The sequence below is a fragment of the Toxotes jaculatrix genome, chromosome 18, assembly GCF_017976425.1.
Source record: "Toxotes jaculatrix isolate fToxJac2 chromosome 18, fToxJac2.pri, whole genome shotgun sequence".
Lineage (NCBI taxonomy): Eukaryota > Metazoa > Chordata > Actinopteri > Toxotidae > Toxotes > Toxotes jaculatrix.
The window spans coordinates 19,424,817-19,488,219 of NC_054411.1; the positions used below are offsets into that span (position 1 = coordinate 19,424,817).

General features: G+C 41.7%; 6 protein-coding genes across 8 annotated transcripts; 5 read left to right on the plus strand and 1 right to left on the minus strand.

The window, feature by feature from the left end:
* Window positions 1-2,155: 2,155 nt before the first annotated feature.
* Window positions 2,156-8,147, plus strand: pyya (peptide YYa). The gene is made up of 4 exons (XM_041062723.1): window positions 2,156-2,284; window positions 4,747-4,934; window positions 7,593-7,673; window positions 7,853-8,147. The coding sequence occupies exons 2-4, from the start codon at window positions 4,747-4,749 to the stop codon at window positions 7,875-7,877; spliced, it is 294 nt and encodes a 97-aa protein (XP_040918657.1). The 5' UTR covers window positions 2,156-2,284; the 3' UTR covers window positions 7,878-8,147.
* A 1,638-nt stretch (window positions 8,148-9,785) lies between these two features.
* mpp2a (membrane palmitoylated protein 2a) lies at window positions 9,786-18,532 on the plus strand. Its single transcript, XM_041062850.1, has 14 exons — window positions 9,786-9,849; window positions 13,551-13,599; window positions 13,923-14,023; window positions 14,190-14,345; window positions 14,553-14,723; window positions 15,154-15,261; window positions 15,899-16,018; window positions 16,216-16,347; window positions 16,542-16,644; window positions 16,936-17,004; window positions 17,125-17,286; window positions 17,669-17,871; window positions 18,099-18,227; window positions 18,356-18,532. Exons 2-14 carry the CDS (start codon window positions 13,569-13,571, stop codon window positions 18,530-18,532), a joined length of 1,662 nt encoding a protein of 553 aa, XP_040918784.1. The 5' UTR covers window positions 9,786-9,849; window positions 13,551-13,568.
* Window positions 18,533-24,844: 6,312 nt separating this feature from the next.
* Window positions 24,845-30,758, plus strand: LOC121198330 (inactive all-trans-retinol 13,14-reductase-like). The gene is made up of 12 exons (XM_041062371.1): window positions 24,845-25,010; window positions 26,383-26,565; window positions 27,158-27,296; window positions 27,445-27,547; window positions 27,683-27,878; window positions 27,983-28,180; window positions 28,289-28,408; window positions 28,495-28,633; window positions 28,817-28,926; window positions 30,012-30,178; window positions 30,354-30,513; window positions 30,598-30,758. Exons 1-12 carry the CDS (start codon window positions 24,845-24,847, stop codon window positions 30,756-30,758), a joined length of 1,842 nt encoding a protein of 613 aa, XP_040918305.1.
* A 2,469-nt stretch (window positions 30,759-33,227) lies between these two features.
* On the plus strand, window positions 33,228-42,518 carry LOC121198519 (SWI/SNF-related matrix-associated actin-dependent regulator of chromatin subfamily E member 1-like). 3 transcript variants are annotated; one of them, XM_041062729.1, is made up of 11 exons: window positions 33,228-33,296; window positions 33,874-33,931; window positions 34,803-34,846; window positions 35,620-35,718; window positions 37,412-37,504; window positions 38,165-38,296; window positions 38,563-38,734; window positions 38,932-39,104; window positions 39,284-39,385; window positions 39,709-39,970; window positions 40,115-42,518. In XM_041062729.1, exons 2-11 carry the CDS (start codon window positions 33,925-33,927, stop codon window positions 40,501-40,503), a joined length of 1,473 nt encoding a protein of 490 aa, XP_040918663.1. In that variant the 5' UTR covers window positions 33,228-33,296; window positions 33,874-33,924; the 3' UTR covers window positions 40,504-42,518. The 3 variants fall into 3 exon arrangements, with proteins under 3 accessions (XP_040918663.1, XP_040918665.1, XP_040918664.1); XM_041062731.1 differs by having other exon boundaries at window positions 37,412-37,492; XM_041062730.1 differs by having other exon boundaries at window positions 33,230-33,292.
* Window positions 42,519-45,612: 3,094 nt separating this feature from the next.
* Window positions 45,613-49,779, plus strand: si:dkey-283b1.7 (von Willebrand factor C domain-containing protein 2-like). The gene is made up of 3 exons (XM_041062732.1): window positions 45,613-46,020; window positions 47,086-47,215; window positions 49,338-49,779. Exons 1-3 carry the CDS (start codon window positions 45,613-45,615, stop codon window positions 49,577-49,579), a joined length of 780 nt encoding a protein of 259 aa, XP_040918666.1. The 3' UTR covers window positions 49,580-49,779.
* Window positions 49,780-52,782: 3,003 nt separating this feature from the next.
* On the minus strand, window positions 52,783-57,165 carry rpl23 (ribosomal protein L23). Its single transcript, XM_041063399.1, has 5 exons — window positions 57,091-57,165; window positions 55,665-55,748; window positions 54,134-54,262; window positions 53,571-53,684; window positions 52,783-52,912 (listed from the first exon to the last, which is right to left on the minus strand). Exons 1-5 carry the CDS (start codon window positions 57,101-57,103, stop codon window positions 52,830-52,832), a joined length of 423 nt encoding a protein of 140 aa, XP_040919333.1. The 5' UTR covers window positions 57,104-57,165; the 3' UTR covers window positions 52,783-52,829.
* Between the last annotated feature and the right edge of the window lie 6,238 nt (window positions 57,166-63,403).

The window sequence follows — 63,403 nt, forward strand, 5'->3', positions numbered from 1 at the left end:
TGCGAATGATTTGTCACTTCCTGTACACTGAAATGATCTCACACAACATTTCCCACCAGTGACCTTCTTATTAAATAACACTTTGATCAAACCTCTCTGCCGCTGCTGTGTTTGGTGTCTCTTTACTCACATATACAGCAGAGCTTTTCCACTACAATGCTGTATCATATTCTGATGACATTCAAACAGCGTGTGGGCTGGATGTAGTTGTTTACAAAAAAGACATGAAGAACACAACAGAAAAGAGAACAAATGTGTGGAAGAGACAAACATGTTAGAGGGAAGAGGAAGAAGTAGTGAATATATATGTATATATACTGAAAATATTACTGTTTAAGCAGCAAAACAGAAAGCTCTTTGCAATAATCTGCTTGACACACCAGAAAAAAGACTTTCTAGAGGAAACTATATTTGGACTTTAGGTGACAATAAAAATGTCCTGACAGCTTTGATGGTGCTGGATTCATCCGGAGCTCGGCTGCTTTGTTGGAGTCTGGAGTCTGTGTGCAACAGCTCACCTGCCTCCTGTGCAGAAAAAACATTTAGCTCGGTTTCCATAAGATCGCAATGCTGCATCAGAAGACACTGAACGATTAATGAAGCTTCTGCTGCTGTGCCATGTGCGTAGATTACACACAGCCCCTCTGATGTTTAATAAAGTCAGAGAAAATTAGGCTATATTCTATTTTTGGTCGGCGTGACACTGAAAAAGGATGCTTCAAATGTGAAGGCTGAGGGCAGAAGAATACATCCAGACTGCTCCCTCCCGAGCTCAGCGCTGAGGGCCTCGGGCCCAGTGTAACTCCTGCCCCCAGAACCCCAGGACCCCAGGGTTATAAAGTGTTTATTCTGGAAGTGACCAAAGGAAAATGACATCCCAGTAGATTAGATCACTAAATCCATTACAAGTATCAGCCAGATTTTTAGACTTAAACTTCACAGACAACTCAAAAATATGATCTGTCTTTGAGCTGCAGACAAAGGGTGGGCCATGAAGTCAGTGCAGATCCACAACCAAAGGAAAAACATCACACACACTCCTGCAGCGCAGCACTGATGTCATTATATCAAAGGGAAACGTCTCAGAGGAGGAGAGGAGGAGATTGGAGGAGGCTGGATAGAAACAGTGTTTTGCGTAAAACCAGGGAAAGCACACGTGTTTGTGCATCAGAGCTGCGGAGAGCTGAGACACTGCGTCATCACACTTTCTTACTGACACTGACACAACTACTTTCCAATCAAGAGCCTTCATGTGTGTCAGCTTCATTACAGCTGTGTAAAGACAGGAGCTCCGCCTAGTGGCAGGAACCTGACCAGTTTCTGACTAATTCATACGCCTGCACAATCTGGAGCACCACAAAGAAAATAACCTCTATTTAAAATGATGTGACATCTCCATATTGTTTGATCAAACACTAGAATTCAGGTGTTTACATATGGTGGCAAATGCAAACACCTACAGTTATCAGTCTAATCCAGTTCCAATGAGATGAGTCTTCTCACTAAAGACACACAGTCAAGAGGGCCATAAAAACTGATGACAATGGTTCTCCTCATGGGGGAAACGCTGCAGCCTCCTCGCTGCAGCGTTTCCCCCAAAACTCAACCATCTCTGCAAACATGAAGAAATACAGATGGCACAGCTCAGGTAGAGGAGCAAAAAAATAACCATCTCATTTGCTTATGTGGAAATGTAAAATGATTTAAAAAAAAAAAAGATTTCCAATGTTGGTCTTTTTACTTTCTTAAGAGGGAGGTCATAGGTCAAGATGCTGCCAGAGCACAGTTCTGTGTGTGTGTAGGTTTTCAGAGGAAGCAGGTTTAAATCCACCCTATACATAGACCTTCTGTTTTATTTTCTCCACTGATGCGTGTCATGGCACCAAAATGTCATCTGTTAACTCTATCAAAAAAAGAGAAAAGAACAGGACTTACTGCGTGACCGGCGCGTTAGTAATGTCTCCATCATCACCACCATCTGACGCATTCGGCCTCTTCACCCACCCTTTTCCTTCTCACACACACACACACACACACACACACACACACACACACACACACACAATCTCCTACGGTGTAACCCCTCCCTTCTCCGGTGCTGCTAAACTATATAAATCACCTCTGTCGGAGTTTGAAATCAAGGTGCAGCGACCTGCAGAGTACAAACTGATAGAAGAGGAGAGGAGAGAAAAAAAAATCCCTGACTACACAGACAGATCTCTGCCGCTGTGAGAAACCACCTGTAGCTCCGACTTCTACCTGTAACCTCCAAAGTCTTCTCAAAGTAAGTCTTCACAGCTTTCGCTATTATTCATTTCCATTTCAACAACTGTTTCTTTTTGTTCCGTGGAATCTGTTAATCCGCTGTTAATCAGGATGCTTTCATTTAGTCATGCAGACATCGAAGTAAAGAGTGATTTGCCTTATTCTGCGCTAAATCCTAAACAGAAGTTAATTTGCACTTTAACAATTTATTTCAACACTTTAAAATAGTTTCTCAGAGAAATTCAGGCAGATCGAATAATATAAGACTATAACTATCAAACTTTCTAAATAAAAGCTTCTGGCTGTGGATCATTATCACATATCTGATGGGACAGAATATCAAAATGTTTATTTTACCCTGTGCCATATTACTATTATTATTATTTTATTTAATCAACTTATGCACATAAAAGAAAACGCACCCTGCCATTTTCCATTCTTGCGCCTCTGACTTCAACATTCGCGCAGTCAGATTAATGATCAGCAGAGGCATGAAGCCGGGAGGCTCGCCCCCTCCAAAAACCGCAGGAGACTAAATGACTTGTTAAATGATTTGATACGGGACGCAGCTTTTTAACACCCTGGTGTGAGGTAAGGTGTGTTAGAAAGCGGATTTTACTCAGGAGCGAGCAACACGAAAAAAACAAAAACGACTTTGAACAGGTGCCTGTGCAAAATTATTTTCCCTGTTTCTGTTTTGAAAGTCCAGTGATGTCTTGGCCGCTTCATGGCATTGCATTTGTGTATACTGAGGTGAGATCACCTTTATGGGGTGATCCTGGGAGAGTGTCTTTAAGTACCTGTGTGACATTATTGCAGCCGCATACAGAAGCTGTTTATTCAGAGTAATTTCCTGTGAGGGAAGCAGGAGAAGAAACTTTAGTTCATAACTTAAACATGACATGCAGCAGTCAAAGAAACCAAATGTTATTTATTCTGTCATTGTAAGAGGAGAGACAATGGAAAGAAAAATCATTTGCAATTACGTGCATGTATGCATTTATGTTTTACAGCATGATCAGATCTTCATCTAAGAATAGTGAAAAAAAAATGTGACTGTTTTATCTGTTAATATCCTACAAATTACCGTGTTGTTCTTCTCCATACTGAATCCATTATTCCAAACATTCATCGTGTAGGTTGGTAAAAGTAACTAAAGCTAACTGGAGTCAGGATTAATTAACTGCCTCGCGAACGAGAGATCTCAGAAGACTTATGATGAAAACTTTAATTTCCACAAAACTGGAAAGGATTACAAAGCAGTTTCAAACATTAGATATTTGTCAGTCCACAGTTTGTAAATAGAGATGATTTAGCACAGTGGCTGTTCTTTCTAGAGGTGGGCATCCAGCTAAGATGTCTCTAAATGCAGAATGCAGATGCTCAATGAGGAAAGCTTCAGGGTTAAAGGAATAATTGGAGCCATGGAGGAAGCTGCTGCTCTCCTCATTTCCATAAAGAAACATCAGTGCACGTCTGAAGTTTGCTGAAAAGCAGCTCAACACTGCAAAATGCCACTGAATAAATGTTTTCTGGACTGATCAGACTAAGGTTGTATTGTTTGAGAAGAACACCCAGAGGGGATTATGGGATTCTCTTTAAAGTGTGTTTTTGTTGTTTGTTTGTTATTTCTGTTGGTTTGGAGGGGTTTCGTATCGTCCTTTCCTCCTCAACCACCTTTTCCCAACTGAAAATGAAAATGTGACCCACTGTGCCCCTGCTCGTGAACACAACTAAGATTTTATCAGTTCATACAGGCAGCAAAAATCGAATTCCTGGGCATTATTATTATTAGTAGTAGTACGAGTAGCAGTAATAGCCTTAATAATAATGATAGTAACAGTTAACTGCCTCATAATCGTGACTGACTCATAATACACTAGATGGGAAATCAAGCCGCTGCAACAGCAGGTGTTATTAACACATCTAACATGTGCAGCAGACTTTTAGAAATGATGCCCATTTCATAACAGCCATCAAACCCGGAGCAGTTCGTTTCCTCCAGTGGAGTCAATCCATTTTCTTCATCTTCCCCGGGAACTAAACAACACTCGAGCCACATGAGCCTGACAATAAGTCAATCTACAGCCTGAAGCTTTTCTTTTTCTTTACATGATATATATTGACTTGTTTAGCTGCTTCACACACACCTCTGTTTACTCACCAGCCGACTTAGAGCTGACGTCTGAGAGGAAAACAAATCCCGCTGTTTTTTGTGTCGCGCCCCTCAGGAGGGGGTTTGACATGCACCAAACATTTTGTCTGTACAGAAGAAAGAGAAAGTGTCTTTACTTATTCATTTTCAACAGTTTCATCGTTTTGACCAATGATGCAATTGAAAATAAGTTACTTTGGATTTCTTTCAAAATAAAAGTTTGAGTTCATTGGTTTGGTTAATTGTAGTGTGCCAAATTAAAATGGACCTAATATCTGGAACCCTCAGCATCTGTAACTCCCCCACATCTTGCTGCCCTGTTTCAGATGGCCGTGATGCTGAAGCCATGGACAGTGCTGGTGGCCGTAGCGCTCTGTGTGCTGGTGTGTCTGGGAACACTGGCGGATGCCTACCCGCCCAAACCTGAGAACCCCGGTGAAGATGCCCCACCTGAAGAGCTGGCCAAGTACTACACTGCCCTGAGACACTACATCAATCTGATCACAAGGCAGAGGTATACACACACACACACACACACAGACACACAGACACACAGACACACACACGACCAATGCACACACGACCAACGCACACTTGGCGACCAATGCACACATGACAAGTACAATTGCATATTTTTGAATGAAGGACTAATAAAAAACTTGGTTTCCATAGTTTCCATATAGTCCCAAAGGACAAATCTTAAAGTTGTGGAAGGTTTAAGAACTGAACCAAACCAGTTATCCAAACTGATTTTCTGGTGTTAAGCTAATAAAAGCATAGCAGCAGCTGAGGTGACTTTTTTGCCTCTTGCCTCTTCCCGTTTGCTGCTTTAGTCCAGATTTAATTTTGTTTTATTCAAGTCACTACAGCGGCCGAGTTCTGTGAGGTTCCCACTCATACTTAAGCCAGGAGCTCTGCCAATGTGTGATGCATCCCTCCCCACCCCACCACCACCACCACCACCACCACACCTCCTCAGCCCTTCACCAGCACACAACGGCAGCTCCGCAGATTAGATTACTGGCCACTCTCTCAAAACCTCCAGGCCTCCAAATCAGGGGGACCAGAGCAATAAAATCGGTACAGATGGATCCAAGAAAGAATCCCAAATCCAATTAGCCGAGCCTGCTGCTCTAAGGTATAAAAGTCTCCAGTATGGAATTGTCAGATGGCATATTTTTTGATTTGGAGCAGTGTGGCTCATAAGCTATCAGTTTTTATTCATGAAAGTCAAATGGGTTGTTGATATTTAAATGTTTGGTTTGAAGAAGACTCCAAATGCCAAGGGAAGTCAATTTGTTTCAAGTAGAAAGTTTTTAGATTCCACTGGAGAGTTTGCAAATGAAGACATATGATATAAATGTGATAAGGAGATAAAGAGAACTATGGTTATATAAAAATTTGGCTGTATCAAATAAAATGCTGGGGAATGTGACTGCTGTCAGCGGGCAGGCACTCCTGCTACAGATGATGGATCTAAACATGCCGATTCATGTCATTGGGTAACTGGACAAATATACTGGTGTCTTTATTAAAGACATGAAAATCAGGTCGCGCCCTCTGTACTCTCTCTGGAAATGTGGAGTGGGGTCTCCAACAGATTTTTATTCCTAGCAACTTGAAACCAAATTAAAATTTCAAACGTTTTAAGCTTTAGAACCGTTTAAACCTCCGGCTCTTAGACTTGAAAAGACACCTCAACTTCTACTGATCTGAAACTGATTCAACTTACATTGCAGCTGTCCTTCAACGTCTCAATTATAATAAACAAGATGAAACAAGATAAATAAACAAGATAATTAAAATAAAATGTTACAATGAAGATTTTTGGGAGAGCAAAAGACAAGAAGAGGTAAACTGACCATTGGCTAGAGGGAGTAAGAGAGGAAAGACGGGAAAAGACATGAACAGACAAAGCTGATATGGCTAATCGGAGAGAAAACAGACAGACACAGAGAAAATAAGAGCAGGACTGAGCAGGGAGACTGAGGGAGATATATGGCTGCAGACGGGCCATTATCAGAGGGGAAAACACTTTATATCCTGATGTGTCGCACTGTGTGACAGCTGCATGAGGCAGAGCGTGTGAGAGACTTGATTACTTCCCTACAGGGCACGACACACACACACCTCCCTGTGTGTGTAGCGAGGCATAAGATTGGGTGCTGGGGTCATAGGGGGAGGTGGAACAGGTGGCTGATGGGAAAAGTGAGGAAGTGCAGGGTTGTGTTGAGCAGCGCTGTTTTACGCACATAAAATCACACACACATTACCAAGTAAAGTTTCTGTTAAACGGCTCTGTGATTTCACATTTAGGACTCTCTCGGACCCCTGGTTTCCTTATTAAGAGAACGCACACACACACACACAGACTTACACACACCAGCATTACAACACACACTCTCTTGCGTGCATGCAGTCTGAATCTGACTGTGAAATAAAAGCCTCAGGAGCAAGGTGAAGGGAAGAAGTGAAGCGATCTATTGGAAAGCCAGAGAGACAGGGGTAAGACAGTGGACAGAAAGAGAGACGAGAATCTTGCCACTCTGTGGAAGGCCACAAAGACCAACAAAACTAAAGATTTTAAAGAGCCTAGCTGAAACAGTGTGTCATGGGAAAAGTAGTCCTGATATTGACAATCAGCAGTCATCCGTCTGAAACAAAGGCTCATTTGCTTAAAGAGAAACAACTGATTTCACACATAAAGGTCAGTTATTAGTCAGAGAGAGAACTACTCAGCCTCTGAAAACAGTTGTATAATGTTTTCTTTGTGTCTGAAGGAGTTTTGTCCCATCTGTGAAAGCAGCTCTGGTGATGTCGTAGTGATGATCATCAGGGTTATCTGTTATTACGGTAACAAACCTGTTACTGTAATAACAGTCCTGTTAGTTTGAGTCACAAGAGAAACTAACCTGATGTTTTGTGAGTTGAATGCTTTTAATGTGAAGCTGCAGTAGGAGGAAACGTTGGGTTAGCATTAGCATTAACTTAATACAGCTGTGTTATGGCTGAGAGAGTGAACAGTGAGGCTGATAGCACCCTTACACTGGCTTCATGGATTGTTTCCTGTGAACCTCAGGACTCTAACAGTGAAAACACATTGCGTGGCTATTGCTGAACGGTGTTTGATGCAAGGCACATTTTAAAAATCTCAGTTTTATCTCTGTCCCAGGTATGGAAAGCGCTCAGCTCAGGAGGACATGGTTGCAGAGCTGCTGTTTGGTGCCGACAACAACAGAGACCAGAGATCAAGGTAAAGACCCTCACGCACGATATCAAATAAACAAATCGGGTAATCTCGTTAAGATCAATTCCTCTTTTGCTAGATAGGCAGAATAAAAGTAGTCAGACGAGACAGAAGCACATATAGCATCAGAGACAGTCACAGACATTAGTTAAAATGCTCGTCTTTCTTTTTCGGTCTTTCCACAGATACGATGATTCCTACATGTGGTGAGTCCAGCGCCCCCACTCCCTCCTCATCCGGCATTCCCTCTTGGAAGGGCCGACGTGTGCCTCTGACCTCCGACCCCTAAATCTGACTCCAACCAATGACCATCACTGACCAGAATACAAGCTCTCTCCGTCTCTCTTGTCTCTGTCTCATATCTCACTCATCGCAGCATATTTATACATAATTTATTATTGAAATAAAATATATATATGTGAGATTAGCACTCCTAATCAGAAGGTGGAACTGTGTCTGTATGTGTGTGTGTGAGCATTAATGTCCCTCTGCTGTCCAACACTGTTTGGAGGAGAAACTTCTCGTTTTACTGTTGTTCCTGTAAAAAGTAACATCAGAGTAAATTAATAAAAACTTTTCTGTGTGATTAAAATTGAAGACTCAGAATGTTTTTCTAACCTGCATTCCATGGTTGTAGTCCATTAGTCTGTATCTGCGGGGACATCTGCTGGGTTATTAACCCGCACCTAAAAGAGAGAGGGCTTTTTTATTTTTTCCAAAGCAAAAGCTGTGAAAGTTAAGGCTGAGAACAGACATTGAAGGGAAAAAGGCTGATGGAAAGATAAGTTCCGGTACATTTAGCATCTTCAGGGAGCAGGAGGGACAAGGAGGCATTGGGGCTGATGGGAAAATGAGAGACACCGGCACTATATGAGACAGAAGATACCAACGTCAAATGCTGGATCAATTAGAAAATAGTTCAGTCCATGAACCAATTTTTCTCAAATAATTAGCATATTTATCATATCCGTTTATAATGACAGTGCCATATTTAAACTTGCTGCACCTTTACATTACAGTTAAATAAATGATCCCACAGGCAGTGGCAAGTTCCTAGTCCACCTAATGAATAGTTTTCAGCTGATGCTAAGAATGATAAATGCTCCCCCTACTGTTTTTTATTTCTTTTTATTGTGTAAACAAAAGAAAACAAAAACAATTTGGTGCTGCCTGATATTACAGTGTGTTGATAACACGATAATAACAGGAAATATCTTGGAAATACATGGGAAAAATGCTCAGTGTTTTTAAAGGAAATACACTCAATTCAGATGCACTACTCAAATCTCTCCACTGCATGCTGCTGTTGCACTGTTTTCACATCAGCCCGTGACTACTGCTGCTGCAGCATCCTTTCAGCTGGGGAGCTGCACTGGGCCTTTAGACTTTCATGGTTATACTTCTATGAACTGACAACAACGAATTAAGCAAGCTTTGGACTTCCAATAAAAAGTCCCTAGTATGGGCAAAATTCTGGAAACATTAGATCCTACTTTTCCCACAAACCTACATTTCTCACAATGTTTTGATTAAACCCTCACCTTCCTGGTTAATGTTCATGTCTTTTAAACGTTTTAAGAATTATAATCTCAAGCCTAAACCTAAACATCCCTGATGACATCCCTATGGTGTCCCCTGGGTTAATATCACATATTTGACAAAGCTCCAGGACCACAGTAGAATATTATATGTATCTACACTTTGGTACTCCCATAATGCTGAGCACAAATATCTGGTGGCATAAAAAAAAAGAACATTACAAAAACAAGGCACTGGCTCTTTAATAACCCCTAATGATGAATGGCATGGTTAGTTGTCAAGATCCCAGGAATATGGAGAGTTTAACCGGAAATGTGTGAAATTGGCCCTTCAAAATTAAAATTCAAATTTCAACATTGTAAATTACCACATAGTTCGCACTACCATTAGCGTAGTTTAGGTTTAGAGGGTTCCTTCTAAAAAATTAGAATCAGTGCAACAACAGTAATTTAGCATTGAAAGTCCAGGTAGCCTCAAAAAGGCTTTTATTCTTAAATTTTCTCGGAAGTCAGGTGCATTTCCCTGCTTCCATTGACGCTGTTGCTGACGCTGACGGCTCCAAAAAAAAAAAACCCCAAACGACAACAATAAGCGCACGATCCAGCATAGGCAGCGGGAAGCTCAAGTCTTATTGTGCTGAAAGGTAAGTGCACGGCTCTTTATTTAACTCAAACACTGCGTCTCTGTTAACAGGCGACATCTATTACAGTCACTGCTGAGCATCTTGCTCTTCTCCTCCTCCCTCTGAGGCTCGTTATTGTACAGAGCACCTCCACGAGCTGGGTTGACAAAGGTGCGTGATGGCGCGCGCGTGAATATGTGTGTGTGAAGTCTATTTAAATAATAGTATGCTCATATTAGTGCTATTTAAGGTAGTCAGATTGTGTTGGTTAGATCGCATCATTTTCTTTGTCGGACCGCCTTTGTGTGTGTGTGTGTGTGTGTGTGCGTGTGTGTGTGTGTGTGTGTACTTGTACATCTATCTTTGTGAGGACCAAACAAAGAGCATAGACCTTATGGAGTGATTCAAGATTCAAGATCTTAATTTGCCATTTGTACATCAACCCTCAGTCTGGGCACACAGGAATTCTTGTGCGTTACTCAGGAGTCAAAACTCCAATAAATACTGCAGAAGTGTGGACATTATGGGAAAGTAGGGACATTTTCACAACTTTAAAGGGCTGTTTGGGGGTTAAGACTTGGTTTGAGGGTTGAGGATAGGGTTCAGGTAAACTCAGCTCAGATGGTTAAAGTCAGGGTTAGGGTCTAGGAAATGCATTAGAGTGTCCCCACAAAGATATAAGTACAAGTATGTGTGTGTGTGTGTGTGTGTTTAGCATCATTCTCTGTAATACATGACCTATGAGACCTATGTCTCTGTAACGACACGGTTTGTACTTCAGTGTAGGATGGACTATGCTGTTGTGAGCATTGACACTTGGACGGTGAACTTTCTGTGCTTGAGACACGCTACCAAGCAGACAGGCCACGGTCATTGCAGTTCGATTTCTTGGGGAGTTTCCTGTCAGACTATGACATAGGTACAGAGTAGCTGACTACCCTACACTGTAGCCCACTCCATATCTAAAGCATCAGTTCTCCAACATGATCCAGTCATTTTCATTTGCCATTGTTTGAAGAACATGAAGTACCTCAAAGAAACCTAAAGGCTGGTTTATGCCTATGCATAGGATTAACACAGAGTCCACACGCGGCCTATGCTGTTGTGAGGATTTATACTTGTGCATTAGTGTGTCTGTGTCGCTCTGCACTTGGCGCATAATAGCGGTGTAGGTTGTGCAGCTATCTTTGTACAAAGTTTAAACCAGGGATGGTCTGTGATGTTTTAAATTTTCATATAGTCATTCAGTTAAAATAAAACTAATAGTTTATGCGACTATTGCCTTTTTTTAAACATTTTCTTGTTTTTGGTAGTAAGTAACGCGTTACTACATAAAAGCTATTTGCGAGCTGCTATTAAACAACAGAAGAAGAAGAAGATCGTGTTACTGCCAGGAGCCTTGTGCTAATTTTGCCAGAGTTGTGAAAAACGTGAATGGGTCCCTTGCTCTGTGTGCGTGTGAGTGTCTATGCCCAGATTGGGTTAAATGAAGTAAGAAGCTTATGAAACGCACTCATAAACAGTGCTGACAGGGTTTGTGAGGGTTCGGATGACGTCAAGAAAAACTGTGACACACTCCACCCCTGCTCCCTCACACACAAACAACTGTACCCAGTACACCTATATTGGTATAAAGATTAGGGAAACCTAACTGGAGGATGGAATATAATACTGTATTATATTATACATTGAGACATTTCACATTTTTACACATTGAAGTTGTGTAAAAATGGGAAAAGAACAGTAATGCCTATGCAAAACCAGGTAGCTTAATTCATAAATCATTTAAAACAAATAGGTTCACTACATGTGGGACAACAACAGCCAAAACACCATGTTCTTACATTGCTTGAATAGTTTTTAGGTATGTAACTATGTGTGTATGTGTGTCTGCTTGTGTGTGTGGACCTGTGTCTTTACGTTCTCGTGCAGCCAAGCAGATGGATAACGATGGGAGATGTAGAGAGGTGGGGCAGTGATGGGACAGCGACGGAGGGGGATGGGGGGGCAGTAAGAGGTGGGTGTGGGCTAAGGGAGGGGAGGATGTCAGGAGATGTAGAGGAGGGGAAGGAAGGAACACTGGGGGGCTGTGAGCAAGGGGAAGCATAGAGAGAGAGAGAGAGAGAGAGAGAGGAGAGAGGATGGGGCAATGTGGGAGAAAGAAAGGAGAGCAAAAACAGAAAGGGGAGATGAGGAGGAGGGAAAGAGGAAGAGGGTGGCAGATGGAGCACAGCGGTGTGAGATCAGTAATTAATGTGTGTATATGTTGTGTGTGCTGTTTTTATTGTTCAGGTCAACAGCAGCTGAGCAAGCCGTTCTGAGGCTAGTCTTTCGTCTACAGCGATTTGCTTATTTGTTTATTTATTTGGGTTCACGTCAGCTGTTATCAGTGAAAAAGCCACTGTCCACAGGAAAACAGTTATTATGGAAATCAAATGAAAGTGTACCATACTTTATACTTCTACTCCATTACCCCCATCACTCAGACTGCTGTCCTGCATCAGGCTACATCTCTTTGAAAATGTCCTGAAAAGACAACTTTTTTTTCTTATCTGTCTACTGCTGGTTTGGATTTGTACCCAGAATTAGCATCTTATCGTGTTTCCCCTTCATATTTTCTGTCAGCCTGCATAAAATCTGCGTGGAAGATAAATAACAGTGGGTGATAAGAATGTAAATCCCATTTCTCAGATATTCTGATTTACACGCGGGCACGCCTCCATCCTCTCCTCCTCTGAGCATGTGTAAGTCTTTACAGCTTTTCTCTCTACGTCATCTTCTCTTCCACTCTTTCCTGCTCTTGCGTGAGGTGTTGTGTAATCCCTACTCGAGCGTTAACTGAGATGCATGTGTGTGTCTGTATGTGTGAAGGCAAAACTGAAGGAGGGTGGGTTTCCATGGCAGCCATGAGTTGTAGCAGCAGCTTTGTTATAACAACACTCAGTGATAGTTGCAGAGGTAGAAGGGATCTTATATATAGTTAAAGGGAGTGTGTGCCTCTTTGTTCATCTCTCTCTCTCTATCCAGATTGCCATTGTATTGTGCCTGTTGTCATGGCGATGTATAGATTAGTTACGCCCACATGCCCCACCTTCTCTCTCCCTCTCTTTCTCCCTCTCTTCCAATCTACTTCTTTATCTCTGCCAACTCTGTTTTGGTATGGATGCTCAATTCTAGAACAATTGCTGGAGCTCCGCCCCTCTTTTGCGGTGTGTGTGGTATGTGTGTGTGTGTGTGTTGTCCTATGTTGTGGTGAGAAATGATCGATGATTTCTGTAAAAAGTGCTAATACAACTCTCGGCAAGAAAGCAAATAAGCGTATTTCCAAAAAATGCTGAACTGTCCCTTTAATTTGCTTGCACAGTCCTTTGGCTAAATTCTGTTTCCTTCCACACTGGAATTTTTTTTTTGCAAGCCACAGCCTTAAACTTCCCATAGGTGGTTCTGTATCTGCACTGGAGCATTGTGAGGGTAAAGTGTCTAGCTTAAGGGCACCTCTACAGTTCAGGAAAGGGCCAGTGTTTCATATCCTTTCTCTCAGCAAGAAAACAAATAAGCATTTTCTACTACAAGGTGAAAACGTGTGTTTCTATAGTATCACCACAGCTGCTAACACTAAAAACTTCACTTTGCTTCTGTTTGTTTTGGGGGGGGGGACTCATTGTAAAAGATGGATTATTTTCTCCACTCTCCATTTTCATCTCTCTCTCTCTCTCTCTCAGATTGACTGAGGCTCTACCATGCCTGTGGCCTCCACCAGGACAGAGCCTGGTGAGACCAGACACCTTTCTCCTCATTAGCTTCTTTCCCCATGTGACTTATTCACTATGTTTTCTTTATTCATGTTTCTCCTTAAAATGGACTCTTCAGTATGTAAACACAGGACTATGACTTAAGTACAATTTCAATGTTGTTTGACATGAATATTATTGAAGGGGTGGATAAATTAAACTTTTGCTGTACAAGGACATGAAAAAGCATTTCACAGCAGCCCTGCAGTCACAGCTAAAAGGTCTCTGTCTCATTTGACACTGTGTTTCTTTTATTGTCCCCCCTGACGCCTTCTTTCTGTGTGTGTTTGATTTGTGTTACAGTGCCCCACGTGTTGGACGTGATGAGCGACAGCACGACCAGCTCCACCACGGCCAATGACCTAGACCTCATCTACCTCAAAGGCATCATGGAGAGCCCTCTGGTGTGGGACACGCACATGCACACAAACAGTATAATACAACACAAAAACCACAGAACTTTGTGTATGTGTGTGTTTGTGGGCATGTGTGTGTAGGCACATCTCTATCATGCTGTTGTGTCTGTGTGTATTAGTGTTTAACATAACTTCTTATGTGTGTCCGTGTTAGGAGCAAGATGAGAGCCTGAAAGAGCCACGTCTGTCACCGGTGAGGGAGAACAACGTGGAGCTCCTGCAGGAGATCCTCAGGGATCTGGACCCCTTCACACACCGCTCCGACACTGCAGCTGAGCTCGCCCGCATCCTCACACAGCCTCATTTCCAGGTGTGCAATCCATCACATCAGAGCTTTAGTGCAGTGTCTAAATTTGTGTTAACAAACCGTGACTTCATCTTGGTTTCCTCTCTGAGTCTGACAATAAGGAGGTTTTATGAACCTTTGGATACAGGTTCATCCTCACACAGCTCATTAAAAAGGGAAGTAGACATATAGTATTTTCATGTTTTGTGGTTTTTGGGTTTTTTTTGTCAGTCGTTACTGGAGACTCATGATTCAGTGGCGTCCCAGGTGTGTGATAGCCCACCCCCTAGCCCAGGTGACTTTGTGGATCATGAACCAGAGGACAGCCACACGCCCAACCCGCACCCGCCACCTGACGCAATCCGCATGGTGGGCATACGCAAAGTGGCAGGGGAGCATCTGGTAGGTAACAGTAAAGTTCATTTAAAAAAAAAAACAAAAAAAAAAACTGAGCCCTCATTCCTTTTTAGTGAAACACTCCACAACAGTAGAGTGTGTAGTTTACTGTTACTACTGTAGTTGCTGATTCTATTATCATTAATCATAGAAACATGTCATGTCAGTCATGTCATCAGTTGCGGGGGCGACTGCTGCCCAATCCACAATGCACCATAGTCCTACGGCACCTCCCACAGGTGGTGAGCCCATGGGAGGTGATGCCGTCCGGAGTGGGTTTCAAACCCCCGACCCCAAGAGATTGAGTCTCGTGCTCTACCAACTGACCTAACCGGGCGGCTCATAGAAACAGTTATTATAGAAATAGTTGGAAATAGTTATAATACTAATTAATTATACAATAATTAATTACATGCATCCATTCATTGTGTTTCAGGGGGTGACGTTCAAAGTGGAGGGAGGTGAGCTGGTGATAGCCCGCATCCTCCATGGAGGCATGATAGACCAGCAAGGACTGCTGCATGTCGGAGATATCATCAAAGAGGTACGGTAGGCCACTAAGTAAGTACTTTAATAATCTATTCTTTTGGCTTATGAGCAGTGGCACCTCGGAATTCCTGTTGGGAAACAGTTCTTGCTTTCTCGCCGAGCATTACATGGAAAAAAAAAAAACGCCATATCTGTATGATAAAGATGAAGCAACAGACAGCAGATGGTTAGCTAAGCTTAGCATAAAGACTGGAAATAGGAGGAAACAGCTAGCCTGGCTTAAGGCAATAAAACCACCCCATCAGCACCTCTAAAGATCACTAATTAACACGCATTAACTTGTGTCTTCCATGCTAAGACGCTGGCATCACTGCAAGGTTGCCAGGCAACAAGCAAAAAACTGATGCCAATAAATAGTTAAGCACAAGGACTGCAAGGATGTGAATGAGTGCATTTTTCCAAAATGTCAAACTATTCCTTTAATGTCATTTACCATAACTATGATCCCGGACTCTGTGAAGACGCTCCAATCTTCCTGTCCGTCCATAACAGTTGAGAGGCAGCTGGCCATGTGCCTTATTCTGCCCTATGCAGAGAGAACAGAACAGAATAGAATAAAGTTTATTTTGCCATTTGCACAGATACATTGCAGTACATGTACATTGGAACTCTTTTGTCCACCGTGCTGGCAGGTGAATGGGCGAGAGGTGGGTCGGGACCCCAGGGTGCTGCAGGAGGAGCTTCAAGCAGCCAGTGGTAGTGTGGTTCTGAAGATACTGCCCAGCTACCATGAAGCCATACCACCAAGACAGGTGACACATATTAAACAGCACCACACACAGAGTAAACTCACACACTCACACTCCAGGTCATAAGTTTCCAGGTCACTGCTAGATTGTTTGTGCTTGTTCTTTATGTGTGGGAATCCAAATTGCAAAACTCATAGAATGTCAGATGCCTCAGTGAGGACACAAGAGGGCAAACTGAGATAAAGATTGTGTTTCTGCAGGTGTTCTTTAAGTGTCACTATGACTATGACCCGGCCAGTGACAACCTAATTCCCTGTAAGGAGGCAGGCTTAAGGTTTGAGACGGGGGACATCCTGCAGATAGTCAACCAGGACGATGTCAACTGGTGGCAGGTGGAGTACAGAAACAGCATGTGTACATAATGAATGCGTGCATACATTTTCACTTCATTTTGTGTTGCCTGGTTGATTATATTGAAGGCAAAAAGCTGCTCAAATTCAGATTTTTTCAAGATTAAAATCCTAACACTCCACATGGGTGTTTGTTTTTGTTACTAACCTATACTTTCTCTGTGTGTGTTGTACAGGCCCGTCATGTGGAGGGTGGCAGCACGGGGCTGATCCCCAGTCAGATGCTGGAGGAGAAAAGGAAAGCTTTTGTCAAGAGAGATGTGGAACTGGCACCAACAGGTAACGGGAAATTATGAATAATGAAAAGAAAGAGAAGACACTGATGACTGACAGTTCCTATCAGTCTTTTTGCTGCTTTACACTGCCACCTGGTGGTGGAAGACCAGGTGTACATTTTTTTGTTGGTAGCTTCAAGCAAATGACCCCTTATAGAAAATTAGTCAGAAAAGGCTCTGCTCTCTTAAAATAATCTGAGAAGCCACAGTAAAGTAACTGTTAAGTCTGAATGAATCAGCTAGTGCAGGAAGACTGCTCTGCAGCAGCTAACGTGAAGCTGTTTTTCTGTGACAGGAAATCTTTGCACTGGTGTTGGAGGGAAGAAGAAGAAGAAAATGATGTATGTGACCACCAAAAACGCAGGTAACAAAACTAACATTTTACCTGCAGAGCCCTGTACTGAGGTTGTATCATCTTATTCTTTCATCTATGTTCTTTCCTCTACCTTTATTTTAACCCTTCCCGTCTTTCTTCCTCTCTCAGAGTTTGACAGACATGAGATATTGCTGTACGAGGAGGTGGCCAAGGTCCCGCCTTTCAAGAGGAAAACCCTGATTTTGATCGGTGCCCAGGGCGTTGGGAGGCGGACACTGAAGAACAAGCTCCTGCTGAGGGATCCACAGCTCTTTGGCACCACTATTCCATGTACGACATGGGTGTTTTTTTTTTGTGTTTTTTTTTTTTACTGTTCTGACAGTTTTACAATCCATAATAACTGGAAAATACAAAATGCGTCATAACTTCATACCAGAGAGAATTTCCAAGAAAAGTCCTTTCAGACTTTGGTAGATTTAAAAAAAAAAAAAAAAAAAAAAACTTTAATTGAGCATCAAACCTTTCAGATACAGCTACTCTTCGGTCTTTTGGTTGAGAAAGGCCTGGCTCCCTCCCTTGATGAAGGTGATGTCCTTCCTCTGTCTGTGCTGGCTGGGCTCTTCTTGTAGCATCTCTAACTCCCCTTTTGATCACAGACCTGGCAGAAAAAACAAAAACAAAAGGGGAATTCATGTGTTTTGTGTTTATCCAGATACCTCCAGAAAGCCCAAAAAGGGGGAACGGGAAAGTCGGATGTACGCCTTCACCAGCCGCAGCAAGATGGAGACCGACATCAAGAACGGGCGCTATCTTGAACACGGAGAGTACGACGGCAACCTCTATGGAATCAAGATCGACTCCATACATGAGGTGGTCGAGGCAGGCCGCATCTGCATACTGGATGCCAACCCTCAGGTACGCACACACACACCAACATAAACACAGTCAGTTTTGTGCTGGTTCTCTGTATATACACGCTATTACACTGCATGATATCATCACTCGTTTTTATATATACAAAGACATTTGGTGTCACCACTCAGAAACCTACAGCCACTTAGCTGACCCAAACCCAGCTGTTAGAACTCTCTAAGAAACCCTCAAGGCTTTTAACAGCTTTGTGTTTTCCTCTTACATTCTAGTCTCTCAAAGTCCTGAGGACCTCTGAGTTCCTGCCCTACGTGGTGTTCCTCCAGTCTCCAGACTTCGAGGTGCTCAAGGCATTGAACCACTCCGCTGTAGATGCAGGGGTGGTTGCTAAGACACTGACGGTAAGAAACACTAACTGTATGATCAAACTCAGCTCAGAAGGCTATGTAGAACTGGGTATAAACTGGACACAGAAGAGGAGCTGTGAGAGTCCAATAAGAATAAAAAACTCATGTTTTTTCTGCCTCAGGATGAAGAACTGAGGAGGACGTGCAACGAGAGTGATAAAATCCAGACGGCCTATGGTCACTACTTTGATCTCAGCATCGTTAACGACAACCTGGACGAGACCTACCGCACTGTCAAAGCCGCCCTGGAAACGGTTTCTAAAAACCCCCAATGGGTCCCTGTCACCTGGGTGTTCTAGAAAGAGGCCGTGGAGGACAAAGGAGGGAAGGAAAGTAAGGAACAAGAAAGAAAACAAAGGCACTGAAAATATACCACTGTGTAAATAATGGATGTTGTTATTTAGGTTTTCTGCCATTAGCAGTAGCTTAGCACCAGAAAGCTTTTTTCGTACTACAGTAACAGCTTTGCAGGATAAAATACAGAATATTTTCTTGAAAGTGTGACTCAGACATCCATTATTACACAGGATTATATTTTTCAGGACTGGAAGGAAGGACTAGAAAAAAAGGTGTGGAACAGAATGAATGAAACCCTGAATGTCAGAAATTCACAGATTTTACCTGGACACATCAAGGACTGTGTGTGCGAGTGCGTGTCTGCGAGTCTGTGTGTGTGTGTGTGCACAAGTGTGGCATGGATTTCAGAGCAAAGATTTTTGTACGTTTCTAAATTATTTGTGCCATTACTGATGATCATCAGCCGACCGTCATTGTTTACATTTCATGCGAGTGAACACTACTGATGGTTACACTTCATCTACGAGCTATGAAGGGTGGTATCTGACAGAACACTTAACCTGGAAACGAAGGAAAATATCAGACCTTATAAGTTTACAAGAGACCAAACAGATACCTTAAAACAGGAAATGAAAAAAATGAAAAAGGGAAGCCATTTTTGTTATTGTCATTTATACGTTATTTCACTAACCTTTTCTGTTGTGAGCAGCACTGACTTCAAGTAATATCCAGTAAATCCAACACATGACAACACTTCTGTTGTCATGTCACATTAGAATTTATTGGATAGTGTTATAATGAAGCGTGATTGAGAGCTGACAATGCTGAGCAGACCTCACGGTCCTTCTGTTCCCTGCCAGTGTAGGTTGCCTTTCTTGGTCTTGTTTATTATTTAATAGTTACTCACACACTCACGGGCACATAGAGGTGGTGAAAAGACAAGAAGGCCTACAATATGCACATTAATATATTAAATTCACTTGCCATTACAGTAGATAAAGAAAGACACATCTAAAACCATCTTGGGGGTCCATCTGGGGAGATTGGTTCTGTTATCGCATCTGACAACCAGGCCAAGTAAGTGAGTGAAAGTCCTCTTTTTAATTTCCATAGCCATTTGCTTTTTTCCCTGTGATGTACTTTTTAACTGTACTGCTTTAGCATAGACTGTGCCTCCTTGTTTTAAAGGATCAGAAATGTTACCGCCTTGAGGTCTGGTCACACCAGACCATTTAAAATGGTGAAATTTTAGCAGGGAATTCAATTCATTTCAGTGGAACCCTGGTGATTAGTTGATTCTCTCATGGGAGCAAAGTTAACAGGCACACTTTATTTGCTCTCAACCACAAATCTGCACCATAGATCAATGGTAAGTGGTTTCGACAGTCTGGACCTTTGAGGGGACGGAAAGTCCAAAAAGGAGAGTCCAAAATAGAACAGCCCTCCTCTGTTGAAGTATAAACTGCTTTACAAAAGACAACTGAGACAGGAGTCAATGGGACAAACATGCCTTTTGAATAAACTGCTTGAAGACATTGTCCTGTTAGTGACCGAACTGAGCTAATGAGTTCGTGAACTGTTATCAAGCTCGTTAGCTCAGAGAACTTTACTTTCAAACAAAATGTCAGGGGAAATAAGACGACAGAAAATAAGGAAGAATTTCCAGCAGCCATTGTGAGGGTCAGCTAATGCGTTTGTGGTTATCTAGCCAGCTACAGCAGTTACCTTAATGTGTCAGCTACATACTTGCGGGCAAAGTCACTACATCACCGAGCTTCTGAAGCTAAATATTTCACAAAGACGTGCAGATTAATTTTGAGAGAAAGCAGAAAAAAAACGAGAAAGGGTGTTTGCCCTCCACCAGTATCCCTGTTATTTTACTGGTGCTAGAGCACTCAGCCAATCACACCATCCGTCAGTCAGTCAGTCAGACAGACAGTCAGACAGTCGGCCATCATGAAGCAATCAAACAACATGTTGAAACAAAACCACTTATTAGATGTGGAAAATCAGTCAGATGTATTAGCTGAAAATAGAATCAGTTCCCAGCTTCAGATCATGAACACAGCAAGTGTTACGCAAGATCTGAGGACGCCCAGTATGGTTTAGATGGTTTAAACACTGTACAGAATCTCGATTTTATTACAACATTCCACATTGTATTACATAAGAATGGATCATTCTGTTCAGCACATAGTGTTATTCCTACTTTGCACTTTTTATTTTGTAGTCTATATAATTTAAAATGAACCTCTTTGTTTTATTTATGAACTCAGTTGTACACAGTTTGTAGATAGCATCTAGATGCACAATGATATTATAGATACTGATATAGTAGGTATGAGGTTCTTGCCTAGTATTTACAGTGTGTGACACTTTGGTGACAACCTTCAGAATGTCAGTAAAGACATGTACACAGCGGCCTTCGAGTGAACAACACAACAGCTGAAGCATTTCAGAATTCTTTGTCTTTTGCTTTTCTAATGTTGTGTCGTGCACTCTCAGGCCACCGTACACGTAACACTGTCCCATGGTGCCAACCCCAAAAAGCTCCCTGAGCAGCTTGTTTGTACTTAGATCTTTGATCGTGGCAGCTACTGAATAGTTTTGATGTACGATGAATCGTTTAGCGACAAATGGCCAAAATTGGTGTTTATCAAATACAAGTGCTAACAAATAACTGACACTCCCATCGAGTTAGTCAGCCCTGTTAGAGGAGGCACTTATTAGTCACTCAGTCTGTGCTCTAGTTTTTAAAAGTGGCTTAAGCTGATTTTTGTCTGGCAGCTATATTTGGATCTCTGGAGTGTTTGGTGTTCAGAGCGACACCTCGTTTGTTGCTCCCTCGAGGACATTCCAAAAGCTCACTGTGTCCTTTTTCTATGAAATCTCATTAATGCAATAAAGCCATTTTTCTCACTGTACCTTCAGTTAATGATATACATTTAACTACAACCATAACTCTGAAGTAATCTGGCTTGGCTTTTATTCAGTTCAACATGGCTCACTGGCAAATATGTGTTTTATATATATGAATAAATGAAACAGTAAGTAGCATGACTTATAGGTTTACTGTACATATGTTTACTGTGTATGTACTAAATATGTACTATTGAAGGGTTTCATTCCTAAATGCTACATAACAAACAAAAAGGGGTACTCCAGTGATTTGTCATTGCACTCCCATAATGTTTGGGGATGCACAACAGACAAATTAAGAAAATAATATTCTTGACTTTTAGTAGCTAGGATGGGTCAAGCACCAAAAAACCTAAATAAAGCCCATGTCTTTCAAACTCCCCTGTAACACTTTCGTAAATTCTGTCTCCCAGCCCAAGCCAATGAGATAATCTACAATATTTTTACATACTTCCGAAAGCTTCCCTCTGAACCTTAGTCCTGTCAGACACACTGTAAATGTAGTTTACAGTGGTTTCAGATGTCTAATTTGGGAATGAAACTCAGTGATCAACAATAAATAAAAAAGAAAATGCTGCTGCTTTTTTCAGATTCAGAGTTTTTAACATCACAGCCAAGATGACGCCACATGTTCTCTGCACATGTTAGCAGCTTTTCCTCAGAGAAAAAGGACAAAATCTCTATCTCTATTCTAAAAATGGACACACGAATCGAGCTTGATCCTTGTAATTTTGTTGTAGAACTGATGATTGTAGACTCAGATGTTGTTGATGCTTCTGTCGATACTGAATAAATTATTGATTTGTTTGAAATAACTGGGATTTTTTTTGTATTTTTTTTCCCCCTGTAAACAGAATTTCTCTTTTCACAATATAGCATCACACTGTTATACATGTTAACAGCTGAGCAGGTTTTATTTAGACTTAGTTTAGATTTACTCACTTATTCTTATTCTGTTATATTATTGGGTTATTTTAGGTACATGGCTTACACAGTGGGTACGGAAAGTATTCACACCCCCTTAAATTTTTCACTCTGTTATATTGCAGCCATTTGCTAAAATCATTTAAGTTCATTTTTTTTCCCTCATTAATGTACACACAGCACCCCATATTGACAGAGAAACATTAAATTGTTGACATTTTTGCAGATTTATTAAAGAAGAAAAACTAAAACATCACACGGCCGTAAGTATTCAGACCCTTTGCTCAGTATTTAGTAGAAACACCCTTTTGAGCTAATACAGCCATGAGTCTTTTTGGGAATGATGCAACAAGTTTTTCACACCTGGATTTGGGGATCCTCTGCCATTCCTCCTTGCAGATCCTCTCCAGTTCTGTCAGGTTGGATGGTGAACGTTGGTGGACAGCCATTTTCAGGTCTCTCCAGAGATGCTCAATTGGGTTTAAGTCAGGGCTCTGGCTGGGCCATTCAAGAACAGTCACGGAGTTGTCCTGAAGCCACTCCTTCATTATTTTAGCTGTGTGCTTAGGGTCATTGTCTTGTTGGAAGGTGAACCTTCGGCCCAGTCTGAGGTCCTGAGCACTCTGGAGACGGTTTTCGTCCAGGATATCCCTGTACTTGGCTGCATTCATCTTTCCTTCGATTGCAACCAGTCGTCCTGTCCCTGCAGCATGATGCTGCCACCACCATGCTAGGAAGGGTTCTGGTCGTCCCAAACGTCTTCCATTTAAGGATTATGGAGGCCACTGTGCTCTTAGGAACCTTAAGTGCAGCAGAAATTTTTTTTGTAACCTTGGCCAGATCTGTGCCTTGCCACAATTCTGTCTCTGAGCTCTTCAGGCAGTTCCTTTGACCTCATGATTCTCATTTGCTCTGACATGCACTGTGAGCTGTAAGGTCTGATATAGACAGGTGTGTGGCCTTCCTAATCAAGTCCAATCAGTAGAATCAAACACAGCTGGACTCCAATGAAGGTGTAGAACCATCTCAAGGATGATCAGAAGAAATGGACAGTACCCAAGTTAAATATATGAGGGTCACAGCAAAGGGTCTGAATACTTATGGCCGTGTGATATTTCAGTTTTTCTTTTTTAATAAATCTGCAAAATAAAAAGATTTTAGCAAATGGCTGCAATATAACAAAGAGTGAAAAATTTAAGGGGGTCTGAATACTTTCCGTAACCACTGTAAATATTAGGTTACACATATATTCAAGCTCCCAGGAAGTCCACAGTTATGAGATTTAGAGTGAAAGAGACCTGGTCCAATCACTACACTTTTCGTTCAGTGCCTTTATCACATCACATCTGAGGAATCACAAGAATGATTCTCAATGAAGAGTTACGGATTCAGGAGCTTTCAGTGTTCATGCTCCTTCAAGGGTGGAGAGACCCAGCCAGAGGTGCCTCTGACACACCCGATCCACACACACAGAGAAACGTCATCGCTGACCTTTCAACCTCAACAAAGCCATATTGCTGGCCAGGACCAACCACAGCTTTGTCACATCTCCAACAACACCTATACAAGTCAGGATGGATTGTAACAACTTTGATGATCCTATGACTTTTCATCCACTGCCTTCATCATAGCACATCGAAATCTGAATTTGTCCAGTACTTTGGTTTATGACAAAATACGTGTACAACTAATGACACGCCCATCAGCCTCTGCTGGACTGCAGTGAAGTGGTTCTCAAATACTTCATGGATTGCACTTTAAAGTTGTATTCAAGGTTCACATATTTCCATATTTAGATTTTGTTTACACGAGTCGTAAAAGTGATCATATTGTTTTGTTCAGAATGTATGACTCCTTTGCCCACTCAGTTCTTTCCATGGCTGTGCAGTGTGACAAATCCATTCAGTATTTCTTAGCATGCAGCCGCACTGGATGGAAAGTTTGATGGAGTCACCCTGGTGGCTGCTGGGATTGAAATGATCATAAACCTTTACTAACACATACATGTTCCTGTCTCAGTTCTGAAAACATCCTGCTGTGGAACGGTTAGGATTTCAGCTGTACAGTAAGATTTTTATGAAAACACTCGTCCTAAGGCAGTTCAGTAATGGGCAAACAAATCGGTGTCAGAAAAATGAATGGAGTCTGATGAAATGATAAACAACCAGCTCTGTCTTCTCTGCCAGTCTCATGACCTTGGCGTGGAGAATGTGTAATCAGCTCTGCTGATCTTTATGGAGCCAGAATTTTAAAATTGCCACGTGTTGTATGCCCTTTTTGTTCCTCTTTACCCCAGTAACCATCTATCCTCCCTGTCCTTCTCTCCTCCTCTCATTTTGAGCTTCTCCTCCTCTGCAGAGAGGATAGCTTTCTCTCCTCTGGTCTTACTCACTTCTTCCTGCCGTTTCTTCCTCTCCTCTCCGCTCTGTTCTTTCCACTTCAGTGTTGTAGGCACAAAGCTCTCCGCTGCTATGTGGTGGTGGCTGTTGGGTTCACTGAGCTGTGTGCTGCTGGCGGCAGTCGTCATCTTCTTCCTGACCACCCGACAGCGCTACAAGGTGTTCAGCGAGAAGTGCCTGAGGCCACCAGGAGCCTTGGTCACCGACAGCAAACAGAGGGACGACAGGCTGAAGAGAGGTAAATAAAAAGATGTTAGATGTTATGTCTGAAAAATACCATTATGTATCTGATACAAACAGTCTTGAATCTTGTGTATCTTGATTTTTTTTTTTCAGTTCAAAATACATAATTCATCCTCAAAGGGCAAACAAAAGTAAACAATCCATTTACACAAAAAATATATAATATATATAAAAAATATAATAAAAAATATTAGAATATAGTTAGAAATATTCAAAAGAGACAGTGGCCCGTCCATAGCCGGCCAGCCTTTCTGAGGACTTTTGATTATTAAGGTGTACTAAAGATCTTAGAGCTGAGGTCAACAACATCGTGCCATCAGTTCATGTCCTTTTCACAAAGGGAAGCAAACGAGTGAAGAAGTTAAAATGCTTCTGATAGAAGAGGAATGAAGCGTTAATATTCTCTGATCTACTCCAGTTTACGTGGGCAGCAGTGTCACACTGTGACACTGTCACATCTGTAACTGTTCACTAAATCTCAATCTGTCATTAAACACAGTTCCCATGTATCTGTATGTCTGGGAGATTTCAACACATACAACCATGGATGACTGCTGGATTCTGTCTGTGTGTTTCGGGTGCATTTAATCTAAAAAAAACACCTGTCCACAGATTCTTGCATTGTGGGTCCCTGTGACAGAGCTAGCAGCAGAGCTAAGATTCATAATAACACTGCTGACAGCAAATTTTACAATGTAGTGATGGTTACCATACACAGCAGCATGGCTGGTATCATCATGGCAGAGTGTGGTCCAGGAGACACCAACTGTAGCAGGAACCACAGAAATGGTTCGGAATACTCTGGCAGGTGCTTATATGTCTGTCTGTGGACAGATTTTGTTACCGTGACCACCATGCCAGATGCAGTCACCAAACTTTACAGGTGTGTAGTTGAGATCAAAATGAAGGAGAAGGGACACAACTCCACGGTGAGCCACCAATTCTACTGGACCATTTACAACTACTGTCTGAGTTCTGAGAGTGAGAGAACTGGTAATCCATCCGATAAGCTGATGATGTGGATGGAAGTAGGATGTAACCTTTTTTTACTTATACATGAGGTTGGATTGTGGTAAAGATACACATTAGTTAGCATCCATTCGGCTAAAGGGTTTTCAACCAAATAATGTTAGTTAGACAGTTATTTACTGTGCCACATACAAGTGCACGGTCAGCACAGACTCATAAGACAACACAGAGACAAAACGCACAGTTGAAATGAAACATTTGTCAGACATGAAGATTTCTTCTTATGTTACACTGCAAACAAAAAACTATAAAACAAAAATAAATAAATAAAATAAATAAATAAAGCCTAAAACCTTCCACCAGTCTAACTGTAAAATATAATGTGTATCTCCTTACAGGTTTTCGTACAGATCGCGTTCCCCCTGCTCTGGATGCGGTGGTGATCGGCAGTGGTGTGGGAGGTTTGACAGCAGCGGCACTTTTGTCCAAAGCCGGGAAGAGAGTTGTAGTTCTGGAGCAACATGATCAGGCCGGAGGCTGCACACACACCTTCCAGAATAAAGGATTTGAGTTTGATGTGGGTAAGATACCAAAGCATATGAAAGAACACACACAAAAAATTCAGCGCATTTCGGCTCATTCCTCAAAGCACTATTAGGAAAGAGGAGAAAACTGAACTTAAAACAGCTGTGGTGAGATATATCCGAGCATAATGAACCATAACTGCGATGCCTGCTTTGGAGGACAGTGGCACACTATGTTCTCCCACTCCCGTCTTGTTCACTGAGCTGGCTAATGCTGTCCAACAAAGTTGGACTGGAGTGGTCTCATGCTCTTAAATATAGAACTTTTGCGTAATTGGCCTGAATATAAGACAATTTTTTATTATTTAATATTATACAACAAGTGAGGGTTGTATAATATTAGATGATTAGGCTGTTAACAAAAGTTAAACCGAATTTGGAGCAATACGTTAAAAATCAAGGGTAAGTCATATTTCAAGACCAGGACTAATAGTTTATCTCCTGTCAGAGTGACATGTCAGGTGATCACAACAGTTTCTTTTCTGTATTCTGAAACAACATTCTGGGACAAAGTTATTTCATATTTAATATGTTTGAAGCACTAAATAAATGAAGTTGATTTAACTCCCTCTGCCACTGCCACCACCAGGTATCCATTACCTGGGCCAGCTTCATGAGAACAGCCTGCTGAGGGTTGCTCTGGATCAGATTACAGAGGGTCAGCTGCTGTTTGCACGTTTGGAGCAGCACTTTGACACGCTGATCCTGGGTCAGTCTGACAAGCGCAGGTAGGGCAAGTCTTGTTACTCGTTACAGTATTGTACAGTTTCATTCTTTTGTTCTTTTTAACTTTGTTTTTACCCCAATTACATAATAAATGAACAACAAAACTAAACCATGAACGACACTTCTACCTTACTTCTCTGTCATTCTCAGGGAGTACCACATCCATGCAGGGAAGACTGAGATGGCAGCAAGCCTGAAGAAGCAGTTTCCAGGAGAGGAGGAGGCCATTGATGAGTTCATGAGACTGATTAAGGTAGAGAGAGAGGGAGATCATTATGGGCACAATGTAAATATGAATGAAAAGAGGAAGAAGAGCTGAGGGGAAATATAAAGGTGCTTTAAAAGTAAAGTGTCTTGATTCTGATTTATTAACACGCTCCTTTTTCAGCTCGCCTCACGGCGGACACCACTGATCGCCACCTTGAAGATCATACCATATTGGCTGGTTAACTTCCTGGTTCGTACTGGCCTGTTAGATCGCATATCTTCAGTGTTCCGCCTGGCAACAACCAACCATTCAGAAGTAATGTCCCGCCTCACACAGAACAAGGACCTGCAGGCTCTATCTGCCTACCTGTTCTATGGTGCTGGACACATACATACATACATACATACACATGCAATGATACAGATCACATACAGAGTCTAAGCCTTCTGCAGTGCTCTTTATTATGCAATTGTCTCACAGGTGTCCCTCCTAAAGAGTCCAGCTTCCTCATCAACGCTCTCCTTCTTCACCACTACAAACGGGGTGCATACTACCCGCGAGGGGGCGCCAGTGAGTTCGCCTTTCACATCATCCCGGTCATTCAGCAGTCAGGCGGTGATGTGCTGGTCAGGGCTCCTGTACAACGCATCCTGGTCAACCAGCAGGGGAAGGCCTACGGTGAGAAAGGGAGGGGGGAGACAGATTCTGAAAATGTTGACTTTCTACCAAGCAGTCCTGGGTGACTCCTAGAGATGAGCACTGTGTGTGTGTGTTTGTGTGTGTCAGGTGTTACCGTGCTTAAAGGACAAGAGGAGATCGAAGTTCATGCACCTGTTGTCATTTCCAACGCCGGCATCTTCAACACCTTCGAGAAGTTTCTGCCTCAGCACCTACAGGACAAACCAGGTGACGTATGTGGACTCATCATTTGACTGCAGACACCAAACTTTTTTTTCTCATTTGCTGTAATGTGTGTTTGTGTGTGTGTGTAGAGGTCCAGTCACTGTTGGGTATGGTACGTCATGGCATGGGTTCCTTCTTGGTCTTTGTTGGTCTGGGTGGGACCAAAGAGGAGCTTGGCATTGTTTCTACCAATTTCTGGATGTATAAAGACAACGACCTGGACTCGCTGTAGGTTTATTTATATTTCTTTTTATTCCTTCCTCTCATTGTATCCTTGTACTTTTCATCTTCATGTCCACCGCTGACTTGAACAGACAGACCACTCTGTTCTTTTGTAGTTTGCATTTTATGGATTTAGCGAATGTATAACTCAATGCGTCTGTGTTTGCTTACACAAAACTGTGTGTGCAGGATGGAACGGTACTCTTCCTTGAGCAGAGAGGAGGTATTAGGGAACATTCCCATGATGTTCATCACCTTCCCATCTGCTAAAGATCCCACAGCCAATATCAGACACCCAGGTAATGCACATTCACATGTATGTAAACGTATACTTGTTAGTTTGCTGCCAGATCTGATGCTGACTTCCTCCTCTTTGTCATCTTTGATTCCTGTCTCTGCTTCCTTGAGCCTTTATATTCTTTTCTGGCAGATATGCAACCAGCTGATCACCAACAGTGAATTCTCAGGTCTTGGGTGGGATGTTACATGTCTTCAACATGGTTTCCTGTTGGTCTTTGTCGTGCTTCTCTGGCCACCTGTTATCTGCATGAAATGGTGCAACTGACTATTTGCTAAGTCGAACTCTGCGTGGTACAAATGCAATTTACAGTGACAGCTCTAGCAGATTAGAGCTCAAAATTTGCAGTGGGTCTTGGATTTTACACAGAAGTGAACAAAAATAGACTTTTCATCTCTAGTCAGCAACTGTGGATTTTGTCCGTGGAAGTGATGAATAGATTTTATCAGCTGTTGCTAGTTAGTGCAAGCTATTGCTAACACTGAAACTCTGGCAGTCGGTTGAAAACTATATGTCTCATTTTAAAACAAGAACCCATTTAAATGGGTCCTAAAGAGGCTAAAGCTCAGTGTCACAGGTAAAGATCCATCCATCCAGGATCCATGTTGAAGACACAGAAATTAAGGTGTAGCTTTATTCATGTCTTGCAGTATAGAGGTAGTTAATTTTACTACTATGGTACAGTATTATATATGGAAATTTACTTCAAATAACTTTTGGTTGGTTTGGTGTCTGTCGAAAAACATACTTGGACAAACAACACAGTGGTTAAATTTATGCTTCACATTTTATAAATAGCAGGCTTCATTTTTAAAAGTGTAAAGGATTTGAAGATGAGGAATAACTGATGAGTTTGATGAACATAAAACTTCCTCATGCCACAAAAAGAACAAGACAAAGCAACCATCATTTACAATCATCATCATCTAAACTCTGACATAGTAGCGTCAGACAGAGCACATGTTTCAGTCCTGAATTTTTCCTGCACTTTTCAAGACCAATGAAAATTAACCTCCCAATCAGCTCTTTTAATGGACAAACCAGGGGTTCATTCAAGAAGATAACAAGCTCCTTATATCTCTGCAGGTAAGTCCTGTATGACATTGCTAACCATGGCTCGCTATGAGTGGTTCGAGGAATGGGAGGGGACAAAGCTTGGCAAGAGGGGAGAGGACTACCTGGATCTGAAAAACAGTATGGCGCAAGAGCTGCTCGACTGGGCACTAACCATCTTCCCACAGTTGCGGGACAAGGTAAATGTCAGTTCTTGTATGTAGAGTTAGTTACAGTTAGTTACACTATAACATCCATTTTTATTCATGCATCCATAACTAAGATGGATGTCTATAATAGCCATCATCTGCTCTTCATGTACTTTTGCCAACAATTATAATTACATTACATGTATATACATGTTTGTCTGTTCAGGTGGTGATGGTGGATGCTGCCACCCCTCTGACAAATGTCCACTATCTGGGTGCTCCAAGGGGTGAGATGTACGGTGCTGAACACAACTTAGAGCGCTTCACCCCTGAAACGGTTGCTATGACACGACCAGAGACACCCATCAACGGACTTTACCTAACAGGTGATCAGACTAACAGGACAGTGTAAGTCGAGATTCTGCAGAGACTGACACACCCGCTAAGTGTTTGTTGGTGTGTGTTTGCAGGTCAGGACGTATTCTGTAACGGCATGGCTGGGGCTCTGCACGGTGGACTACTCTGCGCCTCCGCTGTACTTAATCAGATCCTCTACATAGACCTTCTAGCCCTGAAGACCCAATTAAAACACAAATATACCAATCATAACCTCTTTAATAATCCTTTTTGACATTGCGACAACCCTGCTCGGCCCTCACTCACTAATATGTAACCTTTGTCCAGTCGGTTACGGTCTATCTCCTGAAGAACCTCCATACTGAACCAGTGGAACTGGAACGAGACACACTAAACCATAGAGTAAACACATGAACCACAAAGAGTAAGATCAAAGCTGTGATGGACAGATTAGTGTTGGTGTAATTTACTGCTCCTTACAGCTCCAAGGTGAGTCTCCTGTGTCTCTCAGAGATCTGAATCAGGACATCTTCAAGACAAGTGCATGTTGCATTATACATATTACTAGAAAGAAATAAAATAACTTTATGCACTACAGTGTCTTTCTATTTGTTTGGTTTAACCTGTTTGTTAAAACAACATACCATCAAACTATCATCAAACTAATACTTTTTTTTTTTAACCTGAACTAGTTTGTTAGACAAAGAGTCACCCATGAACACAGACACACACAATTGCATCTCGTGTCTTAACAAGACGAGTGTGCCAAAGAGGTGAGATAGTCATTGAGAGAGATTCCTACAGGAACAGCTGAACTTCATTTGGGGTTAATCAGAGTCACTTTCATTGATGGAGGTGTATATCAATGACAATTTAACACCAGGGCTTTCAGCTGTTCCCTCAGAGGTCTTCATCCCTGAAGACATGACTCTGTATTATGATGCTTTTAATACAGTGAGCTGAGTAAGCTATCATTCTCAATTGTTCTGGTTCTTGCAGTGATTATGATTTAGTCCAAGACTTTACATTACCATATTGACTGCAGATGGCTGCACTGTAAAGAGGACATACTAATGTATTTATTACTGTAAACTCTTTTTGTGTTTTTCAGTTATTATATATAAATAACTGAAGAGATAAATAAATATTCATTAACATTATGTGTAGTCCATGGTACTTCAGGTCACGATAAAAGTACAATTCCTCACTATGTTGTCTTTGTTACTTCTTAAAGAATTTATACTGTGTGATTTGCTGTTAATTCACAGCCAGAAGTGGCAGAGAGAATATATCAAATTCAGCTGTAGCACACCAGTATGTTTTTTTCTAATTGTTAATGCTAAAAGCACACAACTGTGTCATTTCGTCCACACATATCACTTTAGTAAGAGATACAAAACTTAAGATATAAGGTAGTAATAAGAAGTAACAGAAATATATGATAAATGAAGTTGTGTTTTTAAAGACCTGAGAAAACCAACAGAGTGTTGAAGATACTCTGGACCAATGATTTATTCATTTATCAGCTCCATTTATACATAACTTTATAAAGAGGGCACAGTTTTACATTCCCTTCTGTGCTGAAACAGAAAAAAATCTTAAATTCATGTTGTGTATCAGAGAAGAAAACCTTATATCTGATATGACTATAGAGACATTGTCTTGCCCAAGTATCTGTCCTTGTTAAACAACCAAATGTAATGATATACCATCAGCCCATATTGTCTGAAGAGTGAACAGCAAAAATTTTCATTTAAAAGCATGACAGTAAGAGCAGAACAGGGACAAAGCTACAATGTGTTTCTGATGTAGAGACATGGAGGTGATGGAAAATGTAAATAATTAGTAATAATCAAAGTCTCTTTGTTATAAAGTATTTTCTTATGTTTTTACAAAGCCTTTCTCGATAGAGTTTACATTGCATTGTTTTTTTGATAAGGCCATATAATTTTAGTCTAAAGCAGTGGCGTGCTGTCAGGACAAACAAGGCAAACAGTTCCTGGACCAGTTAAAGCTAAAAAATAGACCTTAAATAGAACAATACAGAAGTGGAAGTGTTATCTTATTTTCTGTTTGCATTCATCTTGTCATTTACTGTGAACACAGTATGGTATTGTCTCTGGAAACTAGGTTGACTACCAGCGATTTCATCTATCATCTCTGTCATTGTCATGGGTGTGGCCGTGTCCCACTGACAAAGGCTGGGGCTTCTCAAGCAAAGGGGGGAGCAGCAGTTTTTGGATGTTAGCACATTGTGGATGATTCTGGGAACTTTGGCAGGTGATTAGCTATCGTCAGCTATAGACTAGTGTTCATGATAATTGTTTTATTTTGAGATTTTGAACTGGTGCTGCAATGACAGCAGCATTTAAAAACGGAGGTGAACTAACGACCTTTTAGGATTCAGGTGTCACATTCAAATGATCAGCAAGATGCAGCTTTAGATTTTTTCCATGGACTTGTAACAAATTTCATATCTAGCTTTTCTTATAGAAGTTGAAATTTACACCTGATATGCTATATTTTTTCTCACCTTTCTTGTGAGTGTCCTGATGCTCGAGCTCCTTCTATATATATCTATATACACCACAGCAGACACATCATAATTTGTATGAAAGTTTTACTTATTAAGTATTTACTTATTTTGGATTATTGTTTATTTAAGGGTGACATTTTATTTTATTTTTTGAGGTATTTGTATGTCTTTATTCTGAAAACTTCCTGTCCTGAGCAGTGAAAAGACTACGCTTCCTGTCTGTGTATAAAAGGCGGATCAAGCGCCCTACAGAGGGAACAAAGGACGACTGAGTGAGTATGTTTCCTTTGTTTCCAGTCTAATTATTTGAAACTGAATAATTTTTTACCATTTTGTAACTCTGATGAAGAAAACGCTTAGAGTGTATTTGGTTTCCCTTTTAGTGATTTAACTAGTAAGGGCAGCTAATTACCTCCATGTGCGGAGCTAGCGCTAGCTGGTATTGTCCGTTACTGTAGCTAACAGCGAGGTTTATTAAAAAATCATACAAACGTTACATACTTCAAAAGTGTCAGTCGGTCTGTATATATGCATATTTTGGATTGGCACATTTTTTGGAATTAAAATGATATCAAATCCATTGATTAGATATCAGCTTCAACATTGTTTTGGAGAAAATTATCTCTTTGTGTTAGCTGGTTTGGCTAGTAGGCCAGGCCGGGTATGCTAGCCTTTCAGGCCCCGTCAGCCGTTATTGTTGTTATTTATGGTTACCAACGGTAGCGGGTTATTTTCAGTCATTTACCGCTTTCTTTAAGCTGCTTTGCCAGCCAAACAACTAAATTTCAATAGCAGAGTGATTGTAGTTGAACTAATTATGTGGCTTTTTTTTCCCTCACGTTCTCTTATCCAGGTTGACCAATATGGAAATAGCCCGTTCCTCTTAACCCAGTCTGCAGCCACTATGTCGAGTAAGTAAACATACATTTTAATAGTAGTGGCCAAAATTTTATTAATTAGTGATTTAATTGTGGTGTTCCTCCTAATGGTGCAGCCAGCAAGCTTGATAGATTTGTAAGTAATAACCAGGGAATAGCAAACCTTCATTCATAGCCCTTAAGGCCGGTTGACACTTTCTGTGCTGCCTACGCCTTTGTCAGTATTTATACTTGTGCACCGGTGTCTGGGTTAAACATCAGTTACTTTTACTGAAATTACTGCAGTGCAGAGAAGACAGAAGATGGAGACGGTAGGAGAGAAGATGGCATCAGTGGTATCAACAAAATTGCAACAATCCTTCAATCCCTGGATCTTGTATCTGTAGACCATCATAAATGCAGATGTAACATCCGGTCCACTGAACCTTTTATTTTATTTTTTTTAGTGTCTAAAAGAGTACTAAATAAAACATTAAGTCTTCTTCCTATCATGCATGGGGTACTGGGGGATACTGCTTTAATAGTCCATTGTACATTAACATCCACTCCTTGCACATCAGTTTTTTCAGGCACGATAGTAGTTGGTGGGGACAACAGGAGCATCAATGAGATACTGAGAGGTTTTGAGTTTTGAGCTGGTCTGATTAAACATTTATAAAAGGTTTTTGAAGAGTAACTGCACCCTAAATTCAACTAGAAAAATGAGGTCAGACTCTGGGGCATCATGAGTGATGATTTGCATCTTTGATATTTAGGAGGCAGCCCCAGTTTTCACTGTTAAGCAGTTAAATGAAGCTAAAAACAAACAGATAAATATAAAGAAATCAGAGCTGTAAAATATGTACACTATATGTAAGAGGTTGATGTAATAGCTGACTAACACTTATTTTTCTTTCTTGCACAGAACGCCCATCCTACGCTCCTCCCCCTCCCCCCGCCCCAACAACAGTAAGTGTGCAGCTCTCAGTACCAGTCTTAGCTTTCACTTTTTAGTGGACTTAGGGTCATGTTAGTACACGTTAGTACACTCTTTCTGGTCCCCTTTTTATCTTTATTTCATGCTGTCTTACTCCCTCTTTATCCACTTCCTATATTGCTTTCATTTAATTTCTTCTCTGTCTGAACACACAGAAGTTGCCACAAATGTTGTTCAGCTCCCCATTGTCGCTCTCACTCCTGCTTTTCCCTGTCATATCGCCACTTATTTAAGGTCTTGCACAGAAGGGGTCAGTTTGCCTCGTGTGCATTATTTCTACTGGGGAACAAGTTTCTTTGAAATCTACTTTAAGAACTTAAACTTTTTCGACACCTAATTTCCGAGTTTAGAATTTTAATGATAGTAGACGTATGTACAGTTAGGAATCAACATGCTCTTTTTGTTGCTTTTCATTTACTTACATTCAGCAGCAGGGCACAACATTGTGTAAAGCTGAAGTGCAAGTGTAACTTTGAGCTTTTGTTTCTGTTGCGAGGTCTTGATTTACATGCAGCATTCACATGTTGTGCTCTCATTCTGAATGCCAGCCTGTCACACAGTTGCCTTTTTTTTGCCTTGCATGATGACGTCATGGAAAACAAACAAACAAGCAAAAAAAAAAAAAAAAAACGACATATATTTTCATGTTTCCCCTCCCTTTTCACTTATTTATGTTTATCCCTCTTCCTCCTCTTGTTTGTGAGCCATTTCTCATTCGTGTTTTGTCTCATTTGTCTTCCATCAGCAAATGCCTTCCACCCCTGGGTTTGTGGGCTACAACCCTTACAGCCATCTGGCCTACAACAACCTCCGGCTGGGAGGGAGCTCCGGAGGCTCCAGCAGGGTAATGAAATGATGGAGGGAGGGAAAAGGGTATGGGGCTTAAGATAAAAGGGAGGGGGAAGTAAGAAAATGTCATGGACTAAATACACAGGTATGAGGAAAAAGTGGAAAGACAGCAGTGTTAAAAAGGCTCATCAGGTGGGGCTAATACAGAGGCTGTTGGGGTGATGATGATGATAATGACAGGAAAGATGGATTTGGGTGATTTTATTAACAGTTCTATGGAAACCAAATATGAGGGGAAAAATGTTAAGTATTTGAATTTGGCCGTGGATTTATATTAATACAGGTGGGTAGTGGGGACAGTAACAAAGTGATTCAGATTTAAGTCAGAAATCAGGAGGTGTGGGGATATACAGCTTCACTTGGTTGCATTAATTTGGGTTTTAGATGAGAGAAGGGAGTCGTTCTGCTCAGCTTCATACTAGGAGCTCATTAACAGCCTCCACGGTTTCTTTTTTAAAACAGCCACCATCATTTCCCCAGTCATACAGTGAAATACACCACTGTCAGGCTCAGTGCATGATGCTAATGGCTTTGTTTTGGCTGAGACGTTGTACTCATTGAGATTATTGATTAATTTTACAATTAAAACAAGTTAAAGTAGTTTAAAATAAATTACTTTGAATGAATCCTGAGATTCTGAAGTGATGATAAAAATGGTATGAAGGGATCATTCCAGTGTCAACTTCAAACAATATGGTAATAATTCCAACTTATTTAGACTTTTCAATGACAACTTCATTATTAACACAGAAACACACAGACTTATCTTGACAACCCTGTAAACAGACCCACATTCCCTTTTGTAACGGTTTGATTCATTTTAGCAGTTTCTAAAAAAAAAAAAAAAATACTACTAGCTAGGGCTGGGTGATACGGCCAAAATACTATCACAATTTTTTTTATATTGATTTATACCGCTAATTATCACAGTATACATTTAATACCATTAATTGAGGGCAGAAATGCATTCAGAGCAGAGGCATAAAACCCTCAGGCATTAATAGTTTAAATTTAATATTAAATCCTATATTAATCACAAGGTTTGTTGTGATTGAGAAACTGTCTCTGTGGACTTTCTACCATTGTTACTGACATGATGTCTTGTGCTGTAAAACCTTCAGTATACTGTGTCCCATCTTTGATAGGTGGCTTCCCTTCATATTTTGCTACCAATATATCGCTCTGCTTGTTATCCAGCTTCAGAAATCTGAACCATTTCCCAACCACAGGTGTTGTGTGACCTCTCTTTGCCACAGTTTCCTCATCTTGTGCAGATGTTTGACTCTCTTCATGGTCACTCATCTTTACATTTCCAACAACGTATGTTTGTGTGGTTCTTTTTTTTGTTGTTGTTGTTGATTATTCTTGCAGTAATTGTCAAGGTCATTGTATCACCCAGCCCTATTTCAAGCCATGCAAGAGCTAAAATGCTTTTATATCTGCATAATGCCTATAAGTGGATTAGCATGCGTTGTTAATGCTTTAATCAGGTTATAAGAAATCTTTCAGAGCCACTAAAATGCTATGAATTGTCATGTGTCCATGTACACCATGATCAGACCATAATCAGCAGATGTTTTATGACATTTTTATTTGCTTTTCTCTCCTTTCTCTCTCTCTCTCTCTGAACCTCTGTCCTGCCCACAACACACACCTTTCTCTCCCTTTTTCTCTCCTCCTCCCTGCAGAACTCCACGGGCATCACCGTCCCAAAGCCTCCCAAACCTCCAGACAAGCCACTGATGCCTTACATGCGGTACAGCCGGAAGGTAAGCAGGAAGGTAAGACACCCATCCACGGTGTCTGCTTTTACTGCTTGTCCTCCCATCCCCTGAAAAGGTGCAGCAGTTTGAGGGTGGGAGACAGCCAAGCCATGACGCCTCACCACCACCTCAACCATCTAGTGGAGACTGTCCACTCTGTTACCCCCGTTGGCTTACAGTAGCCTCCTTTGTTTGTCAGCACTAAAGAGAAATAACAAGCATGTGCAAGCATGATCTGCTCCTGCACCTTCATTTACCTCCTTGTATGGCCTGGTCTTTCCTGCTGCTGCTGCTGCTCTTTCATAGCTGTAATTCTGCTTAAAGACAAAATCTACTCAAACCATTCATGTTGACATAGCACCAGCGATTCTGTCTTTAGAAATATTTCATTTTATTCCATTCTGCCTTTCTGCAACACAACGCTTTACCTTTGTGCCAGTTAATAGCTCTGTCTAATAGCTGCATCATTGAGAACAGTTTCCTTTGCACTTTTCCCCCTTTATTTCCTTCACCGACCCGTAGTTACCTTATTTACTTGTAGTGATCTTATATAGTTAACTGCCGTTGACCTGTAATGACCATATGATACGTCTGTGTGTGTGTGTGCGCGCGCGTCTGTGTGTGGGGCAATGCTTCTGCTTGTGCACGTCTTGTTTGTGTCTCGCGTTCACGTACAAGGTATGGGACCAAGTGAAAGCATCCAACCCAGACCTGAAGCTGTGGGAGATTGGGAAGATTATCGGAGGGATGTGGAGGGACCTGACTGATGAGGAGAAACAGGACTACCTGAACGAGTACGAAGCCGAGAAGGTGAGTGGCCAGAGGAGTTCTGATCCCTGCACAGTCTGTACTGTCTCTACTCAACAGAGTTTTGATATATGTACACATAAGAATATGTGTGTGTAAGGACTTGTTTCTATGACAACGGCGCTGTATAATTTTTTTTAGCCAGAGGTAAAGAATTAAATAATCCTGGTTCAAATCATCACCAATCCAGCCTGGCCAAGGTGGTTGTTGAACAGGTAGTGGTATCATCTCACTCAGCTGATGATGTTCTTTTTCTGCCCACCCCTCAGATTGAGTACAATGACTCTTTGAAGGCCTACCACAACTCCCCAGCCTACCTGGCCTACATCAATGCCAAGAACCGGGCTGAGGCCGCCATGGAGGAGGAGAGCAGGCAGAGGCAGAGTCGTATGGACAAAGGCGAGCCATACATGAGCATTCAGCCTGCTGAAGACCCTGATGGCAAGTTTTACATATAGGCATTTAATGAGGGATTAAAATATAAATAGACTGAAAGCACAATTTAGTTGGATTTTTTTTCCTCTGTTGTTTTCTTCGAACAATTAAAATGGTTTGAATGCAGTTTCAGGGTGGACATTTTCAGAGCATGTGTAAGCAACCAGGTGGTGAGTTAAGTCTCCTCTTTATCTTCTGCCCAGACTATGACGATGGCTTTTCAGTGAAGCACACAGCAGCTGCTCGCTTCCAGAGGAACCACCGGCTCATCAGCGACATCCTCAGTGAGATTGTGGTGCCTGACGTCCGCTCGGTGGTCACCACCGCCCGCATGCAGGTCCTCAAGAGGCAGGTCCAGTCTCTTATGGTGCACCAGGTAGGTTGGCAGGACATATTCTTTGAATTGCCTGGAGAATATGTGAGCCAAGAGGAGCTCAGTGGCCTCTTTGTCCCTTTTGAAAAAGCTTGATCGTATTGGAGAAGGCTGATGTCAGTTACTGCTGAACCTTAAAAAGACTCGCACTCACAGTGCTTAATCCCTTTTCCTGTTTTCAGAGGAAGCTGGAGGCAGAACTTCTGCAGATCGAGGATCGCCACCAAGACAAGAAGAGACGCTTCCTGGAGACCACTGACTCATTCAACACTGAGCTCAAGCGGGTACAGCAGCACTTATTCACAGAGACGAGGTTGCATTCAACACTGCGAAACATCCATTTGGAATAACGTGCTTTCACTTATCATAATTACCTCTACAGTAAATATTACAAACCTGATCACAAAGGAAAACCATTTTTACTTTTGTAGCGTACATTGAATTATTTTTTACAAATTTTATAAAAATTATTTTATTCACAAAAATTTGTGAGCAGCAACAACAACACAGGCTGCCTTGGCTTTGCATTCAGTCTGAAGACAATTTAAGGCTCATTCGTAAATGGAGAATTGAGTTTTGTTGAATCCGGTGTTTCGTGTGTCTCCAGCTGTGCAGTCAGAAGGTTGAGGTGGACATGGAGAAGCTCGCAGCAGAGATGGCCGCAGCAGAGGAGGCGGCCCGGCGCCGGGCGGAGGAGAGGGAGCGCGAGGCGGCCGAGCAGGCAGAGAAAGCAGCTCAGCAGGCTCAACAACAGCAGCAGGAAGCTGCTGGAAACAAAGCTGCAGAGCAGAGCAGTGCTAATGCTAAGAGCACAGCTAACCCCACTTCAGGGACCAAGGAGGAGGAGATGCCCCCACCAGTGGCAACAGGTATGTTTTTTACATTTTGTTTGATTGTTGGACTAACTGTTTTGTCTTTAATGTCAGGATTATCCTTAAAAGTTTCTTTAAACTTTAGTGTTGAGACATTAAATATATTTCTCTCTCTCTCTCAATCCTTTATTCCCTCCTCAGATAAAGCTGCGCCTGCAGAGCCCTCCTCAGACCCCCATCCTACTCCACCTCCTCCAACCGATCCCCCCTCTTCTGCCTCTGACAAAGCAACTCCTCCCCCTGAGCCTCCCAGGGAGAGCAGCACACCAAGCAGCATCACCCCAAGTGACGACGGCAACAGCAGCAGCAGCAGTGGCAGCAACAGCAACAACAGCATGCCCCCCCCACCCTCAGATAGCACTCCTGGTGTAGCAGCCCCAGACCCCCCTGCGGCCCAGGAAGCTAATTCCAGTGCAGCTAACCCTAATGTGTCTGCAGCACCTCCGCCTCCCCCTGCCTCAGAAGAACCAGCCCCACCACCACCACCATTACTGCCCCCTAGCCAAAGCAGCCAACAGTTTGATATGTAATAGTGTGTTAGATACACAGTGGTAGCTGTAGAAGTCCTCCCTGTGCTGCAGCTCCCCATCAGCGGGGTTTGTTATGGTGGCTATTATCTTTACAGATGCTGAGAATGACAAGTGCTAAATGGTTGAGGGTCTGTTAGTAAGGTCAACAAATAGTAAACACATATTTCACTCAAGAGCTATGTACGGTTTTCATCGTCTGTCTTCTGCCTGCCTCTGGACCAAACAAGGAGAAATTAGGATTTCACTTAAATCTGCGTATGTTTCCTTTAAATTGATTCAGCAGTGATTTGAGTGAGTTAAGTGAAATGTCACCAAAGAGTAAAAGATCTGACCCTGAGTGATCGGAGTTTGTGCCCCAGGCACCGTACAAGCCATTCTCCTCGTCTGTTCATGCCACTGGATGGACTGTTAGAGTCTGAAGTAACCACACACAGATCCCCCAGGGCTGTTAGATGGTCAGCAATAACTCTCACTGAAATCCTTAACGTCACTCTCACTACTCTGCTCCTGCTTATTGTCCAAAAGCCACCTGTTACCTCAGATACATTCTCAGCCGGCAGAGGTCAGAACTGATTCTGCACAGGGCTGCAGCTAACCGTAGTTTTCATTATCAAAGAATGTGGCAGTTAGTTTCTCAATCTGTAAAACATTTTGATTTCAAACTTCCCAGAGTCCAAGGTGACATCTTAGTTATCAGTACACAGTCAAATGTGCCAAAAGTTGGGTGAGCGTTTCTATGGAAACCCAGCATTCTCCAACCCTGACCTTTAAACTGACCTACTGTACGTGTAACTCCTCCCCTCACACATGTGAAGAGTAACTGCTCTTCATTTGATTTGAGAGGCTGGAGGAGAGCACATTTTAGCTTGTTAAAGTGGTTGAAATGATTAATCGATTATCAGAATAGCTGGATAATAATCGAGTAATCATTTCAGCTGTAATTTTACATCTCCGTGCTACTGTGAGAGGGGGACTCGTGTCACGTAGTAATGTGTACATTGTTCTATAGTGCTAACTCGTCTATAATACAAATTAAAGACACCAGGATGAAGTGGTTACGTACATGACTCCCACTGTGTAGACTTAATACTGTTGGATGTGACTGAAATGTTTTGAGTACACATACCTGTATATTCCTCAGTCCTGATGTATAAACCTTTAAATCTCAGCCCTTGTATTTTTCAGAAATAAGACCACAGCTGCAAACTCCAGGGGTTTTATTATATACTTCATGTTTAGCTTGGGACTTCTCTGAACACCGGGTGGATTTTCTGATGATGAAGGGCAACGTTGCATGAAAAGATTCACCCTACTTTAAAAACCTCAGAATTTTCTACTTTACCATTTTTGTTTGATTTGCAAATCAGCTACTGTTGGTTCTCCTTTGTGTTTTTAGAGATCTAGTGGAACCTTTTAGACAAATGTAATCTAATTCAGCTTTCGTATTAAACCTACCTACTCTTCAACTCAGAATCCATTTCTAACACGTCTCAGTTTGGAAGTGACAGTTTCCAGGTCACATTTGAATTAGTTGTGCACCCACATTCTGCATGCTATAGTAAATACTAACCATCATCCTGTAAACATCAGAGCAGTTACTTTAGTCTGAGTCAGAGAGTTCAGGCTGAAGGAAACTGGTAATTAACATTTAAATATAGAACAAATCCCACAATGTGTGTAAGAAAACAAAGATTATATTATGGACTTCTCTTCAAGGTGCTTTTTAAAATCTGTGGATGGAAAAAATGACTTACATCGTTCTCCTGTATTCATCACATTTATGTAGATTGATTGAACTGCTCCTTTAGACTTCATATTCCTGTTACCACCACAACCTTTCAGCAGAGAAATGCACAGGCTACCCTCATCAAATGTAACCTCAGTCACTTATGCATTTAAAGGACTATTTTCTTACTTGAATTGGACTGTTTTTAGTAATATTCCTCTGTTTTTTTGCATCTTTTTTTTTGTACTGTCTGAACTTATCTATCCAAATAAAGGTGATTTCTCAGTCAGTCGGTGTGTTGAGGTTTTTCTGCTACTCCAGCAGGTAGAATTGGTCCAGTAAAACTGACAACTTTTTCTTTTCTTTTTTTTTTTTTTTTGATGTTAGTGCTTTTATGTTTTCTTTAATGTATTTTCCTGTGCAATAAACAATACACCATAGAATTAAGATATAGTAAATAAAAAATCATAAATAACTAGGATATATAACTGAAGCCTGGTTGTGCGCTCTTGTTCACATGCACAAATCCAAATACACACGCACGTAAAACTGAAATACAACAGGAAAAAAACCCCAACACAAATCAATATCTGCACAATCATGCAACACAAATGTGGTGACCACATAAATGCACGCGGTCAAACAGCAGTCCACTGCGCAAAATGTAATGCAGCTAGCAAACAAACTCCACTAAACAATGCGTAAGTTAGCTTGTTCGTATCGTAGCTGCTAACATAGAATGCTAACAACACAACACAAATAAACACACCACTTTGAAAAGTTTGAAACTTTGAAGCAACGGAGCCGAGCGGAGCGGCGAAGATGAGAACTAGAATATTAAAAGAAAGAACGCTCACTCTGTCGCCGTTTCCAAAAACCAAGAAAAGTACGGAACACTCACTCTGATACAATTTTCATGAATGAATTATTTTTTTTAGCATATTAAGTAACTAGATGGCAGCATCCGACATTAATTGTACATACTGTATAATATTTTATATAGCTACATCAAGTTCATAGTTAATGTCTTGAGTACAATTATTTTGGTTCTACAATGAAACACTTCCACTGTGGTCATCCACAGATACATCATCTACTAGTTTGGCCTCATTTATACCTCTGAAGGTGAAAAAAGACCAATCCCAGTGTCAATCCAGTGAACAATCCCACTGTCTTCATCTGACAACATTTTATTTTAGGTGCAGCAGTTGTTTCGATGAATGAAATCAATGTTGGTATAGCCTACTATTTACTCAATACACAGTCATCATCACAGTAACCATGGCAACACACCTAAGAGAAAGATGCCACATATCAAATCAAATTATCCTAAAATCAAATAATCTCATAGCATATTCAATTTATACAGTAATATTCAGCTGGAAATGTGCAAACAATACAACTATATACAATTCAACATTTAGAGAGAACAATAAGGCTGTTTGTAAGTGCTCCTCAAACACCCCATCTAGCGACACCACTAAGTCGACCAGTCCACGAAAAATCCCGGGGTCGCTGGACCCCTTGATCTCATCCTTGCCTCGCAAAGCTAACTCAAACACGCCACAGAATCTGACAGTCAATAAGGCAGCCTGGAATATGGCAGTTCTTACTCACCTCATCGTTGTGACGACAAACAGCTATCATGTAGCTCCCATCCAACTGTTTGGCGATGTTAACTCTTCCAAAAGACCAAAGTTTCAGGCAGCTGTCCATAAGCATCTTCGATGTTTCATGCTTCCACACCTTCTCCGAGAGATGATGCATGTCGGTGACACCCGTGGTTGTCCAGGGGTAGCAGAACAGCGCGTTAGCTACTTCGCGTCCTGCTAGCCACGTTTTCCGCTCATACTAGCTCCGTGAAAATCCGCGGCTGTAGGCTTTCCCCGCCTTTGAAGACACCTGCTTGATATTTAAATTTGGACTGGGTGGTCCTAATTCTTTGATAGCCAATTTATCTTCATTACTCCGACGACAGAATGGTAATTCCCGCAATGACAGGATGGAGTTCTTCCTCTGAGTTGTAATGCTAGCCATGCTGACCCTGAACGTGAACGCGATGCGTATGCGCACGTGACTTCATTAGTGCGTATGACGAAAGCACGTTGGGTCAAGCCCTCCAGGAGTCCATAGAAATGCATTGCAGGGTATACAGCATAAAACAAATTAATTAAAACTTAAAAAAAAAATTAACATGTACGTTTATGAGAGCGCCTGGGCCCATTTCAGTCAGACTGAAAAGCGCCCAAGGCGCTCTCATAGACTTACATGGGGCTGCTGATTGGACAATGGTGTTCAGGCTGCTGATTGGACAATGATGTTCAGGCTGCTGATTGGACAATGATATTCAGGCTGCTGATTGGACAATAATTTTCAGACCTGGAATGGCAAAATAAACTCTTATGTTTTTCGTGTGGGTCAAGGATGGCGACGCCCTGTCGCCCACTATTAGCCAGCCGCCCCTGGCATGTAATACAATATATAACGGAGTATAATACATTATAGTCAAAAAAGAAAAGAAATCTTGACATTATGCATGTGTACAGAAATGCATTTATATGTGTGGAATCAAATTCATGCAGTTTGTTACATAGTAAATATGAAACTGGTGTCAAAAGTGTTAAAATTATATCATACAGATTAGAGAATCAACTTTAAAATAAAAAAAAAGATTAAAATAAAAAAAATACTGTCAAAACAAAAAAAAATACTTCCTTCACGTGCAGCTGAACTTACGGCAAAGAGGAGTTTAGGATGAAGTTAGACTCTGCTTAGGGAGTTATGGCCACCAGGGGGCCCCATACATGCCTCTGGAGACCTGAAATGTTAAGGAAAAAATATCAAAAGTGGGCAAGAGTAAGTTCTCCTCACCACTTTCTTAATGCCACCTTCACACCGTTCACCCATTGTAATAAGGGTGGAACAGGTGGGTTAAAACTCTGTCCTGCAAGGTACTACTGTAATAGTAAGTAATATTAAGCCTGTGTTTTGAACCCTTATTATAAAGTATTTAAAGCAGTTTGGTTTATCATCAGCTAAGATCCTTTCTTTATCTGACTTAATACATTTAATAATTGATTGAACATCCAGACCATAACGTCTCCAACTTCTTCTCTTTGTCCGTGGATTTGTGCAAATGAATAAACTTCACTTTTTGAAGTCAAACTTGCAGGTTTGGCTCAAACGCAGGATAGGTCTGAGGGTGACACCTGGCTGTGTGTCCTGGATGAATGACTGAACTGAGCTGCAGTTCAGTGACAGTCCGCGCTGACGCGCATCTCTGGGCGTCACTGGCGCCCCTGACGGTGGGAGGAGAAGCTCACCGGAGCGCAACAGATACACACACGGTTAGTGTGGGTGTGGGTGCGGGTAACCTGTTCACCATGAGCCACCGGCACTGTGCGCTCAGCAGTCTCCCCATCGCGCTGGTCCAGCTGCCCCTGCTACTGCTGCAGCTGCCGCACGGTCCGGGGCGCGTCGCGGAACTCGCGGTGGTGGCGGAATACTCCTCCAAAACCGACCTGGACTATGAGTTCGGGGACTACCGGGGGAAGTGGTGCATCGACGACCACGGCTTCGTCTACGGCATCGGAGAGGTTTATTACCCGAGCCCCACGGCGTGTCCGTGCACGTGCACCGTGGACGGTCCCGTGTGCGTCCGACCCAAGTGTCCCCGCATCCACCCCAGGTGCACGCGGATCAGATATAAGGCGTGCTGTCCAGTGTGCGAGGCTGTGGCCAGGGTCTGTGTCTACGGGGGCAAAACGTACCGGCTCCTGGAGGAATTCAGGGTGAGAAGGAAGCAGCCACCCAGCCCACCCCGTCCCATTCACAAGTTCACTAAGCTTCAGATGCTCAGAGCAGCAGCTGCTCAGTGATCGTGCCTCATTTGAGATTTACGCACATCACCCATCAGTATGTGACTCTCCTTGTATAGACGCTGTTCATGTAGTCCTCTGTAGCTACTTGACGGTATTTTGTTTCTCATATGTTTTGGCTGCATGACATAATAATGATGTGCACGTGTAAACTTGTGTGTGGTGACCACGTTATGAACCAAATCTGAAATTCAACCGTCTTTATAGAAGATTATCATCTTGTTCATATAGGTTATGGAATATAGAATATTTGTATATTGTCCTTACTGTATTAACCCCAGGGCCTCCCCTTTCCCACTGTGTGCACTGTGTATGTACCCTGTACCCATCAAGTCCAGAGCACAGAGCAGCCTGCACATGGTGCTTCACTGGTGTGTGTCAGTTTGTGGTATTTTGTTTTCTGAAGAAATATGCAAAGTGTGAACTGAAAAGCTCCATTTTGACAGAAGCCCTCTGTGAGGCAGGGCACAGGATTAGGTGTTAGGGTGAGAACTCTTTGATTTGCATAATCCAGCCTGTGAGTTTTCCCCTCACTGGAGGGTTGAAAACATGAAAACCTCAAAGTTTTATTGTTTTAACATTAAAATGTACAAAGAATACTTTTTATGGATACTGCAAGTGGTTAATATGGTTATTTCTCAATCCAAACACTAAAGCTGCATGAATATATCATTATATTAACAATGGGAAAAAAAATATGTATACACATTCACAGGAAATTAAACAGCTCAGCAGTTTTTCCTCAGTTCCACAGTGCATTTTAGCATCTTTCAGCCCATTGTTTAGGATCTATAGCCCACGCCCTTTGTGTTTTGGCTCACCATCATCATCCATTTGCAGCAGGTTTTAGTTAAAGCTAGTTACATGTTGTGTTTAGAACTAACCACACTTTTATTATTATTACTTTTTATTGACGGTTTAAATAGCCTGATGTAGGAGCCTTAGGTCAATGAAATTCAAATTGTTTTTGTGTTCCAGTTGTCGAGGTGTGAGCGATGTCGCTGCGAGGCCAACAGAGAGGTGTACTGCAGCATTTCAGACTGCCCTGCCCCTCACTGCGTCAACCCCACCTACGAACCCAACCACTGCTGCCCCATCTGTAAGACTGGTAAGTCTCAGTCAGACAAACACTTTGGTCCATGGCAGGCAATCTCTACACCCTCATATACTATCACTGTCAACTCAAAGTTTCTACCTGTATGGAGGCAATTAAAACTATGCAGTAAGTATGTTATAATGAAAGATGTTAAACACAGGAATGCTCCTCAGAGGATGAACCCTTTCCATTTTGGACAGTCAGTGCCTCCCTTTCACTTTCAACTTTGAACACAACATGTTCCATAATGGAAGTGGAAGACTATCATAAAAATAGGCAACACATTCATGGTAACATTTGAATTCTAAACATTATTAAAAACACATCAGTGAGCCACACTGTTGCAGTGTGGCTCACACACATACACATACACACACACACACACACACACACACATATATATATATATAATTTTCAGTAATAACATCTTATTTAATTTTTTAAGTTTGATCCATGTGTACAAGCTTTCATACACTCTCCTCTGAGATGCTACAGGCAGCTTGGAGAAGGAGCACAAACACATTTTCACATCTCTTTAATACACACACACACACGCACACACACACACATTTAAGCTTGTGCCTCCTGTGTGTGTTATATGCATCATTAGTAAGCTGCCATTGTGACAGCGTGTGTTCACCCTGCAGCTCTCAGAAGCATCACTCGTTACGTCACCTCACACACAAGGCAGCTTACAGAGCCACGCCTGTTATGTCATACATGCTTTCAATGCCACTGGCATTAAGAACCTTCTCTAACATTGGTGGGATTTGTGAGTGTGTGTGTGTGTTAGACACAGACAGCAGGGATAATAACTCCTGTATTATCTGTTGCTTTTAAGTAAATCAGGCAACCAAAGCCAAAGCACCCAAACAATCAAAAACATGACGTAACTGATTCTTTATGATGCCTAAAAGAAATCAATAATCAATAGAAATCAATAGAAACACACTATTTGCTTCCCTGTTGCTTTGCTGATTTCTGGCAGTTGTAGTTAAGTTGTAGTTTCTATTTTAACGGCTCCTCTGCTGCTGGACAGACAGTGGGACAGATGGTTTGGTTTGTTGCGTCATTGTTTTTTTTTCTTTTTTTTTTCCACTCCCACCAAATTCGCTCATGTCAGCTGTGTTTTATTGAACACGGTTGGGTCTGGCAGCAGATGAACTGTACTTCCTGTCCTCCCGCCAAGGCGTTGGTAATTGTTTCACGGGGAGCTGCCAAATAAAGGAACCCCCATCTGCGATTGAGGGATGCAAATGATATCAAACGCAGGCTGTTTACATTTCTGCTTGCATGGTATTCAGTATGTGCAGTCCAAACAACATTTCACTGCTTCACTGAAAATATCATATATATTACATGCACATGTTGGAAGGAAAGAGACATACAGAGGCATCAGAAAGTATTCAGACCCCTTCAACTTTTTGCAAATTTATTAAAAATCAAAACAGAAATCTCTTATTTATAGAAGTATTCAGACCCTTAATTAAGTACATTGTGGAACCCTGACTGGCAGCAATCACAGCTCTGAGTCATCTTGGCTTTTAAAGGCTTTGCACACCTGGATTTGGACAGATTATCCTATTCATCCTAACAGATCCTCTCAAACTCTGATTGGATGCAAAGTGTCTGTGAACTACCTTCATCAGGTCTCTCTCTACAGATGTTCAAAGCCACTCCAGGACAGTCAGAGACTCGTCTACCAACTCCTGAAGGAAATATCAGGCTCTTACTCTGTTAAATGCTCCACCCTGCTCAGCATGCCACCTGCTGACTTTGTCTGTCTGTCACTTAGAGAGAATATAGGTAGAGCACAATGTGCTTTAAGAGCTTTTAGCTGAACAGCTGGGGTGAAACAACACTGACTGATGAGAGCAGTGAGAGCCAACCATGACATTAAAGTCGCGGAACATAAAACCAAAACAATGAGCTGAAAGACATTAAAATGCTCAATAAAGCTTCAAGAGCTGGTCTGTGAGACTGTGCAGCACAGCGGTGCTTTGAGCTAAATGCTAATGTCATCATACTAACATGCTCACAATGACAATGCCAACATAACAAGAGTGAGACACTGTCCAAGAAGGGAGCAGACTTTGACACAAGACAGACTGTGCTGTCTTTCCTGACCCTCTAGGCCCCAACTGCTTTGCTGGGAACAGGGTGATCCCAGCAGGGGAGCGTGTCAACATCGACGAGAAAACGGTTTGCTACTGCACCTACCGGGATGGGACGTGGCAAACCCATCCTCACGCCACCTGCGAACAGCGCCCCCAGCCCAGCCCGACACCTGACATCGGCACCGAGGCCCCCAGGGACGAGGACGCCAGGGGGAGAGGGGGGAGACCATTTATTCCCAGACTGGACGTGATACCATGAAGTCAGAAATATGTCAGAGAGCTGCTCTGCAGGTACAAATACAAATAAACTCTGTCCATCAGTATCAGGAGAGGTGAACTGGACTTCAATACAGCATTATTCAACCTGCACATTTATGTTGAAAACACAACCAGTGAGATTATTTCAGAGCAGTTCTGGCGCTAATGGCGAGCGTCCACAGGGTACAGCTGCATCGCGTTCTGGTCGTGCCTCATGGCTCCAAATGTTTCTGAGGTGCAGTGTCTGTAGCGTGGTGTCCAAACCTGAGGAGTCTTGGTCCACACTTTTAATGTTCACTAACAATTTTACACCTAATCTTACATATGTTTTTAATTAGGAATCTTCAAAGCAGTGCAAGTCTTGAATGATGAGCAGGGGAACAGCAGAGTTTAGTGCAGAAACTTATTCACAGCAGGTGATACACAACAAATGATCCCCAGCACCAGGCTGGAAGACTGAATTTACAGAGTTAGCACTTGTTCTTTTATAGCACTCTTTCCACCTCTTTTGGGAGCAGTTATACCCAAACCTCTTTTAAAAATACACTCTTTGTTTTGCCCGAAAATAATGGTGACTCATTATGGTCTTCCAGGTATTTTCCAGGCCCACTTGTTCCCTGGCAAGTATCTACTGGTGTCAGATTATGGCTGGTAATGACCTTGGTTCTGGATTTATTGATGTCTCCTTTTTTCTCCTCTTATCCACTTGAACTCCACTTTATATCTCGATGGAATACATCATTATTTCCCAGCCCTGTTGAAATATATATATTTTTTAAAAAGTGTTTACTGGGAGTATAGGGTAGGATACATTATACTGATATACTGATGCATGTATCATGATATATGCTCAGGCCATACACAATCTTCAGACAACAAACTAACAAAAACCTTAGGATTAGATCTAAAGTGAAACTCTAACATTTATGAGTGTACATAATCAAACAGACTGATGAGCCTTCAAAGCCAACACTCTCCTTCCTTCTGCCTTCACCACATTCCTCATTTCTCCTGTCCTTCACCAGCATAGGCTCCTTCAGGAGCCACATGTCTAATACAGTTTAGAGATGATGTCTCTCCAAAAAAAATGTCTACAAGCATAAATACACATATGCATCTCATTTAGATACAGGCTGCAGTTTCGTGGCTCTGCTTTCATTGGTTTAATTACTTTACCATCATGCACCACCTTTTCTCTGGGACTCCAGCTGCGTGTAAATAATCACAGTACAGGTGATCACAGAGAGAAGGAGAGGACCGAACAGAGGATTAACCTGATACTAGACATCCCAACATTTGTGCACAAGCCCCAAAAAAAAAATAATGTACCCAAAATAAAAAGGGTTATTTTGATTACATTCATAACCCTGGTCTCCACTGAAAACTCATTTTTGTGGTATTAAAAAAAAAGGAAAATAAGGCCTGTAGTGGTAACTTTTATGTGGAAAACACTTGCTGTTGCAGTGATATGAGGATCCTTAAATGCTTTGCACAGATCATCAGAAACCTGATTCAAAAGCCCACTCACATTTATACCTGTACTAATAACTAAACATACATCCTTATAACACATAGACCAGGTGGATGTTGCTAAACCGAAGAGGAGCAGCCTGAACGCAGTGCAGCTGTATCTGATGGACCGTGGTCTTTAGTGAAACTGTAAAATAATCTACAGGCTGGGAGGAGGCTGAGCGTAGAAGAGGAGTAAAACAACCGTATCCTTAAAGAAAAAGGTCACCCACACTGATTCACAACACACACCTGGTCATTATATTTCATTTCTTTCAAATAAATGTCAAACTGCTGTTTTCAAGCTCTAAAATGAATTTTCAAGCACAAGTATTTATTCCATATTTCATTAGTTTTTCAATTCGTCAAATTTCCAGTTTTACTTTTTTTTCCCTCAGGTAAAGAACTGACCATTGCTAACAGAAACTGAACAATCAGCAGACTGACTGACTGGAAATTAATTCAGTTTTACAGACTTACATTTTATAGACTTACTTAATCAGTTAATTACAAATAAGCTTTACTTACAGATGCATGAGGAGGAATTAACAGATGCATAAGGAAGGAACTGGCCACCACCTGATGCTGGTGTTCACTCACTGCTGTTTAGGAAACTGTCTGTCGCTGTCATACACATGTGTATATCTATATATCTATGTAGAGTATGGGATGCTCTCTTGTTCTTTTTTTTTGTGACCGTCAGTCTGAGGTCCAGGTTGGGAAGGTGTGAGAGATGAATGGGTGACAGAGTGACAGAGGGGAAACAAGTGTCGGGTGCAGGTGGTGGCCTGGCTTCTCTCCATGGCCCTGCCGCTTTCCATCTGTAAGCAGAGAGGGGCCAGAGATGTCTAAGTAGGCCAGACACAGGCACACACACACACACACACACACACAGCACTCAGAATGACTGTAAGCAGAAAAACTGATGATTTACACTTTACCTGGAGTAGCAGATGCTATGTACATACTGTGTGTAATGTCAGGGTGCATGCCAGTGAAGTGTCCCTCACTGTATATTGTACACTACAGTGGAAATCCTCTTAATTTGTGACAAAATGAATAATTTGTCTTTTTTTCTTTACCCATGCTCCTGCAGGGCTCAGATGATTTGACCGGTTATTCTTCTGAAAATTCATATATCAAAGTGCTGATTGTTAGAGTTTGTGTAGCTGACAAGTGTTTTAAACTGTTCTACAATAATATCTCTGTGCATTTTCTGTCCCATCCTTGTGTCCAGTGCTAAAGTTAATGTCTGTAGTTCATTGCTGGAAGGACTGAACAGGTTTCTGTGCTCCCTCTAGTGGTAGGTCTGAGGAACTGCATTAACAAGATGCAACAAAACCATGTTAAACATTTAAAGCTTGATATTAGTATTCATATATTGTATTGGATCATCAGAGAGCAGTTTTATAGATGAGCAGAACTAAAAGCCTCAGCTCAATGCAACTGGGTTTCCAAGCTTGATTACATCTTTTTTTAACCCACAAAACCTCAGGTCAAAGGTCTGAAACATCAACATCATCATAACAGTGCAGATGTTATAGGCACATTTATGATGATGTGCTTGCATAAGTAATAAGCCAAGCCTCAAAACAGTATCTATACCCAAATACTACAACAGTAGATCATAGTTCAAACCACATTCCCTACAAAGTGTTTTTTCTCTACATAAATGAAAACACTAAGACCTGTGGCTTGATTGACAGCTTTTATTGAAAATGAACAGAGGTGCAGGGTCCAGCTCAGGCAATGCTGCCAGCGTTGGAGGCAATCCTGGGCCACAGGTCGGCGCACTCTTTGGCCACTGGGCCTGTGATGGCTGAACCTGCAGATACAGAGAAGAAGAGCAGTTATTTCAGTCCTCACACTACCAACAGTGATCTGAGGTGAAAAAGCAAAACATGACAATAACAAGTTGGATCGTTAACAAGTGTCCCAGAGTTTGGTTTCACTAGAAGCTTAAAGCTTGTCTCATGACTGATTGAGATCAGTCAGCCACAGTGTGTCGCTGCCATCTCACCCACAGTGATGAGTTCAATGTTCCCTTCTACGACAACTCACCCAGCCACTGAGCAGACAAAGCAAGTGCTTTTGGAAGGGGGAAATATGTTTGTACCAACCTACCAGCTCCGTCAGCACAATGAGAACAGTAAAATAAGTTTGTAAATGAACACTGAGGCAATTTGTAAAAGAACAAAACTTTTAATCCTTCAAGACGCTTCAAAACAAAAGCAGCTCTGCGGAGATTCAGGATTTCAGCAACACTTTTGAGTCAGTGAGAAACTGTGTCACCACAGACCTTGAGGGGCTGAAGCAGCCGTGCTCTCCAGTACATGTACACGCAACTGACAAAGTCCTGAAAGCTAAATTACTGAAATCAACAACGCCTCCAGACAAATATCTGATGTGTTGTTTCCCTGTGTAAATGACCCTGTTATCTAGACACAACGTACGATCCTGGTGTCGCATTCGAACAAACTCACCTTTCATTTCTCCTTTGTTGTTTACTATGACACCTGCGTTGTCTTCAAAGTAGAGAAACACGCCATCTTTTCGCCGATACGACTTCCGCTGCCGTATCACCACTGCAGGATGCACTGTGGAGAGGGGGAACGGGGTTAATTCAAGGTTAATCAGGGCAACAGAACACACACATACACACACACTGATGTTAATCAATATTTTGACCTGGGTGGGAAAGAGAGAGACAAGGTCACTGCAACAGCAGAACAACAATTCTGTTTCATCACTGTTAACCAAGTAACTGCTCTGTTAGTAACTGTGTGTCAGTGCGACTTATTCAGTGATCTGTCCATAAAGCTGTGAATGACATGGTCTGTCCTTCCTGTCTTCCTCACACTCAGCTCACATGAGGTTCAAAACCAAAGCAGACACCCTGAAAATGTCAATCCAGTTTTACGTTATCTGATTACTGTCCGGCTAAACACAAACACCTCAGTGGTTCACCTGAGAATGAACACACTGGCCTCACCCTCTTATCCCTGACACTACAGTAACCTGCACACAGATGGTTTCTTCCACTTACCCTTCTTCCTGAGCTCTGGCTTGCCTTTCTTGACTGTGGCCATGACCATGTCACCCACTCCAGCTGCAGGCAGACGGTTCAGACGTCCCTTGATGCCCTTCACAGAGATGATGTACAGGTTCTTGGCACCTGTGGAAGGAGAGAACACCAACATGGAGAATGTAGAACAGCATGGGAGATCAAGGGCAGATCCACAAGAATCTGGGACTCTGGTTTCTTAAAAATACCTGAATTTTAAAAATGGCTCAGGCTACTGAGCTTGTCTCATGACTGATTGAGATCAGTCAGCCACAGTGTGTCGCTGCCATCTCACCCACAGTGATGAGTTCAATATGCCCTTCTACGACAACTCACCCAGCCACTGAGCAGACAAAGCAAGTGCTTTTGGAAGGGGGAGAGAACTGAGGAGAGGCTTAACTACAATACAAACCCAAACAGTGTGGCAGTATTTATCAAAATCAATCAAACTTGATCAGTTCAAATTTCATTGAAACATTAACAAAACAGTCTGCTAATTAACCAGCAAACAGTTTGTCCGTCACAATGTAAACACAATATAGACAGATATACTTTATTCATCCCTCAGAGGGAAATTGTTATTAAACAATATGACCTACAGCTTTATGTACAGAAACAATTTTACATAAGTCAGCATTGGTTTGTTCACACAGTCACCTGTGTAAGTTAGTATCTTGTGAACAGGTAAAGTGTGTGTGCCTCTGTATTTATGTTGTTAACAGCATTTCAATTTCAACATTTCCGAATGACCAGAACTTCAGGAAACATGTTAGTGAGCAGTTCAAACAACATTTCAGACAATGCCCTTGTTTGTTTTCTTGCCAGGTGTAAGAAGACACCACTGTCACATCTGTACAGTGAACAGGAGAAGACATCCAGGAGCCGGTTAGCTTAACAGTTAGCAGCAACTTAGTATAAACACTGGAAACAAGGCTCTGTCACCTAGCAGGAAATCTAAAGCTCACTGATTCTCCTGTTTCAGCTCGTCTGTTAAATTCATACAAAAACTGTTAACTTAAAAATGATGTGTCACTGTTTTAATGGTGTGGTTATGTGGAGGATTATTCTTTGTTCAGGAGCACTGATTTCCTGAAGTCTCCGCTGGTTGCCTGGCAATTAGTGGCTCCAGCTACATATTGAGCGTACAGACGTGAACGCTATTGATCTCCTCATCAAACGCACAGCAAGAAAGCCAATTAGCATCATTCCCCAAATGTCAAAATATTCCTGTAACTATGACAATAAGGAAACTACCAGTCATTGTTTATATACACATCTATCATCCCATTTAACAAGCAACTTTTCCTGCCCTCAAACTTAGAGAGCTCAAGCGTTTAACTATGACAAACATCTAGAACACAAAGACTCAGCAGTCTGTGCAGGCAAGTAAACATCACTATAGGAATTTTCCATGTTTGCGTTCCTTCAACTCAGAATTCAAACCACCTACACAAAACAGAGTTTGCACATTTGAGCAATGACATTAAAGTAAGTTAGCCGAGGCAGGTGTTACCTGTGTTGTCGGCACAGTTGATGACCGCACCCACTGGGAGACCCAGTGAGATGCGGAACTTGGCTCCAGATGAACCACCACGTCCTGTAGGAAGAGGGAAGCACACAACAATCAGTTGAGGACAACAAATCAGACCATGGCTCTGTTTTACCTCAGGATGACATGAAGAGAATCATGTTATACTAACTGTACAAAACACCACCCCTGTATTCAACATTCATGTTTAAGATACTTAACATCCAAAACTTTAAACCAATTTTTCCATGATTTGGGAAAATCTGATCTTTTCTCAACTTGGAACAAATTTGGAGAAACACAGGTTTAACTGCCCTACAGCTATATATATGTAAATAATTCCTGTGCACATCTCTGAATGAACAAAGTATCTGTGTAACTTTGGTATTTTATAGAACACACTGCATTATGGTTTGTCTATAGACGGGACATTAACAGGATAGTGAGTGCTTAAGGCTGTCTATAGCTGGTCTTTCTGTTAGTCAGCCCTGACAGTGCTTTGTTAGTTCAGTTTAACTTTCTGAAGGCTAATGTTAAATGTTTCACTGTCACAGAAATAATACACTCAAAATGAGTTCATAGCAAGAACCACAGCTGTCACACAAAAAGATAAGTCAGAATGCTACATTCCATGTATCTCTCACAGTGATTCTTGATAATATTTCAGTGCAATGTAAGAAACTGCACAGTTTTGTTATGCATACATATTGTTATGATAATTGTCCAATAATAATGTGAAAATGTACATTACTGAACCATAATGTGTTCAAACTCTGGCTGCTGCCCTGCACAAGGAATACACTACAACAGTGACTGCTCTTTTAAAGTTTCCTTAGTTGTCCATAACTCACATTAAATCCTATGTACTGGCTCTGTCTAGCTTTGACAGATAGCCTTGATACCTCTGGTCAATTTCACCTTACTGAGAGCAACAGCAGCCCAGGACCAACGACTGAATTTTATTAGAAAGCTGTGACATGAAGCTTATCACAGCTAGAAGCTCAACCAGGGACGGGGGCTGCTAATTAGCTTCAGCTACAGGACCGGTACACGTTATATATGTTCCAACTTATCTGTATGTAACAATGCTTGCATGTGTGATATCTGTTAAGTAAACAGACAAATAAATGAATGAATAAATCTGTTCGAAGCTAACACTGAGCAGCAAATTCAAATTTTCGGCCTTTAGCTTTAACTTCGTGGCTACATGGCGCTGACAGCGAAACATGGCTTCCGCCGACTAGCCAGCGAAAATGCATCGTTAAGAATCTGTAAACTGTTTTCACAAACTGAAAACTAATCACATGAATATAGTGTCTTCACCACTCTCTCACACATCTACAGCATTATAAGATCGGTTGTAGCGTAAAAACAGCAGATGAATACGGATTTTACAAGGTGGGTTTCCTACCTCTCTTAGACATTGCTGCAGTAGGGAAAGAGGAAGGCGGAGAAAGGAATTGTGGGATATAAAGTCGAACGGAACTGCATCCGGGTCATGGCGTGGAGGCGCGCTGCATTCACTGGCTGTCGGAAAAATGTAAAACACGGAGATAGTATTAGCTGTATTTATGAATAGCCCTTTGGGAAAGGAAAAAATAGAAAGCCATCTATCACTCTCAGTCTCTTATTTTATCTCTTCTGAGGATACACTCAGACTTAAATTCTTCAGACAAGTCAGTGCTGTCAGGTGGAAAGTAATCAGACTTTTTAGATAGATAAGATAAGATAAATCTTTATTGTCATTGCACAATCATACTTTGTACAAAAGTACAACGAAATTGAGGTACGAAATTGACTTTTTTTGGTCAAAAAAATTTGAGGTCAAAAAAATTTTTTTGACCTTTTTTTGGTCAAAAAGAGTCCCAGCTAAGCAGTCCTGATGTATTCATATGATTAGAGATAATCAAGTGTAGAGGGCCAGCAATCAAGTTTAGTCCACAAGCAGTTCATTGTATAAGCAAATGAACTGGTGTATTTATTGTGGTACACTTACTTTATTTATAAAGTAAAACAACAGGTTTTCCATTTAATCAAGGTCATTCAATTAGGTTCAGAGAGAATGTGTTGCATTGACTGGTGTGATTGACGGTCGTTGCTCCTCTCCTCCAGGTGGAGGCGGTGTAGGACCAACAAACAGCACTGCTCTCTGAAGGTTTTCCATGGAAATAAGAAACAATGATAGAGCTGTTGTATCATATCATATAAAGACATGACGTTGTCCCAGGTGTTTGTTGATCAGTATAAAGGAGTATAAAGAGACTGGGTCCCGCTGTGTTACTCAGGCTGCACCACAGCGTCTATTCACAGGCGCGATCCCACTACTGAGCGGCACGGGGGCTTTGACCTGCTCCGTTTCCGACCTGGGCCGGTGCACCCCTCCTTAGGCGACCTGGTGGTCCCGGGCTCCCTCGGAAACACCATATCGATACCGAACTTGGCGCGGACACCCGATCGGCGTAGTCCGCTGCAGCTCAGAGCTCCTGAGCTCAAACGATCCTCCAGCCTCAGCCTCCCGGTGACTTGGATTACAGGCACGCGCCACCGCACCCGGCGATAGAGTCTTCATTCATACAGGATGTGTGGGTTTTTACCAAGGTGACGTCATCAGGCAGCACGGCAGAAAGTGTAGCGGCAGATATAAAACCTTAGGTCTTTAATCAATGTGCATGTTTTTATTCCCACATCTATAAAGTGATGTTACATCTGTCTCACTGTGTATTATCATCATTCTCTTTAAAGTCTTTTTTGGAGCTTTTACCCAAAATAGATCCTCTTCAGAATGTAGGTTCAGTTGCCTCATTCAGTAATTTAAATCCACAATATATGATTCATATGTAAAACACAGGAGTGGGATCTACCATCACGAATAACAGGTCTTTAATACAGTGACTGTGATGGTGCAGCTCAGAGCACTAAATCTTTAATGTCTCATCAGTTTGCAAAATACAACTACTGTCCTCACTGTCCTCTCACTGATATCTCCTGTTTCTGAATTTGGAAATGAATAATTATTGCTGTTTGGTTTAGAGACTGTGGCAGTGAGGAAAAGACAAGAGGCAGAGCTGGAGGTAGCAGAGGTGAAGATACTGAGGATTAGGAAGGAGCACATCAGAGGGACAGCTCAGGTTGGGGACATAGATAGAGAGGCCAGATTGACATGGTTTGGGCATGTGCATAGGAGGGATACTGGTTATATAGGTAGAAGGATGTTAGAAAGTGAGCTGCCAGGCAAGAGGTCAAGGGGAAGGTCAAAGAGGAGATATACAGTATGGATGTGCTGAAAGAGGCTTGTGACATCTGGTGGCGTGGGTTATGTGTTTTCATTCACTGATAGACAATATAGCCTAATAATGTGAATTTGAAAGCACTGCTGCTTTTATCTGCTCATATGAACCAAATGTAGGAGCACTGAGTTCCTGCAGTGCTGCAGTGTACTGTATGTGGGTCTATTATTGTTGTCAAAACCAACCTGTTGCTTTGCCTCATTGCCTCCAGTCACCACTGTGGACTTTAGCCACACCTTTATGGTTTTTTTTCCACGCAAAGCGACACAGCTGTAGTCTGCTGCTGGCTGCCTCAGTGTTTAAATGAGGATAAAAAATATATATAAACACATAAATGGGTGGAGCCATGGGACCTAACTGAAAGTAGTTAGCTGGGGAGGGAGACAGTGAGTGAGATGATGGCCACACAGACCCACAGTGGGCTGCTCAGCCTGCTCCACACCACTCCACCATGATGGTGTTATGTTTTTCTAACACAGCAGATCTCCATTGTGCTTCTAGATCAACTCCATTTAATTTCTGTTTCAGCCCCTGAATGTGCACTTGCTGTGTGGTTATTATCATGTCCATATTGGTTTGATGTGTGGAAATTCAACAAAGCAACTGAGCTGTGTGTTTGCATAAATGGCCTCATTAAGCAAGTGAGTCACGCTGAGCTCTGATAACCCTCAAGTCTGTGCCAGTCTTAATGGGAACTTGGCACTGTGACTGTTAGTGGAAATATGTTAGACGAGGAGACACTTGACTAGTTGCACATACAGTAGGTGGATATCAGACACATCCTCAGTCTTGTTTTCATGACTGCAGCTTCCCTCTGTCTCTCTCTCTCTCTCTCTCTCTCTCACACACACACACACAGCAGCAGCAGATGCTGATGGATGGCCCTCTCAACACCTGGAATACAGCTGCATTTCCCTCAGCTGTCAGAACAGTTGTGGACATTTTAATGGAATCAATAAAGTGGTAGCTCGTGCAGTACGTCTGATCACCAGACGGCATGTTAGGTATCCCATCTTCATCTGGATGAAAAAGAAAATAAAGGAGTTTTTAAATTCTGCATTGTGTGATTGTATCTTGGCAGATGTTTCCCTCCACAGAGGAACAGGTGGCCACCAGCATGTTTACAGCCACTTGGAGCCAACCTCCACCAGAGAGCAGCAAACCACCATCACCTTCTCTGCAGACTCTCTCCTTTCCAGCTCAGAATTACAGTCATGCAGGCAAATACTTCACAGACAGATGGATTCAGAGACGTTCAAACACATACAGATGTTTGCTTGTACAACTTAACCGTTAGTATGGAATGGACAAGCTGACCAGAGGTACAGTATATCTGACATTTTATGGTGGTGTGAGGGCATGACATGACAAACTGTGATCGATTGCACTGGGTTGTGTGGGGTCTGTAACAATTTTTTGGCATTTGTGGTAATTAAAATGAAGTATGTCTTGTTTTGATGAGAAGGTTTAAGCCCAGCGCACTAACCGGGGGTAATTTTCATCATTTGTCACAGTTAGGATAGTACTGTCACTGGCCATCACGGTACAAATCCCCCTCTGAATATATCAGAATATTTTTCCTCATGGTTTTACCAAACAAAATACATTTACTAGCTGAGGCAATAATTTCATAATGTTGTGGTGTAGCTCACAAAACATTCTGCAGCAGGAGAAGGAAATGCAGTTCCCATATGATCTGATGAATCTTTAATGTTTGAAAACCATGAAATCCAGTCTAAGCTATATCTGCTGCAGAAATACTCTATCTCGAACTCCATGTGTAAATATTTTTTTTTAAATGGCATTTTTTGTTAGAATATTTGTTTATGTAAATTACAGGCTGTGGTGATTTGTGCTATGTGCTACACAACTCTGAGAACAGGGGGAAAATGATGCAGGAACCTCTATCTTAAATATTTTGTTTAACATTTAGCCTATCAGAGTATTACTTAGAAACTGGGGCCTGTTGCCAATATGAAAGAAAAAAACAGGCTGATGATTAAAATTTTCCTAACACCCTGTTAACTTTGTTGCACCTGTGAAGGCAGGAGAACTTACACTGTCACAAACTCTTATCTGGCCATTGATGACCTAACATTGTGACCAGCATGGCTCCACCCAACTCAAATCTGAGCAGAGGTCTATTCAGCAAGAATAAGTACCTGTGCAGGTGGGCTAATCATTGGCTAGTGACTATTGTACCAATTATTGAGAGTCATTCAAATATGAACAACATGTAAAGGATTAAAAATATCGAGCAGTTCCCAATAAAAAAAGACCATTAAAAAACACAGTTGAATTCATCTTCCATATCATTGATATGGTAAATTGAATACATTGCTGTCACCGTATTATCTGATCAGTAATGTCAGGAAGTGACTGTGTCTGAATCAGGTCTATTCACTCTGGACGAAGAATTTCTACAGAAATACATTGAAAACTAGGGGAACACTCCAAAGGCCTGACATTTTACATTTTAGTCTGTTCTTTGTCTTCACCAGACACGTGTCATATTACATACCAACTGAAAGGGCCTTTTGGCTAACTGTAATGTCAGCGGAGGAAGTCTAATCCACATTTTGACAGATGCCTGGTGATGTAGAATAACAGAAAAAAAAGTCAAAATGTCAAGAAATTCTTTCATTTTGCGTTTTTCTTTGCATTAGTCAGCTTGAAGCTCTAATGTTCTTACTGTCTGAAAACATTCTGACATAGTTAAAGTTATTCAGAAAGTATTTTAACAATAAGTTTGGTGCTGAGACAAAAAAAGCATATTTCTCAAAATATTTCTCAACTATTCCTTTAAGGGCTGGTGAACATAAGAGACCAAAGGCCATATACTTTGTGTGCTATTTTGGGCTTTTAAACATTTTTATTCTCCATATATTACTTGTTTTCTTATGTTCAGAAATTGTAGAAGCAGGTATGAAAACACAACGTTCACCTCATGGTCTTCATCAGCACAGGGTCACTCTGAGACGTGTGCGTAGCTGTTTCTTTTAAACTGTTCGTACAGTTTGTGTAATGCTTCTGTTTCCAACCTGTTTCCTGACAGGAGCTGGTTAAATATAAGAATCTAGTCTATACAGGCTGGCAGAGACATCTTTGTGTCTCTTTGGGGAAGCACACAGTTCCAGCTCCAGGTTTTGTGGAACATTTATCATAAGGTGATAAGTGGTGACAGATGAGCCAGCTAACGTTTGATGGTGAGGACAGCAGGATGGGCTGAGAGCTCAGAAAAAAACCTGAGATTAGTCACATATCAACATATCAAAGATCAAGAATGATGTTGGTCAAAACAAGCAGAGTTTTTACATTTTTCAACGGGGCAAGGTTCAAGGAAACAAGGAAATGGATTATCATTACTACAACACCTTCTTGTTCCTTGTACTTTATCTTAGACCATTTTTTTCTAGCTAAAGGCTACAGAGGCAACTATCACTACCTCAAAAAGTGGGCCATCAATCAAGGCCCATGGGTCTTGGTAAGTGTCAAAACCCTAAAAAACAGCTGTGAACCATTTCCTCTTGGGTCCTGGTTTGTTTTAAAGCAAAAGAGAGTGGGTGTCAAGTCAGAAGAAAGAAAGAACTTCTTAGGTGTGTGACTGAAACCGTATGAAACCCCCTGAGGTGACAATGGTCAGCATTTAGAAGATAGGGAATGGTTTTCTTTATAGATTTTTAGATGATGTTCTGATGCACAGTGAATTCAACACTAAAACAGGCCTCAATCCCCAAATGACAACATAGCCACTAGATGAAAAACACGTTTACAGCAGGTTATTGCAGAAGGCAGGAAGGGACATTTGGCTCTGATGAAAAGTATGGATTAGAAAATGGGGGAAAATCAAGGACATTTTCAGCATCATGCTTCAAGGAACAGGCTGTGAGGTAAAATGAAAAAACATTACAGGAGTCTCAACTTTCTATTCTAGTGATCTCGCAAACGGTGTGAAATTTGTCTGCAATTCTGTTTTAACAGAAAAGGCTGTGTTACACTCTCAACATCAGGGCAGTGTCGAGGATTTTAGAATGCAGGATTTTTAATTATTTGTATTTTTATTTGTTTTATTCATGAGGTTATGTGATAAATCATCATTCTTATCAGTTTTATCTTAATGGAGCAGGAAATAGCTCTAAAATTCAACAACTGCATACAAACTAAATCGAATTAAAGTCTAAAGTGCTCTTTCTTAGTGCTCTTTTCTTAGAAAAGACCCCTTTTGATAACCTTACAGATGAAGCTTTGAAATACTTTTTAAAAAAATACGAACGTATTGTTAGTGTCTCGGTCTGTGTTCTTTGCTCAGTCTTGTCTTTATATCAGACTCTTGAAGTCTGCTGTGGATGTCTGTGCTCCGGGGGGGGGGGGGGGGGGGGGGGGGGTGAACCAGCTCTCTGAGAGGGGTCTGGATGCTCACTGTTGAATAAGACAGAA

Bases quoted from the DNA above. Each gene is read 5' to 3' on its own strand.
- pyya (XM_041062723.1), top strand. From the start codon at position 4,747: ATGGCCGTGATGCTGAAGCCATGGACAGTGCTGGTGGCCGTAGCGCTC. The intron at 4,935-7,592 runs GTATACACACAC...TCTCTGTCCCAG, and splicing joins AATCTGATCACAAGGCAGAG to GTATGGAAAGCGCTCAGCTC. The intron at 7,674-7,852 runs GTAAAGACCCTC...GTCTTTCCACAG, and splicing joins AACAGAGACCAGAGATCAAG to ATACGATGATTCCTACATGT.
- mpp2a (XM_041062850.1), top strand. From the start codon at position 13,569: ATGCCTGTGGCCTCCACCAGGACAGAGCCTG. The intron at 14,724-15,153 runs GTAGGTAACAGT...ATTGTGTTTCAG, and splicing joins AAGTGGCAGGGGAGCATCTG to GGGGTGACGTTCAAAGTGGA. The intron at 16,348-16,541 runs GTGGAGTACAGA...TGTGTTGTACAG, and splicing joins ACGATGTCAACTGGTGGCAG to GCCCGTCATGTGGAGGGTGG.
- LOC121198330 (XM_041062371.1), top strand. From the start codon at position 24,845: ATGTGGTGGTGGCTGTTGGGTTCACTGAGCTGTGTGCTGCTGGCGGCA. The intron at 27,879-27,982 runs GTGCTGGACACA...ATTGTCTCACAG, and splicing joins ATCTGCCTACCTGTTCTATG to GTGTCCCTCCTAAAGAGTCC. The intron at 28,181-28,288 runs GTGAGAAAGGGA...TGTGTGTGTCAG, and splicing joins CCAGCAGGGGAAGGCCTACG to GTGTTACCGTGCTTAAAGGA.
- LOC121198519 (XM_041062729.1), top strand. The intron at 34,847-35,619 runs GTAAGTGTGCAG...GTCTTCCATCAG, and splicing joins CTCCCCCCGCCCCAACAACA to CAAATGCCTTCCACCCCTGG. The intron at 35,719-37,411 runs GTAATGAAATGA...TCCTCCCTGCAG, and splicing joins GCTCCGGAGGCTCCAGCAGG to AACTCCACGGGCATCACCGT.
- si:dkey-283b1.7 (XM_041062732.1), top strand. From the start codon at position 45,613: ATGAGCCACCGGCACTGTGCGCTCAGCAGTCTCCCCATCGCGCTGGTC. The intron at 46,021-47,085 runs GTGAGAAGGAAG...TTTGTGTTCCAG, and splicing joins GGCTCCTGGAGGAATTCAGG to TTGTCGAGGTGTGAGCGATG. The intron at 47,216-49,337 runs GTAAGTCTCAGT...CTGACCCTCTAG, and splicing joins CTGCCCCATCTGTAAGACTG to GCCCCAACTGCTTTGCTGGG.
- rpl23 (XM_041063399.1), bottom strand. The intron at 53,685-54,133 runs GTAAGTGGAAGA...CCCTCTCCACAG, and splicing joins GCCAGAGCTCAGGAAGAAGG to TGCATCCTGCAGTGGTGATA. The intron at 52,913-53,570 runs GTGAGTTTGTTC...CTGTATCTGCAG, and splicing joins CAACAAAGGAGAAATGAAAG to GTTCAGCCATCACAGGCCCA.